Source organism: Erinaceus europaeus, chromosome 12, assembly GCF_950295315.1.
Source record: "Erinaceus europaeus chromosome 12, mEriEur2.1, whole genome shotgun sequence".
In the NCBI taxonomy this organism is placed as follows: Eukaryota; Metazoa; Chordata; class Mammalia; order Eulipotyphla; family Erinaceidae; genus Erinaceus; species Erinaceus europaeus.
This window is the reverse complement of record NC_080173.1, coordinates 88,069,245-88,130,192: the sequence shown is the minus strand read 5'-3', so window position 1 is coordinate 88,130,192 and position 60,948 is coordinate 88,069,245. Positions and strand designations below refer to the sequence as shown.

The 60,948-nt window shown below is 44.6% G+C and overlaps 2 protein-coding genes, 1 long non-coding RNA gene and 1 other non-coding gene across 7 annotated transcripts in view; 1 reads left to right on the top strand and 3 right to left on the bottom strand.

Moving 5' to 3' along the window:
* Positions 1–2,520: 2,520 nt before the first annotated feature.
* Positions 2,521–9,259, bottom strand: LOC132542062 (uncharacterized). Its single transcript, XR_009553208.1, has 3 exons — positions 9,129–9,259; positions 3,062–3,104; positions 2,521–2,832 (listed from the first exon to the last, which is right to left on the bottom strand). It is a non-coding gene; the product is annotated as an uncharacterized LOC132542062 (long non-coding RNA).
* On the bottom strand, positions 4,326–4,387 carry LOC132542279 (U7 small nuclear RNA). Its single transcript, XR_009553376.1, has one exon. It is a non-coding gene; the product is annotated as a U7 small nuclear RNA (small nuclear RNA).
* Positions 9,169–23,702, top strand: DHRS7C (dehydrogenase/reductase 7C). 2 transcript variants are annotated; one of them, XM_060204425.1, is made up of 7 exons: positions 9,169–9,296; positions 9,529–9,682; positions 14,671–14,783; positions 16,049–16,259; positions 18,643–18,735; positions 22,412–22,567; positions 23,409–23,702. In XM_060204425.1, exons 2-7 carry the CDS (start codon positions 9,529–9,531, stop codon positions 23,615–23,617), a joined length of 936 nt encoding a protein of 311 aa, XP_060060408.1. In that variant the 5' UTR covers positions 9,169–9,296; the 3' UTR covers positions 23,618–23,702. The 2 variants fall into 2 exon arrangements, with proteins under 2 accessions (XP_060060408.1, XP_007522704.1); XM_007522642.2 differs by having other exon boundaries at positions 9,198–9,682.
* Positions 23,703–40,608: 16,906 nt separating this feature from the next.
* Positions 40,609–60,948, bottom strand: part of USP43 (ubiquitin specific peptidase 43) — a 94,894-nt gene continuing 74,554 nt past the window's right edge. For all 3 annotated transcript variants that reach the window (XM_060204423.1, XM_060204424.1, XM_060204422.1), the window contains 3 exons: positions 59,671–59,829; positions 56,421–56,582; positions 40,609–42,292 (listed from right to left, as the gene is read on the bottom strand). In XM_060204423.1, the coding sequence (XP_060060406.1) occupies positions 41,211–42,292; positions 56,421–56,582; positions 59,671–59,829 (1,403 nt within the window). In that variant the 3' untranslated portion in view covers positions 40,609–41,210. The remainder of the gene's footprint in view (positions 42,293–56,420; positions 56,583–59,670; positions 59,830–60,948) is intronic.

The following is a 60,948-nucleotide window of genomic DNA, read 5'->3' as shown; positions in this document are numbered from 1 at the left end:
AGCAGGTCTGCAAGTGTCTGTCTTTCTCTCCCCATCTCTGTCTTCCCCTCCTCTCTCCATTCGCTCTGTCTTATCCAACAATGATGACATCAATAACAACAACAATAATAACCACAACAACAATAAAACAATAAGGGCAACAAAAGGGAAAAAAAAAAGGCCTCCAGGAGCAGAGAATTCATGGTGCAGGCACTGAGGTCCAGCAATAACCCTGGAAGCAAAAAAAAAAAAACAAAGAAAAAGAAAAAAGCTGAGAAGCTTTTTCTAATCAACACACAAACTGAGAACATGATTGAAAACAGGCTTTCTTTTTTATCTTAATTAAAGAAATTATTTTTAAATAAATTTTGTAATATTTGGAAAAATATGTATTCTTTGACATTTCCTAGTTTCAACTTGTAGTAAATCAGTTTGGAAGAATAATCAAATTAGGGTTTCTGTTTTTGTTTTGTTTTTTTTTTTAGAACAATATAATGAAAAGACATCTTATCAAGGTGGGGTGTAGATAGCATAATGGTTATGCAAAGAGACTCTCATGCCTGAGGCTCCAAAATTCCAGGTTCAATCCCTCCATACCACCATAAACCTGAGCAGAGCAGTGCTCTAGTAAGAAAAAAGAAAAAAGACTGCCAGCCATGACATCACCTCCCCAGACAATAATTAGGATCCACCTGCATATCAGATTTCAGACTCAGACAAAAAAAAAACAAAACAAAAACAAAACACTAGTATAGCCACAGACCTTTTGGAAGATAACTAAAATATGCCTACTAGCTGTCTACAAAACAGAGACACCCCACCCCCAACTCTTCATCTGCACTATTCCAGCCTTTAGGTCCATGATTGGTCAACAATTTATTTGGCTTGGTATGTTAACTCTCTTTTCAGTCACTGGGTTCCAGATGCTAGCATGATGCCGACCAGACAGACAACCCCACCAATGTGTCCTGGGTTCCGCTTCCCCAGAGCCCTTCCCCACTAGGGAAAGAGAAAGACAAGCTGGGAGTATGGATTGACCTGTCAACACCCATGTTCAGTGGGGAAGAAACTACAGAAGCCAGACCTTCAACCTTCTGCATCCCACAATGACCTTGGGTCCATACTCCCAGAGGGTTAAAGAATAGGAAAGCTATCAGGGGAGGGGATAGGATACAGAATTCTGGTGGTAAGAACTGTGTGGAGTTGTACCCCTCTTATCTTATGGTTTAGTCAATGTTTCCTTTTTATAAGTAAAAAAAATTTTTTTTAAAAAAAGGAAAACATAGGAAAAAATGTCATTCAGATGAATACTATTTAATGTCTAGGTATACCCAACATAAAGATGTTTGGCAACATATGTACAAAAAAAAAAATCTTATCACAGCTAAGTGAAACAAATGTTTGAACAGTTGTATTTAGACTGCCAGGCACTTTTGCTTCTAAAAATAAACATGCAAGTCTTGTTTGAGTCAGCGGTTTCCCCATGTTTTCCACTATGTCTATTCAGCTACAACGTGTAATTTACAAGATGTAATTGATCTCATACTTTTCCCTAACATGTTATTGAGGCCCAGATTATTAGACAATAATATCAAGGAAAATTCTACCAAATTCTGATAACTCTTAGTATGTTGTCAGACTCTAATAACCCTTAGTATGTTCTAGCTCAGATTCACTTCATTTTGTTTACTTTTTTTTTCTTTTTTGGCAGATTGGAACCATATAGGGTTCCACTACACACAGGCTGACTTTTCAGTCCTTCTTATTATATGTAAGAGAGAAGAGAGGCACCAGGAGCTTTCCCCAGTGCTGTGGTATTTCCACATGGTACAAGGATTCAAACCCAGGCCATTTCTATCTGCCTTTGCTATCAGACAGCCCTGGATGAAATTCAGCTCCTCGGTATATTGAAGTCATCTCTTTATAGAGCTGTTCCCTTCTTCCTGATTCTAAATTATTTCTCTACAGCAAAATTGCTCTCTGTTTTCCACATAGTTAGAACAATGGCTGGCAAATAGGCAGCACATATACCTATACAAGCCTGTCACTTAACTATGGGTATTCTTTCTGAGAACTGTGTCATTAGACAAGAGTCATAGTGTGTAATTACAAACCTGTGGCGTGTAGCTGACTACACACCTAGCCTATATATGTGGACTATATTTGTAGAGCCTACAGGGACCACAAAAATATAAGTAGCTGATCAAAATGGTTTCAGGCAATGGGTGGGGTGTGTGTGTGTGTGTGTGTGTGTGTGTGTGTGTGTGTGTGTGTGCATTCTGCCAAATGAACACTTTCTAAAAACATATGCACACATTTTAAATTTTATTTTTATTAATGATTTTAAAAATAACAAGGGTAGAATTGCACACCACTCCCACCACCAGAGTTCTGTGTCCCCATTCCCTCCTTGAGAAACTGCAGTGGTTCTCCCAAGGTCACAGATATGGGATGACTATTATTTTTCTATCTATCTATCTATCATCTATCTATCTATCTATCTATCTATATTTTTCCCTATAATCCTGCCTTCTCTTTCATTTTAAGTCACACCTACACCTACCACTACTTCAGAATGTTTTTTCTTTTTTTTCCTCTTCTCTTTCTGGGTCCTGCTGGAACTGGGTTCAGAGCCCTCCAGTCATCTTCCCTAACATTTCTTTCCCTCTGGGAGTATGGACAAAATTCTTTTTGTGATGCCGAAGGTAGGAGGTCTGGCTTCTGTAATTGCTTCTCAGCTGGACAAGAGTGCTGGCAAGTCAATCCATATTTTAAGGGTTGTGAGGATGAAGTGGTGAAGCTTGTACTGGAAACACTATGAAAGAACTGGTCTCTGCCATGCACAAAGCACTGCTGTGAATATGTAAGAAATCAAGCTAGTGTTTGAACACTTGTCAACAGCAGATTAACACCAAACCCAGTTGTGATTCCAATTGTTCTGAATCACAAAGACAACCTCAGAAGCAACTAATGTGTCCTTCCCCCTCCCCATGTTCCACCACCCCCCACCCATGACTTTCCTCTCCCAGCTCAGGAAACATGGAATGTTGTATGTCAGAAGCCTGTGTTTGCTGATACTTACAAGGAGAGGCTTCCAATGAAGGATGGCATCTGACTCATAGTAGCTAAGGAAGAATAAGGAAGATGTCAATGGAGGAAGAGATACAGAAGCAGTGACCTTACTACAGCAAGCCAACAATTGTTCTAGGTGTGTGAATTCACCTCTAAACCTATTCTGCTGATTGTTTTCACAGAACTGACCTTGCAACTGTGTTCTTACCATTCCTCTTCTTGATGAATCATAACCAGGATGTCTATGCTGGAAGGAATTTCTTTGAAGTCCAGAATGAGCTGAGTTAAGTCTCCCACTGGGACTAGGTATGTGTGTTCATGCAAACACTTTTTGCTCAGAAAGCATTGTGGGTGTCGCGTGTCACAGAGGTACAGTCATAACTGAGAACTCAATAGTTGCACCTTTTCTTGCTTCATCTTGCCTAGAGTAAAAGCCAAAGTTCTAACGATGTGCTACAAGGTATGTAAGTCCTCAGTTACCTTTCTTTCTTTCTTCCTTCCTTCCTTCCTTTCTTTTTTTTTTGTTTGTCTGAGGTTTTGTTTGTTTGTTTGTATTCTTTGTTTATCAAAACACTAATCAGCTCTGGTGGGGGATTGAACCTGGGACTTTGGAGCTTCAGGCATGAGAGTTTCTCTGCATAACATTATGCTATGTAGCCCCATCCCTCAAATACCTTTCAAATACTTTTGTAACCTCTTTGGTTATACACTCCACTCCCATCAGCCCACTCCAGGGCACTGGTCTAGTCTCTTGTACTCCTAGAAAAAACCTCACTGTCTCAAAGATTTTAATCCTTTTGCCTAGTACTTCTGCCCTCCCCCAATATATTCTCATCAGTTCCTTCAGGTATCATTTAAATATCATATTTTCACCATTCACCCTCCATAAAAGTAGAGCCTCAGGGCTGGGTGGTGGCGCTCCTGGCTGACCGCACATGTTATAATGTGCAAGGACTCTGCTTCAAAACCCCAGTCTCTACCTGTAGGGGGAAAGCTTTGCAAGCAGTGAAGTAGTGTTGCTAGTCTCTGTCTGTCTATCTCTCTCTCTGTGTGTCTCTCTCTCTTACTCCCACACCCTTCTCTCTTGATTTCTGGTTATCTCTACCCAATAAATAAATATAATTAAAAATAATAATTCATTAACTAAAATAATTAAAAGTAGAGCCTTCTCCCCACCCCTTCCATGATAGAAATTGACACGTCATTCAACTAGTCTTTTGCGAGGTTTTTCTTCCTTTCTTTCTTTCTTTCTTTCTTTTTTTTTTTTTGGGGGGTAGTGCTTTCTGGTAGAAACCAGAAGACCTGCTAGACATATTCTAAAAGAGCTGTAACACTCCCAGACTCTTCAATGAAGCATCTGACTCCCCAGCTGCTAGGGCTTAGAGAGACAAGACACTGGACCCCCAGCACATTAGTAAGACACAAAGACATCTCAGCAAAATTTCCTTGATATGTCCTGTGCTGGCTGCCTGCCTTTGCCTTCTGTTACAGGGAAGAGATGGAGCTGACTTGCAGAGGCTGTTTGGTGCAGTTGCCTCAACAGAAGTGGACATTCCCATTAGGGTGCTTCTAATAGATATAGCAGGGACAGAAAGGCCTTGTGTGCACACAACTTTGAACACAATCTGTTGTCCACTTTTTTAAAAAGGAAACATGACCTGTGTTGCATGTCTACATGGAGACGTTGGCAGTTAGCTCATGACTTGGCTGACTGGTCCGAGAGTATGGAAAATAATATTTGGTGATAAGAAAATCTTCAGAATGAGTATGTGAACATTCTTGTGGTGAGAATGAAGATATTTTGGACCTGTAAGCAGGCCCACCAGAGATTAATAACTAGGTCAGGAGCTCTTGTTACTCGGGTCCCCAAGGTTACTCAAAGTGACTGTGACATAAGAGACTGGCAAGAGAGCCGTTAGAATAGTTATTCCTGTCGTTGTCCTTTATTGTCAGCAGTGGATGCATTGGATCGACCTTCTCGTGGTGCGTCCTGTGAGTACCCATTCATTGGGGAAACTGACGATCCTTCCTAGCCGACTGAACCCACATGGTTCCCAGTCACTTTCAAAGCCAGCAACAAGCAGCTCCTGACAGCTTTCAACCTGACGCTGTTGACTGGCTACGGAAGAAGGGCAAACGCTAGAAGAAGAAGAATTGTCAGCAGTTAACTGTGAGTCCACAACTACAGAATCTGCTGAGTGGCCCAGTCCTCACCTCAGCTTCCAGTTGTGGATGTCTCACCAGTCTTGTGTGTTTCCTTCAACCTTCTCTGGTCCTATAAGTGGTACTTTTATTTTAAGAATCTTTTTTTTTTTTTTTTTGCCTACAGGGTTATTGCTGGAACTTGGTGCCTGCACCACAAATCTACTACTCCTGGAAGCTATTTTTCCCCCTTCTGTTGCCCTTGTTATTTTATTGTTGCTATGGCTATTATTATTTTTGTCATTGATGTTGTTGTTTTGGATAAGACAGAGAGAAGTGGAGAGAGGAGGGGAAGACAGAGAGGAGGAGAGAAAGACACCTGCAGACCTGCTTCACTGCTTGTGAAGCAACCCTCCTGCTGGTGGGGGGCCGAGGGCTAGAACCGGGATCCCTACTGCCCAGCGCCCCCCTATTTTTTTTTAACCAAAGCACTGCTCAGCTCTGGCTTATAGTGGTATGGAGGATTGAACTTGGGACTTCAGATCCTCTTTGTATGAGTCTCTTTGTATAACCATTATGCTATCTATCCCCACCCTTTTAAAAAAAAATCTTATTTGAATCTCCCAACAGATTTTTTTTTTCCTGCTTGGACATTAACTATCTCCCTAATCTTTGTGTTTCTCTTACAGGCTGTCCTTCCAACATGCTAGACAATTATTTCTTTGGCTATTTCACCTCTGTGTCTCTATAATTAAGAGTTGATAAAACTCTGCCTAGGCAGGAACTGTCTTTTATTTCATTCATTGCTGTGTTCCTCACACTTAGAACACTGTCTAGTTCATCATAGCCAGACAAAAAAACAAATAGCCATTTAAAAATAAAGAACCAATGAAAGGGGCCAAGTGGTGGTCCATCTAGTTAAGCACATAGATTATAGTACTCAAAGACCTGGGTTCAAGCCCCTGGTTCCCACCTGCGGGGGGGGAGGGGGGAAGCTTCACAAGTGGTGAAGCAGGGCTGCAGATGTCTCTCTGTCTCTCTCTCCTCTATCTCCCCCTCCCCTCTCAATTTCTCTCTGTCTCTATCCAATAAAATAAATAAATTTAAGAAGAACCAGTGAGTGACTCTGCGGACAGCTCGAAGTCATTTTCTGGAAACATTAGGATAAAATCTGGAGATACTTACTAGTCTTTAGAATAGTCTCAAATAATGCTCCGTGGTTAAACGGTTTAGGCAACATGAAAACTAATGTCCTGAAGATCTAAGAGCTTGTGTGCAGTGGAGGTGAATGGTTTATCAAAATACTTGACATTTAGGGGAAATTATTAGTATCCTTGGTTACTGAGGGCATCAATAGTCTCTTCTGTGAACTACGTTCTTCTAGCGTTTGCCCTTCTTCCGTAGCCAGTCAACAGCGTCAGGTTGAAAGCTGTCAGGAGCTGCTTGTTGCTGGCTTTGAAAGTGACTGGGATCCATGTGGATTCAGTCGGCTAGGAAGGATTGTCAGTTTCCCCAATGAATGGGTACTCACAGGACGCACCACGAGAAGGTCGATCCAATGCATCCTGTGAACTACGTTAATATGCAATATCTTTTTTTTTTTTGGTACTCCCAACAATTTTGCAAGACAATATGCCCACCCTACAGATGAGAAAATTAAGGATCAAAAAAGAGGAATTACTGAGAAATATTCTCTCACCAAACCCTGCTCTTTGCAGTAGTTCATGTCACACCTCCCAGCAGTTCATTCTGCAGTAGACTTCTTTTCCATGTGGTTCATATCCCCAGTCAGAAAGATAAGACCAAGGGGGCCAGGTGGTAGCCCAGTGGATTAAACACACATGGCACAAACCTCAAGGACCATAGTAAGGATCCCAGTTCCAGCCCCCGGCTCCCTACCTGCAGGGGGGTCACCTCACAGGCGGTGAAGCAGGTCTGCAGGTGTCTTTCTCTCCTGCTCTCTGTCTTCCCTTCCTCGCTTGATTTCTCTCTGACCTATCCAACAGCAGCAACAGCAATGGCAACAATCACAACAGCAAGGACAACAGAAATGGGAAAAGTGGCCTCCAGGAGCAGTTAATTTGTAATATAGTCACTGAGCCCCAACAATAACCCTGGAGGCAAAAAGAAAAAGAAAAGAAAGAGAAGACCAGAGAGCATCTTTCTCTCTTCATGTTGGTCTAAGTTGCCTGGAAGCTAACTGATACAATCATTACAGAAAGTTAGGACAAGGATGTGCATGCTAAGGGCCGGGTGGTGGTGCACCTGGTTAAGCGCACATGTTACAGTGCACAAGGATCCAGGTTCAAGCCCCTGGTCCCCACCTGCCAGGGGAAAGCTTTGCAAGTGGTAAAGCAGTGTTGCAAGTGTCTTTGTTTCTCCCTCTCTATCACCCCCTCTCCTTTCTTAATTTCTGGTTTTCTCTATCCAATAAATAAAGATTAAAAAAAAACAAAACACCTGCATGGCAAGAAAAAAAAATCTTTATTTTTTTTAATTCTTTTAAAAATTCTTTTAAAAAAAGATGGGGGGCCAGGTGGTTGCACACTGGGTTAAATATTCATAGTATGAAGTGCAAGGGACTCGCACAAGGAGCCCCTGGCTCCCCATCTGCAGAGGGGCGAATGCTTCACAAGTGGTTAAGCTGGTCTGCAGGTGTCTATCTTTCTCTCCCTATCTCTATCTTTCCCTCCCCTCTCAATTTCTCTCTGTCCTATCCTTCCAGATACCAAGTTGCAGAAGCTACCATGAGTCCACCCTGACTTCTCTGGGCAGACACCCAGAGCTCTGCCCCACTAGGGAAAAATAGAAACAGGCTGAGGGTCTGAAATACTAGGTTCAATTCCCTGAACCACCATAAATCAGAGCTGATTAGTGTTCTGGTGAAAGGAAGAAAGAAAGAAAGAAAGAAAGGAAGGAAGGAATGGAGGGGGGGAGAGGGAGAGGGGGGTGGGAGGGAGAAAGGAAGGAAGGAAGGAAGGAAGGAAGGAAGAAAGAAAGAAAGAAAGAAAGAAAGAAAGAAAGAAAGAAAGAAAGGGAGGAGAAACAGGCTGGGGGTATGGATCGACCTGTTCTTGCCCAAGTCCAGTGGAGAAGCAATTACAGAAGCCAGAACTCCTAGCTTCTGTACCCCAAAAACAACCTTAATCCATGCTCCCAGTGAAGCAGAAGTGATGGAAGAAGATAAGAGAGCTCTGAACTCCTGCTCTTTCAGCATCCAGGCAGAGAGGAGGAAAAGAAAAGGGACATATGGAGGTAGTAATGGTGTCATGAGTGGCTTAGAGGGGAAGAGAGGAAGGGATCTGGAAGAAAAAGGGGGCAGTTATATATAAATGTAGGCAGATAGTTGTAGAGACGGTGGTTGGCCCATGTCTACACCCTTAGGGGAAATGTGGTGGCTTGTAGTGGGGAGACTGAAGACCTCTGGTGGTGGGAATGATGAGGAACTATAACCCTGTTGACATGTAATTTTGTAAATCAATATGAAATCATGTGGTTGGGGGGGTGTGCAGCAGATAAAGCTTTGGACTCTCAAGCATAAGATATTGAGTTCAGTCCCTAGCAGCACATGTACCAGAGTCTGGTTCTTTCTCTCTTTCCTCCTGTCTTTCTCCTGAGTAAATAAAATCTAAAAATAAATTTTAAAAATATTTAAAAATACATGTTAAATCACTAATGAAATCTTTTTTTAAATGGCCACCGGGAACAGTGGATTCATAGTGTAGGCACCAAGCCCCAGCAATAACCCAGGAGACCAAAAAAAAAAAGTGCATACTTAAATCAGGGAGCCTAATCTATAATGCCCAGCCCCAAACTTCAGAGAAGACCTCTAATATCCAGGCAAACCAAGTAAGCTTCAAATGTCCTGGCAAGAACTCTGAAATCCGACCCACCCAGCATGTGTCCTTGAATATCAGAACAGACACTATATTTACCTTGAAAAGCCCACGAGTGCACTGGCACTATAAATAGCCGTTAGGGTCCAAGCAAGTGGCCTTAACACCGGGATTTCCTTCTCAGAATGCAGATCCGTTTTCATTAACTTTCATTAATCAGCGTTTAGAAGGGCAGGCTCCTTGGATTCTGATGGTCTGAGAAGCATTGTGAGTAACTTTCTATTTGCTGGATATCTGGGGATTAGCACACTCCCAGGGAGTTTGGCTCAGAAGCAGCTCTCTGGGAGCTTGCACCGAATTCAGCCCCTTGAAGAGAACACCCCAGGCTCAGTGCACCAGTGACTGCACCCCACAGCCAAGGGTCTCCCCCAGCCCTACTATCCTGACCAAGGTCTCTTCTCCAAACTGCTTCCTTCTCATCGTTACCTCCCAGAACAAGATGGGAGTCACAGCCATGCTCATGCTGCCCCTGCTGCTTTTGGCAATCAGCGGCCTGCTCTTCATCTACCAGGAGGTGTCCAGACTGTGGTCCAAGTCAGCCGTGCAGAACAAAGTGGTGGTGATCACTGATGCCATCTCAGGCCTGGGCAAAGGTAAGCGCATTCCTGCCCCTAGAAGCCCGTGGTGGCAGGAAAGCATGTGAGCAGGGCCTGGGGTACAGGCTGGGCTCCCTCCCTACAGTCTGTCCTTAGCCAGTGTCGTCTCTTTCTGAGACCGCGGCTCCCTTACCGGAGTATTGAGAGGCATCTAAAATCTCCGGAGTACCGACTCACAAAAATTAGTCTACAGATGGGGTTGCTGGGTGATGGTGTACCCGGTTAAGTGCACGTAGTGTTAGTGCAATTACCCACACAAGGACTCCATCCCCAGCCCTCAGACCCCACCTGCAGTGAGGACGCTTCACAAGCAGTGAAGCAGATCTACAGGTGTCTCTCTTTCTCTCTCCCTTTCTATCTCCTCTCCCCTCTCATTTTCTCTCTGTCCTTTCAAATGAAACAAGAAGGTGTGTGTGGAGGGGGTCAGGTGGTGGCACACGGGTTGAGCGCACATACATAGTACCAAGTGTAAGGACCCGCTCAAGGATCACAGTTAAAGCCCCCGGTTCCCCATCTGCAGGGGGATTTCTCCATGAGCAGTGAAGCTGGTCTGCAGGTGTCTATCATTCTCTCTCCCTCTCCTCTCAATTTCTCTTTGTCCTATACAAAAATTCAAAAAAAAAATGGTCACAGAAGCAGTGGATTCATAGTGTAGGCAAAGAGCCCCAGTGGTAACCCTGGAGGCAAATAAAATAAACTAAAAAAATAAACAATTAAGGAAAAATTGGCCGCCAGGAACACTGGATTTATAGTGCAGGTACTGAGTCCCAACGATAACCCTGGTGGGAATAAAAACAAACAAACATGGCGTCCTAGTAAACAACCTTATAAAGCACACTGAAGCTGCCCTGAGGCAGAGCCTGTGTCTTGGTCACCCCAGTGTCCCAGACATGTAACTCAAGGCTTGGCTGAGTGTAGTAAAACTCAGAGAATGCTTAATCAATAGTCTCTAAAAAGTGGTCATTTGATGAGAGAAGGGACCCACTTGGATACATCTGAATCCTACACTTGTCTTAATGATTTCCTACTAGACTTCACTCTGAGGAGCTATCCTGCATGGTTTCAATTACTTTAAACTTGTTGGGGTGTTTTATGGCCCATTTTGGGTGAATGATGCCTGCTTCTTGAAGAGAATGTGTCTCTGGTGGCTGGTGGGTACTCACAGGTGTCACTTAGCTCTGATGGGTAGAGGGGACAGTCCAGTTCTTCTACAGCTTTGCTGACTTATGGTCTTGTCAGGGAAGCCAGACCTTCCACCTTCTGCATCCCACAATGACCTTGGGTCCATACTCCCAGAGGCTTAGGGAGTGGGAAGGCCATCAAGGGAGGGGACAGGATACGGAGTTCTGGTGGTGGGAATTATGTAGAGTTGTACCTCTCTTATCCTATGGTTTTGTCAATGTTTCCTTTTTATAAATAAAATTTTTAAAAGGGGGGCAAAAAGAACTATTGTCCTGTCTATTACTGAGAGAAGCATAGCTGTCTTAGTGGTCTTAGGTATGACTTTTATAAAGTCTCCTTCATTAGTCCTGTGTTGCACAGATCAGGTGGCCCAGAAACACAAATGGCCTGTTCAGAGGAATGTAGCCTAATCTCTGTCAGGACTGCTGTAAGATTTCTTTCTTTTTTTTTTTTTAACTTTTTAAAATATTTATTTATGTATTCCCTTTTGTTGCCCTTGTTTTATTGTTGTGGTTATTATTATCCTTGTTATTGATGTCGTCATTGTTGGATAGGACAGAGAGAAATAGAGAGAGGAGGAGAAGACAGAGAGGAGGAGAGAAAGACAGACACCTGCAGACCTGCTTCACCGCCTGTGAAGCGACTCCCCTGCAGGTGGGGAGCCGGGGCTCGAACCGGGATCCTTCACCTGCTGCACTACCACCCAACTCCCAAGATTTCTTTCTTACTGTATTTTATGGACCCACCCTGGAAAGAAATGCAAGGCAGGCAAAAAAAAAAAAAAAGTCCAAGTATTTAAAAGTAACCTGAGAAGCTGAGCGTGACTGTAAATAAATGTCTAGCTGGGATAAGCGGCTGACCACAGCAATTCCAGGTTCACACTACTCAAAAGGACAAGAGTGAGGGGTCCTGAGCAGAAGACACAAGCTGTACACAGCCCACAGCTCACACTCTGGTCCCCTTGAATATGCCAAACCCAGCAGTGGCATCAAGGAGCCCAGCAAAGTGCTGTTTCCTAGAGACGTCATACAGCCCAAGGTCAGGACTGGTAACCCTTGCAAACCAGCATGATTCAGCAGGAGTGACTGTCACAATCCTTCATCAACCACCAGCCTGTATCACCTCACCTCTGAGATGTAGTCATTCACTTTTTTTTCCCCTTCTATTGTTACCAGGGTTATCACTGGGGCTCGGTTTCTACAGGATCAATCAACCACTCCTGCAGCCATTTTTCCCCCTCCCTTTTTTTTCTTTTCTTGTCTTTCTTTTATTTTATAGGACAGAGAGAAATTGATGGAAGGAGATAGAAAGGTAGAGAAAAAGAGAGACACCTGTAGCCCTGCTTCACCACTCATGAAGCTTCTTCCCCCCTTACAGGTGGGGACCAGAGTTTAGAACTTAAGTCACTATGCTTGGTAATATGTGTGCTCAGTTGGGTGTACCACCCAGCTGCTAGTTATTCACCTTTCCACCTTTCTGAAATTGAACTCATACCTTTCACTCAGCCCCACTTGACAGTATTCCCAGCCCAGCCATTTGCACCTGAAACATCTCACAAGAGATGGCCTGTTCAATCTGAGAAAGCACGGGAAGAAGGACTCGATTTGCATGCTACTTAAAAAGGGTAAAAAGCAAGTGTCCCCATGTCTGGCATGAGATGAGAGCTGTGCTATGTGAAGCTGTTAAGGAAAATAAATAAACCCCTAGTACTTGGCACTAATAATGACTTACTGAGGTGTGCATCCCTTGGTTGACTGTACAGACATCATGATGGCACCTCTGAAGCCCAAGCCTCCTGCCTTCTCCCCCAGGGAAAGGCAAGAGAAGAGAGAACAAGTGTGACAGGGAAGAATATACCTGGCTGCCTTTCCTAAGGTAATCAAGGTCAAGAGTTTGGTCTGGGAGCCAGGTGGTGGTGCACTTGGTTAAGAACAATGACGACCAGTAGCGCAACAGGTTAAGCGCATACGGCGCCAAGCGCAAGGACTGGAGTAAGGATCCCTGTTCGAGCCCCCAGCTTCCCACGTGCAGAGGAGTCACTTCACAGGTGGTGAAGCAGGTCTGCAGGTGTCTGTCTTTCTCTCCCCCTCTCTGTCTTCCCCTCCTCTCTCCATATCTCTGTCCTATCTAACGACAGCAACAACAACAATAATAATGGTAACCACAACAATAACAAAACAACAAGGGTGACAAAAGGGGAAAAAATGGTCTCCAGGAGCAGTGGATTTGTGGTGCAGGAACCAAACCCCGGCAATAACGCAAAAAAAAAAAAAAAAAAAAAAAGAACAACGATGACATCAATAACAATAATAATAACTACAACAACAGTTAAAAAAAACAATGGTAACAAAAGGGAAAATAAATAAATATTTAATTTTTTTTTAATTTAAAAAGAAGAGCAAATAGCACTAAGTGCAAGGACCCACTCAAGGATCCTTGTTTGAGCCCTCGGCTCCCCACCTGCAAGGAAGTCGCTTCACAGGCGGTGAAGCAGGTCTGCAGGTGTCTACCTTTCTCTGTCCCTTTCTATCTCCTTCTACTCTCTCAATTATTCTCTGTCCTATCCAATAAAATGGGGAAAAAAATGGCCACCAGGAGCAGTGGATTTGTAGCACCAGCACCGAGCCCCAGTGATAACCCTGGAGGCAAAAAAAAAAAAAAAAAAGTCTGATCTGCTGCCCAGAAGGTAGTACAATGGTTAGAACAACAAATGTGCAACCATGGGGTCCTAAGTTTGAGCCCCCAGTATTGCATGTGCCAAAAGTAGTGCTCTGGTTCTCTCTCTCTCCCTCTCTTTCTCTCTCTCATAAAGAAATCAAAAAATTTTTCTTTTTTTTTCTTTTTATTTGATAGGGCAGAGAGAAACAAAGAGAGGAGGAAGAGGTAGAGATGGAGAGAAAAAAGAGAGACACCTGCTTCCCCCTGCAGGTGGAAACCTGGGACTTGAACCTGGGTCCTTGAGCGCTATAATGTATATGCTTAACCAGGTGCGCCGCTGCCTGGCCCCACTCCCTGACAAATATTCTTTGCAGACCACAAATCCTGTACCCCTGAATTAATATCTTGGGTTCTGTTCCTAGGTTACCCTGCCCAAGAGGCCACCTCATGGGATAACTGAGAGAATTAAGTCTGTTATATAAATCTCTTCAATCCTCCCTAGAACGTAAATGCCCAGAATATGTGAGCTCTTATTGTTATTATATTTTACTGCTTTTACTACTGTGTCTATCAACCACTAGTTGAGAAAATTCCACAGCTGAGAAAATCTTTTATTGGATGACTTCATCCAAAAAAAAATAATAAATAACAAGCATAAATCAGATTTCTTTAAAATAGAAAGACTGACTGGTGAATCCATCCCCAGAGAAAATAATGGGGAAGGGGGAATTGTTGACATTTGAACAAAAATTATACAATCTGGTGATTATTTCCAAAACCTTTAGACTGAGATATACTTGGGTCTTTGGTCCTAAAATACCTAGTGAATTGAACCATTTGTGTTCAATTCAAGGAAGAATTGCCCAAGAATCTGGCCTACCCAAGAGCAGAGGTACTATGTCTCTCCACTGTCAGCTCTCTTTGAGAGGTGGCAACCTTAGTGAAACTGGAAATAAGGTGGGGTGAGGGCGGAGGGAGGGTGGGATTGCCAGCCAGAAAGAAGGTTGGGCCAGACAAACTCCTCAGAACGAGTAGTCCTAAGACATTTTTTTAAATCCTTGGAGTCTGGAATTCCTAAGGGATGGACACACCATCACTGGCCCCATCACCCAGTGTACCTTGATCCCTTTCTTTCTTCTCCACAGAGTGTGCACGGGTGTTCCACAAAGGTGGAGCAAGGTTAGTGCTCTGTGGAAGAAACTGGGAGAGACTAGAGAGCCTGCGTGATGCTTTAACCAGTGCGGCTGATCCTAGCAAGGTAAGTCCTTCCGCAGTAGATGTGGATAATTCCTGGACACCCTCAGCATTCACCGGTAATGCTGAAAGAGCTGCTCTTCAGTCACCAAAGACAGCAGCATTCAGTGATCACTTTGAAGGAATGTGAGCCCACTGACCTCAACACTGCCGTGACTACCGCTCATAAAGGTTTGCCATATTGTGACCACTCGTTGTGCCAAAAATCCATTCTCCACCTTCTTCCCCCATTATATTTAAATTGGGCTCAGAGAGGATCTAGAAGATAGAGTACTTATTTTCTATGGGCTATGACTATGACTGACATGTCGGAAAATATCTTGAATGGTATTGCCTTTAAAGAAATCAGGGTAATCCAGTCTCCTTCCAAGCAGTCATAAAGGAGAAGATGATGTATTTCAATACACTTTCAGTATTCGAAGCATTTCTAGAGAATTGCTTTGGGGATTACCTCCTGAGCCCTCTTCAGGAATTTTATTTTTAATCTTTGTTGGATAGGACAGAGAGAAATGGAGAGAGGAGGGGAAGACAGAGAGGGGGAGAGAAAGACAGACACCTGCAGACCCGCTTCACCGCCTGTGAAATGACTCCCCTGCAGGTGGGGAGCCGGGGGTTTGAACCGGGATCCTTCCACTGGTCCTTGCACTTTGCGCCATGTGTGCTTTAACACTCTGTGCTACCACCGGACTCCCAAAAGTGTGATTTTTAAGGAGACTAGTAAGTAGAGATTTTCAGACAGCAGAAGGTCAATTTTGTGGAAAATATCAACTTGAACATTTTTTGGGGGGGGGCTCCAGGATTATTGCTGTGGATCAGTGCCAGCTTGGCACTGAGTTGGCAAAAGTGCTAACTATTCCTGGTGGCCATTTTTTCCTTTTTATTGGATAGTATAGAGAAGTTGAGAGAGGAGGGGGTGATAGAGAGGGAGAGAGACAAACCTGCTTCACCACTTGTGAAATGACCCTCCTGCAGGTGGGGAGCCAGGGACTTGAACCAGGATCCTTGCGTTGGTCCTTGTGCTTCATACTACGTGTGCTTAACCTGGTGTGCTACCGCCCGGCCCCTCCAAGCCGAACTTTTCTAGTTAGTGTATCAGAGTATGATTTAGAGACTCTGAATCAATAATATGCATTCTTTTTTCTTTTAAGATTTGTTTTTATTTATTTTACAAGTGAGAAAAAACAGAGAGAGGAGGAGAGAAAACTAGAGTTGAAGGTCCGGGAAGGGAGTGTTCCCACACATGCCCTAACTATCTCATTGGCTCAGCAGACATTCACCCCAAAGTTGGTGCTCTTGGATCTCTCAGACATCAGCTGTGTTCAAGACGTGGCAAAAGAAGTCCTGGATTGTTACGGCTGCGTGGACATCCTCATCAACAACGCGAGCATGAAGATGAAAGGGCCTGCTCACAAGATTACTCTGGAGTTTGACAAAAAGATCATGGATGCCAATTACTTTGGGCCTATCACATTAACCAAAGGTCTCGTGAGTTTGACTTCCCCATGAATTTCTTGCTCACTGGAGGCTAGAAGGGGTGTTATGTAATCTGTAGTCATTCAACTCTGAGGGGAGGCTAGAAACAACTCTCCCTCCCAGAAGAAAAACAAAAACAAAAACCTGTCACAGTCTGACCTAAATGTGGATGAAAGAAAAAGAGTCTGTGTGATCATATCTGAGAAGTTAGCTCAGTGAGTAGAAATATCTGACTGGGTATGTATGGGGTCCTGGGCTGGATTGCAGACATTGTGTACCATAGAAAGGGCAGTGCTTTGTTCTTTTTCTCTATCTCTTTGTTTGTTTGTTTGTTTTTACTTGTTTTAGACAAATAGAAATTGAGGGGGGAGATAGGAAGGTAAAGATACAGAGAGACACCTGCAGCCCTGCTTCACCAGTCATGAAGCTCTCCCTGCAGGTGGGGAACAGGGGCTTGAACCTGGATCCTTGTGCACTGTAATGTGTGTACTAACCAGATGTACTACCGCCTGGCCCCTCCCTTCTCCCTCTCGGTTTCTGTCTTTGTCTCTGTATCTCTCATAAGTAGGTAAGCCTTTTTTTAAGGGGCCATGGAGGCAGAAAATCTCTCTCCCAACCCGAGCCCTGCCCTTTATTTTTCTCTTCTTACTAGTCTCCACGACTTCCCCTCCAATCCCATTCTACATCTCAAGTCTTCACCCTTTGCACATATTTTGATACATTAGCCTTATGGTTGATCTCTTTCTAACCATGATGCTTAGACAAAGTTAAAGGTTCTATCCTCGGAAAAGGAGAGAGAAGGTTCATTCCCAAACTGTGAGAGACCCAGTATGATGCCAATCTCATTGCAGAAATGAGGAAATCGGCAGGAGGGCTCCTTTTAAGGGGGAGGGTGATGGCTCTTGAGTGACAACTTCTCGTAGCCAAGTTCAAATGGCGGGCTAGAGAGGATATGGAACAGAACCAAGAGTTGTAATTAAAAACACCTCAAAACAGAACTCCAAGAGATGAAATATAATCCTTTGAGAATGCCCATATTCAGGGAGTAGGATGCTCTAGTGAAGTATAAGAAATCACGACCTTGGAGCCATCTTCTCCACACCTAGACTTTCTATTTGTGGTGAGATTCTGCGTGCTATGACAGATGAAGGAAGAGAAGCATTTGTGGCAGAAAAGTATCTACCCAGAGTTTCTTGAATGGGGCTCTGCAAACAGCTGTGACTTCCAACTTGGCCCCTGTGGCAGTCAGCCAAGGTATGCCATCAGTTACCTTCTACAGTGATCTGTTCACTGACACTAATATGAAGAATGCAAAAGGTGGAACAGAAAAAGCCAGGAGAGAGAGAAAGGGAGAGAGTTTTTTTTAATATTTATTTATTCCCTTTTTGTTGCCCTTGTTTTTTATTATTGTAGTTATTATTGTTGTTATTATTGATGTCATCACTGTTGGATAGGACAGAGAGAAATGGAGAAAGGAGAGGAAGACAGAGAGGGGGAGAAAAAGATACCCGCAGACCTGCTTCACTGCCTGTGAAGCAACTCCCCTGCTGGTGGGGAGCCGGGGCCTCGAACCAGGATCCTTACTGTGGTCCTTGCGCCATGTGCGCTTAACCCACTGTGCTACCGCCCGCCTCCTGAGAGAGAGTTTTCTTCCTGGGCATACTTTGGTTTTGAAGTCTCAGTTTGTTTGCATTTACCATATAAAGGATAAATTAATTTGACCATTATGAAAAATCTTTTAATCTTCTTTTTTTGCCTGTCCCCATTCCACCTGTACAACTGTTATTTCCTTTTTTTTTTTTTTTTTCCAGCGCACTGCTCAGTTCTGCCTTATGGTGGTGTGGAAATTGACCTGGGATTTTAGAGCCTCAGGGATGAGAGTCTCTTTGCATAACCATTATGCTATCTACCCCCACCCAAATTTCCTCATTCTTAATATAATTATAATCCTTCTCAATAAGTTAAAAAAAAAAAAAGGAATCAGTTCTATCAAGATGGATTCAGAATTCTCATGGTTGAGGTCTTTTCTCTCTTTGCTACATTAAGAGTTACACAAGCAAGAGAGGCGTTTAAGACACATTGGAACCAAATGATGTTTCCCTCTGGAGGCAAGAGAATTGAAAAAGGTATTATTACCTTGTTCATCATTAAAATTAGTGTCACTTTTTATATATTAGTCAGTCATTTCAAATCACACAGCGATTCACCAGTCAAGCTGAATCCAGTGGCAGAAAACACCAAATGATGACTAGGTCCAACTGCGTTTCTCTACTGGTGAGCAGAGGGGCCATGTGTGAGGAAGGGGTCTGGGGGAGGAATCTGTCTGGTTTTTTTTGCCTGATTTTTGTTCTCAGATGTGTAACCATGATCCATTGTCCTGGGCTTTCCAGTTCTGCTTCCCAACATGATCTCCAGGAGGACAGGCCAGATTGTACTAGTGAATAACATCCAAGGGAAGATTGGAATTCCATTTCGGACAGCTTGTAAGTTGCTAAGACAAAAAGAAAAGTGTGTGTGTGTGTGTGTGTGTGTGTGTGTGTGTGTGTGTGTGTGTGTGTGTGTGTGTGTGTGTGTGGTGTGTATTATATGTCTCATAAAGACAAGAGATACTGTGTCTGGGGCTACATGTATGGGAAGACATTCATAGATGAGATGATGTGTTGGTTATTGTGTTAAAACTTCAGTTACAAGTTCTCAGCACAGATGGCATGAAGTTCACTATGGGAAAGGCTGAAATGTTAAAAAAAAAAAAAAAGTTTTGGGGGCTGGGGAGTAGCACACCAGGTCAGGTGTACATAGCCCAAAGTGCAAGGACCAGCCAGCCCTAAGGATCCCAGGTCAAACCCCCAGCTCCCCACCTGCAGGAGAGTCGCTTCACAAGTGGTGAAGCAGGTCTGCAAGTGTCCATCTTTCTCTCCCCACTCTGTCTTCCCCTCCTCTCTCAATTTCTCTCTGTTCTATCCTACAACACCAGCAGCAGCAATAACAGCAACAACAGCAATGGAAAAAAAGATGCTCGCCAGGAGCCCTGGATTTATATTGCAGGCATCGAACCCCAACCCCAGCAATAACCCTGGAGACAAAATGAAAAAATAAAAATAAATAGGGAGTCGGGTGGTAGTGCAGCGGGTTAAGTGCACGCGGCACAAAGCACAAGGACCTGCATAAGGATCCAGGTTCGAGCCCCCGGCTCCCCACCTGCAGGGGAATCTCTTCACAGGCAGTGAAGCAGGTCTGCAGGTGTCTCTCTTTCTCTCTTTCTCTCCCCCTCTCTGTCTTCCCCTCCTCTCTCCATTTCTCTCTGTCCTATCCAACAACGACAACACCAATAATAACTACAATAATAACTACACTAAAACAAGAGCAACAAAAGGGAATAAATAAATATTCTTTAAAATAATAATAAATAAATAAATAAAAATAAAATTTTAAAACAGGTTCCTGTACCCTGAAGTCAGCATCTAACTTGTGGTCAGGATAGGCCCTAGCTAAAGGAGATCAATGTCAGATAAAGGCCATACTCCTGATGTAGGTACACAACCCCCACTCAAATGCCTTTTCCTCTAGATAGGCAAGAAAGACCACAATTGGAAGAAAAGGTGAGTGCAGTAAAAATAAAATCAAGAATTCCAAGTTCCTTAATAATAGATGTCCCAGTGCCACAAGACCCACCTTCCCAATAGCGATAGCAAGTTGGCAACAAGCAGTGCAGTAGCCTGTGGACAGTGCAGGTGCATTCCTGTTTACCTAGGTTCCCCCAACCTGCTTCTCACCTTAAGTGTCCTTGTCAATCACTTGCAGTCATTTTCACTCCAGGTCTCTGCAGAAGACTAGCAAGATCACGAGCATGCTGATCACCAACGGAAGGGTTTCCCCAGGTCTGGTACCTGTTCATACTCACAGCAACCCCAAGAAATTGCCCAACCCACTATCTTCATTTGCAGATGAGAAAGATGATGATTTGTGTTCACTTGGCATAGGGCAAATGGATATGACTTGACATGTGTTGTTATGGTGGTTGTTGCTGTAACTGAGGCCTTACCCATCCAAGCTAACCTTTTCCTAGACAGAGAGATTAAGGGAAAGAAACAGACTACAGCATCAAAGCTTCTTCCAGTGCAATGGCAGCCACGCTTGAAGCTAGATCTTGTGTATGGCAAAGTGCGTTATCCAGGTTAGCTAAGTTGAGGGCCCAGGTGCTGGGCCTTAAAGCCAGCCCCCCCCCCATTCTGCTCCATTGCTGACACTATGGTCTATTTATATAATCATTGTTTTGCACCTGAAAGATCCCCACCACGTTATCCCTCCAGGGTATTGCTAATTTATATTGCTAAACCATAGCAACAGTTGCTAAGGATGCTTCCACCTTCCCAGCATGCCTTTTGCCTCTCTCCACCCCCTTTCCTAGCCATTTCCGTTTCCAACTTGCCACTTCCGGTTTTTACCCTATAAATCCCCGCTGCTGTTCTGGTTTCGCTCTTTTTCTCTTCTGCATCCTGACCCAGAGAAGACCTGGAGAAGGGCTGGTGGGCATAGTGGGAGGCGGCCATTTTGCTAGCTCCACGTGGCCTAAAGCACTGTGCTCATATCCAACTCTGGGGCACCCACGAGAATAAGGATTTGCGTTCCCGCTCTGCCACGAGTTCCTGGTATCTTCTCTCTCCCCCATGATACAACCCAACACCCAGGTGGATGGTCTTCATGGTATCTGGAGAGCCTGTATGCCCATTTTCACCAGGATATCGAGCTGGTGGTAGTGACCACAAAGCCGCACCCTAAAAAGGGAAGTTGGGAATCACCATACCCCAAGATGTGACCTAATTTCCCAAAACTTTAAGGACTATCTACTTCATTCTTTCTGAGGTTCCTAAAACAGCGTTTTATTCAACTGTTTGAATTGGACTTGGTGAGTAAGATCATACATTTGGACAGGATCTCCAGAAAAGACGGGACCAGGCAGGAAGTGAGAGGTCACAGACATTAGCTGTCCCCAGGACCTTGGAGAAATCACTCTGATATCATCCTTCCTGGAAGGAATAAGAATTCATGCTTGAGTCAGCTGTTTGGTAACGTTTTCTCATATGGTTGTCACAACAATTTTGCAAAAGTTCTATTATCTTCATTTTATTTTTTTAATTTTTATTAGCGCTTTAATAATTGATTTACTGAATTATAAAGTAATAGGAGTATAATTCCACCACCAGAGTTCTGTGTCCCTCATTCTCTCCATTGGAAACTGCAATCTGTAATCTCCCAAGATCATAGATATGGGTTGACTATTATTTCTTTAACCATATTCATATGTATTTGCCCATTCCCCGCCCACGGCCCCACCTTCTCTTTCTAAGTCACACTTACTACTTCAGAGTGTCCTTCCCCCACCCCCACCCCTCTTGTCTTCTTTCTTCTCTTTCCAGGTCCTGATGGAATTGGACTACAGAGCCCTCTGGTCATCTTCCCCTAGCATTTACCCCTCTGGGAGTATGAACCATAATTCTTTTTTTTTTCAAATTATATTTTTGTTTCTTTGTCTTTTGTGTTTTACTTTATTTGTTATTCATAGTTTGTTACAAAATTGAGAGATTATAATATATAGTTCCACACCACACCACACCCACCACCAAAATTCTGTATCCCTACCCTCCCAAAGATAGCCACCATAGTTCCCATAAGTCTTACAGTTTGCTTGCTTCTGTTTTGTTTGAATTTTTTTTTTGGCAAGTTTATGTAAATCAGATCCTCATTTTAAAAATATTTTTATTTATATATGAGAAAAAAAGAAGAGAGAGAGAGAATAAGAACCAGATATCACTCAGGTACACGTGCTGCCAGGGATTGAACTCAGGACCTCCTGCTTGAGAGTCCAGTGCCTCATCCACTACACCAACTCCAGGACAAGATTATCTCCATTTTAAAGATAAGAAAGCTGAGTCTCAGAGAGGCCATTGGCTCAAAGTCACACAGAGAAGTGGCTAAATTGGTTTTCTTTCCAGCTCAGCCTCTTGCTACTATTTACCCAGCAAAGGGCAGAGTGCAGACACTGGAGGCCCCTTCCAGCCACGCTTGTATGAATGTGCCTGCAGGCCTCTCTCTCCATCACTCCCCCAGGAAAAAGGGCCAGTCCTTCTGTGTTCACAACTCTGCTTGTTTCTCCTCCAGACGCTGCATCCAAGCACGCTGTGCTCGGCTTCTTTGACTGCCTCCGAGCTGAAGTGGAGGAATATGACGTTGTGGTCAGCACAGTGAGCCCCACCTTCATCCAGTCACACCACGGTCAGCCAAGCCAACGAAAGTGGGAAAACTCCATTTGGAAATGTGAGTTTCAAAGGGAAGCCAGGGCAGAAGGGCAAGAACTAGGGCAAATTCCTGAGAAAGCTCTGGAACAATCTGGTTTCACTGGACACAAGAGGATGAGCAGGGAGAGGGCCACAGAACTGTAGTCCTGAGGCACCAGGTAGAGAGACCCTCACTCATGACAGCAGACCAACGCCAGCGGGGCTCGGTCACTCACAGGCTCTGTGACCTTAGTCAAGTGACAGCCTGGATTCAGTTTCCACCTTGAGGAACCAGGGTTAGGTTTCAGGATCTTCTTGGGGCTGGGGAGATATGTCCATGACAGAGCACAGAACTGGCGTGCATGAGACCCTAGATTTAGTCCTCAGCAACACACATGCCAGAGGTGAGTTCAGTCTCAAAATAAAGAAGGCACTCTCTGAAAAGGTAAAGAAATCAAGTTGTAACTTAATATACATATATCTTGGAGCCAGGTGGTATGGCACCGAGTTAAGCACACATAATGCTTAGCTCAAAGATCAGCGCAAGGATCCCAGTTCGAACCCCCGGCTCCCCACCTGCAGGGGAGTCACTTCACAGGCAGTGAAGCAGATCTGCATGTGTCTATCTTTCTCTCCCCATCTCTGTCTTCCTCTCTTTTCTCCATTTCTCTCTGTCCTATCCAACAGCGACAACATCAATAATAACAGCAACAATAAAAAAAAGGGCAACAAAAGGGAAAATAAATAAATATAATTAAAAAATTTTAAATAAAAAAAATTTAAAAGAACGCTACTCTTCCCAGTCTTTGGGCATGGAGGGAGGGTTCTCAGTGTTCGCCTCTGTTGAGACCTTACCTGGTGCTCCCCACCCCCACTGTCAGTCTTTTTCAGGAAGCTGACCTACGGGCTGCACCCCGCGCAGGTGGCTGAGGAGGTGATGAGCACCGTGAGACGCAAGAAGCAGGAAGTCTTCATAGCTAACCCCATCCCCAAGATGGCCATTTATATCCGCACCTTCTTCCCAGAATTCTTTTTTGCTGTGGTGGCATGTGGGGTGAAGGAGAAACTCAGTGTTCCAGAGGAGGGTTAAAGGTGAGAGGTCAAGTGGGTCCCGCACCACCCCCCACCGCACCACCCCCCACCGCCCCACTGCAAATAAAGCTCTTCCTGTCTTTATCTGCTGGCTCTTCTATCCATGAAGCACTGGAGGCCCTCACACACCTAGAGGTCAGCCCAGATGCTCTGGGGCCATTCCCATTCCACATGCCCAGGACATTGTGGGAAATAGTGCAAAATGCACTCTGTCTATGACTTAAAGCAAGGACTGAGACACCAGAGAGTCAGGAGCAAAGCAGAAGTTTTACTTATGTATATATATAAAAGGGTGCAAGGGTATAAACCAGCAAACACACCAAAGGCAATCTTCAGAGCCTTTTTATACATTACTGGACATGGGAACAACCTCTTCCCCTTTGGCGAGAGGGAATTGACTCACCATCTAACCACGTTCAGGAAAAGGGGATGGGGGCAGATATTCGGAAGGAGCCAGGAGTCTACTATAGTGGGACAGGAAGTGCAAGGAAGGGGCTTTTGGCCAGGAAGTCTGAGTTTACAATGTGGCTATAATGGGAATGGGAGATTTAGGAAGGGACTGGGAAGTCTAAACTCATTTTGAAGGAAAACAAGGCATGGTTATAGTCACGTAGACACATAAAAGTCAGGGGTCTGTAGTCAGACTGGATTGATAGACATCAGTGAAAAGGCTACAACCAACTAGGCTATTTCTCACAACATCCTTCCAGAAAGTTCTGGGATAAGTAAAGTGACAACTGAACCAGAAAACAAGGAGGTGCGGGCTGGGGTGGGACAGGGCAGGGTGAGGGTGAGGTGGGGTTGTAACAGAGTGTGGTGCACTCGGGTCCTCAGTAGGCTAGGAACTCATTAAAAAAAAAAAAATCGGGGCCAGGCGGTAGTGCAGCGGGTTAAGTGCGCATGGCACGAAGCACAAGGACCGGCATAAGGATCCCAGTTTGAGCCCCCAGCTTCCCACCTGCAGGGGAGTCACTTCACAAGTGGTGAAGCAGGTCTGCAGGTGTCTGTCTTTCTCTCTGTCTTTCTGTCTTCCCCTCCTCTCTCCATTTCTCTCTGTCCTATCCAACAACGATGACATCAATAACAACAATAATAATAACCAAAAACAACAAGGGCAACAAAAGGGGAAAAAATAGCCTCCAGGCGCAGTGTATTCATGGTGCAGGCACCGAGTCCTAGCAATAACCCTGGAGGCAAAAGTAAAAATCACCTTGGGGCCAGCAGTGGCACAGCGGGTTAAGCAGACATAGTACCAAGCGCAAGGACCAGCTCAAGGATCCCAGTTCGGGAGTTGGGCGCTAGCACAGCAGGATAAGCCGTAGCCCACACATGACGCAAAAGCACAAGGACTGGTATAAGGATTCCGGACGAGCCCCCCGCTCCCCACCTGAGGGGACTCCCTTCACAGGCAGTGAAGTAGGTCTGCAGGTGTCTATCTTTGTCTACCCCTCCTCTCTCCATTTCTCTCTGTCCTATCCAACAATGACGACATCAACAACAATAATAACTACAACAATAAAACAACAAGGGCAACAAAAGGGAATAAATAATTTTTTTAAAAGAATCCCAGTTCGAATCCCCAACTCCCCACCTGCAGGGGGAGTCGCTTCACAGGTGATGAAACTGGTCTGCAGGTGTCTATCTTTCTCTCCACCTCTCTGTCTTCCCCTCTCCTCTCAATTTCTCTTTGTCCTATAGGCAAAAAAAAAAAAAAAAAAACCACCTCCCTTTCTTGCAAGGGTGACCTGCCCTTCCTTGTCTGTTAGAAATGTGCAACACAGGGATTGGGTGGTGGGACACCTGGTTGCACGCACATGTTACAATGTGCAAGGACCCAGGTTCAAGCCCCTTTCAGGTGACTAACTCCATAACCCCTCCCAGGTTTCGGCACCAAATGCTAGAAATATAAGACACTCTATGAGGCAAGTAAAGTCGGGTGTGTAGACCAAGGAAAATTTAAATGTAGCAGCCAGGGAGGAAAAGATTGTGAAGCACATCTTAAGTGTGTGTGTGGGGGGAGATAAAGAGCCCTGAGAGAAGTCAGCCAGAAGCTGAGAAGCTGTCTTAAGCAAGGAATTAGGGCAAGGACTTACTCTGAGAGTGTGTCGGGGTTACGCAATAATTTTTTTACTTATTTTTAGATGCCAGAGAAAGATCACACAATTCACACAACACACAGTCAACCAGATACCCTCTCCTTAATAGTTGTTCTCAGGTAAGGCTCAGGACCCGCTGTGTTGCTGGGGAGGAGGTCCTTTGTCTGCTCTGCTGGTGAGTGAGGGCCCCTGGAGGATGGGGAAGTGGTTACTTTGCCACTTGTGCTTTAAGTTTTTAGAAGCACCAACTGGTTTCTGAGCCTTTACTTATACTTTGCTTGCCTCTGTTTTTTTATTATTATTATTATTGGATAGACACTGTCAGAAATTGAGAGGGAAGGGATGGATAGAGAGGGTGAGAGACAGAGAGACACATGCAGCACTGCTTCACCACTTGTAAAGTTTTCCCCCTGCCAGTGGAGACTGGGGGCTTGAACCTGGATCCTTGTGCACTGTAACATGTGCACTCAACCAGGTGTGCCACCACCCAGCCCCAGCCTGCCTCTGGTTCAAGACCCTGGTCCCTACTTTCAAGGCTCAGACTTAGGTATTGAGGGACAAGATACTGCCCAGAAAATGGGAGTGGTTACAGGTGTGGCTTGGAAAGGTAGAGGGGGGTTTGGGTTTTAAAAGCAAAAACCCTGGTCTTGTACTTTCTGTCCAGACCATCACGTAAATGATAACTTGGTTTCTCTCTCTCTCTCTCTCTCTCTCTCTCTCTCTCTCTCTCTCTCTCGCATGTTATAACATGTGAAAGCTCTTTTTTATCTTTATTTTATTTATTGGCTAGAGACAGCCAGAAATCTAGAGGGAAGGGGTGATAGAGAGGGAGAGACAGAGAGACACCTGCAACATTGCTTCACTACTCACAAAGTTTTCCCCTACAGATGGGGACTGGGGACTTTCAGGGTATCTCTCTGGTTCGGGGTGGTCTCCAGGGGAAAGGTAACGGGCTGGTTCTACTCGCTCACGACAGGGGTGACACGAAGTAAAAAACACCAGGGGACTCTTAGCGTGCCTAGAATCTTAGAATCCGTTTATTAGCAAAGTGGACATGAGTTAAATAGAAAAACGATGAAGGGAATTATTGTTGAAATATGTCAGAAATTACAGGTTTCTTAACGGTTGGCATGCCCCTAAGGTAGGGGGCTGGTATGGCAGTAATTGATGAGATACAAGACAGTTATTCTCCATAACGCAACAACTTAATTATCCAAAGGTATTTGAGAGAAGCATAGGGGTTAAACCCGTAGGGTGAGACAGAGAGAAGATGGATATCAAAAGGCTATATAGTTTGGAATTTCTCTTGTCTGGGGTCTGAGGTGTGTGATAAGGTGTGTTCTTCTGTGATCAGAAGGTGACTTTGAATAAGTCAATCTGCAGCCATGTGGCCTGCAATTAATGGAGGGAAGTACTGGGGTTTCTGTGGGCCTGAGAGTCAAGAAGGAAAGAACCAAGTCTGAGTTTCCCCCCTTATGCTCACCTCGGTTGAGAGAGGTTATCTTCTCAGACCTCCATCCAAGGACGGGGGTGGTTCTCCCTAAGCTCTATCAGGCTTACACATGGTCCCAACAGGGGACTCTAACCTGGGACTCTAATCCTTGGGCATTATCACATGTGTGCTCAACCAGGTGCGCCACCGTCCGGTCCCCATGTGAATGTTCTTAATTTTCCTGAATAAAGTTTAAAATTCCTGAAAATTGTGTTCTCCAATTCTTTGTTGAGATCATGCGTGATGAACTTTTTTTAATTATGTTTATTTATTTTTAATTTCTTTATTGGAGAATTAATGTTTTACATTTGACAGTAAATACAATAGTTTGTACATGCATAACATTTCTCAGTTTTCCAGATAGCAATACAACCCCCACTAGGTCCTCTGTCATCCTTCTTGGATCTGTATTCTCCCTCACCCACCCACCTACTCCAGAGTCTTTTACTTTGGTGCAATACGCCAATTCCAGTGATGAACTTTTTTTAATGTCAGGGGAATGAACACGGCCCCTTTTCCCCCATAACATAGGAACGGTGACCCAAGAAGCAGTTGTTGCTGCTGCCCTGAGAGCTGACCAGATCAGCCACCAAGATGCAAGGCTGCTGAGCAGCCCCTGACGCTGAAACTCGATGGACAACTAGGAAGGGGAGCTGTCCTGGGAGCTGGCCCGAGAGAGAGGACCAAGTAGAGCCCAGCAGAGGACAAGATGAGCCGCTGGTGAGCCAGGACTGAGCTGAGGGGAGCTAAGTTAAGTTGGCTCCCCGCCAGAATAGAGATCTACCTCTACCTTGCCATGGGTATCTCCCCATGTCTCCTCGCTCCCCTGTGTTCCTGCTTGGACCCCTTGGGTGAAAAACTATGTCTGGGAAGCATTCATACTGGCACCCAGAACACTTTCTGGGAAAGTTGGAATGGGGGGGGGGCACGGCATAGGGGGATGAACTCAGACCTCCTGGGATTGCCCAACAGAAGCAGGAAGAAGAACCTGTCCTGTTAGTGGGTCTGTCCTGCTGCTGTCAGCTGACTAAAGGTGCCCTATGGGCAGAGGGAGGTCAGAGACCCCTGGGGGACTGATTCTCAACATAACTGTATAGGACTGAGCGGCTGGCACCACAAGCACCTTAAGCACCACACAGTTGAATTTTCTTTTCTTGAGTTTTGGCATCTGTCTGATTAGATGTCGTTACTACCTTTCATATGTCCCTGTGTCCACTCAAGCCCGGCTCCTCTCTAGTATGGAGTATCTCACCAGCCTAGTAAACCCAAATTTACATCTAAATTGAAAACAAATTTGGGGAATTGCTGAATAGCACGGGAAGAGAATTTATGCACTATAATATGTAACCACAAGGTGGCACTGTAGTTCCAAATCGCAATAGCTGCCTTTGTATCGAACCACTGAGCATAACAAAAAAAAACAAAAAAAAAAGCCCACAGAGTTGCATACAATTCGTAATCTCCAAGGACCATGCATTTCCAAGATTCTATTTGGTCTTGATTCAACTCTGATTCACCAAAATGGTTACGGAACATATTTTAGAGATGAGGTTAAACTGAAGGCAGGCAGCACATGCAACACTGGACTGGCTTTAGAAGCCAGTCGCAAACCATGAGTGACTATGATCTGAGACACAAGAAATGAAGTTAGTTTTCTTTTTAAAAATGTATTTGTTGGGAGTCGGGCGGTAGCGCAGCGGCTTAAGCGCACATGGTGCAAAAAGCGCAAGGACCATCGTAAAGATCCGTGTTTGAGCCCCCGGCTCCCCACTTGCAGGGGAGTCGCTTCACAGGCGGTGAAGCTGGTCTGCAGGTGACTATCTTCCTGTCCCCTACTCTTTCTTCCCCTTCTCTCTCCATTCCTCTCTGTCCTATCCAACAACGACGACATCCATAACAACAACAATAATAACTACAACAGTAATAAAAAAAAAAAAGGGCAACAAAAAGGAAAATAAAATATAAAATTGTTTTAAAGAAAATTTAAAGAAAAAACATGTGAACAAGAGGAGGGAATCAAGCAAAAGTAAAATTCTTCATTAATTTCTCAACTCACAGTCTCTAGAATTAGATATATTTATAGAGAGAGATGAATAGATAGGTATAAATATAGATAGATATTATAAAGTTCTTGACTAAAGTAGAAAATACATATAGAAAAATGTACCTGGGAGTCGGGCTGTAGCACAGCGGGTTAAGCACAGGTGGCGCAAAGCACAAAGACCGGCATAAGGATCCCGGTTCGAACCCCGGCTCCCCACCTGCAGGGGAGTCGCTTCACAGGCAGGTCTGCAGGTGTCTATCTTTCTCTCCTCCTCTCTGTCTTCCCCTCCCTCTCTCCATTTTCTCTCTGTCCTATCCAACAACAACAATAACAATAATAACTACAACAATAAAATAACAAGGGCAACAAAAGGGAAAAAATAAATAAAATATAAAAAATTTTTTTAAATTTTTTTAAAATGTACCTAAATGCCAATAAAGCCAAGCCTCAGAAATCTTGATAAACACTCTTCTTAATTACTTTTTTAAACCAAGTTAGAAATAATGTTTTTATTACCCAAATACCCCATTTTAAAGAGAGCAACTTTAAAAAAAAGCTTATTCTTGCTTTTTTTTTTTTTAATTTGGTAAGACAGAGAAACTGAGAGGAGAGGGAGAGACAGAGGAAGAGACAGCATTGATGACCAAGAAGAGCTGATAGCCACAGATGTAAGTCAGCCTCCCTCTCCCTCTCCCTCTCCCTCTCCCTCTCCCTCTCCTTCTCCCTCCCTTTCTCTTCCTCCCTCTTCTGTCTTTCCAAAGTAAATCATGACCCACAGCACCAAGTGCTATCGAGAGGTGTACCAAGCTTGGGATGGGAAGCACGCTCACGTTCGTCAGTTACCGGAAGTCCTCCATGATTTGGCTAGAGCAGTTTGGGTGTGGCCAGCTGACTGCCATCATCTGAAGACTCCGAGGAAGATTAGGGAAGAGGAGCAGAGAAGTAGCAGGCAGGAATAGGAGGACCTCTCCTTGCTGTGTTGTGATCCATCCACTTGCCCTCCTGGGCCCGAGTAGGGTCCTGGGTCTAAACCTCACCATGCTGTGTGTGGCAGCATGTCTTCCCTCCAACATTTGGCCATCTGTGAAGCAACGGAGTCTGTGCTGTGAGGCGCAGGGACTGCCCTACCCCCTGGCCCTCTCCCAAGCTAAGGCTAAAAAGAGCTCCATACAATGTCACTGATTTATGTGTCATCTCAGGAGACTTCAAGAGCTACAAAGTAAACTATCTCCTTCTCCTGCTGCAGAGTTCCAGGGGCCTCTCTTTATTCTGATAACTTCTTTCCTTCCTTCCCGTGTGTTTCACCGCGCAGATTTTGCACATGAACATGATACGTTGTGTGGTACGGCTCAAGCATGAGGTCCTGAGTTTGATCCCCGGCTGCACATGTACCAGAGTGATGACTGGTTCTTTCTCTCCCCATACCACTATAGGCCAGAGCTGAGTAGTGTCTGGAAAGAAAGAAAGAAAGAAAGAAAGAAAGAAAGAAAGAAAGAAAGAAAGAAAGAAAGAAAGAGAAAGAGAGAGAGAGAGAGAGAGAGAGAGAAAGAAAGAGAAAGAAAGAAAGAAAGAAAGAAAGAAAGAAAGAAAGAAAGAAGTTTGATTTGGGGGGCCAGGTGGTGGCACACCTGGTTAAGCACATATAAACAGTGCACAAGGACCCATGTTCAAGCCCTTGGACCCCACCTGCAGGGGGCAAGCTTTGTGAGTGGTTCTTCTTCTAGCGTTTGCCTTTCTTCCGTAGCCAGTCAACAGCGTCAGGTTGAGCCTGATGTAAAGTTTCGAGACCTCCTTTGAATCTGGAGAGGTGGCAGTCGTTGACTCTGTGGGTCATAGTCTGTCTGGAGCCGCAGGGGCAGTTCGGGTCGTCTCTGGCTCCCCAGCGATGGAACATAGCGGCGCACCGGCCATGGCCTGTTCAATAGCGATTGAGGAGGGCCCAATCATAACGTGCTAGGTCAAAGCCGGGTTGACACTTGCAGGGGTCTGTGATGAGGTGTTTGTTCTTTACCTCAGCTGACTGCCAACTCTGTTTCCAAGAGACTGGAACAGAGAAGTTCAGTGTAGGCGTAGGGGACCAGATTGGGTGACGAGACGTCAAGCGTTGGACAGGGTGGGCGAAGATATCCGCGTATATTGGCAGGTCCGGTCGAGCGTAGACGTGGGAAATGAACTTAGATGATGCCGCATCCCGACGAATATCTGGCGGGGCGATGTTGCTAAGAACTGGCAGCCATGGAGCCGGGGTGGAACGGATGGTTCCAGAAATTATCCTCATGGAGGAATATAATTTGGAATCGACCAAGTGGACATGGGGGCTACGGAACCATACTGGGGCACAGTATTCTGCAGTGGAATGGCATAATTTGTGAGTGGTGAAGCAAGGCTGCAAATGTCTCTTTCTATCTCCCCCTTCCTCTCAATTTCCAGCTGTCTCTTATCTGATAAAGATAATTTTTTTTAAAGTTTGATTTGGCTGAGAATTTGAACTAGTCTCTAGTAATTAAATGGGTAATAGGTAATGGCTCTCTAAAAGCCCTACAGTTTCCCTTCAACTAAACCACAAAATTTTGCCCTTCCTCCTTCCCTCCCTCCCACCCTCCCTCCTTCCATTCCTCCCTTCCTCTATTCCTTCCTTCCTTCCTTCCTTCACAGCTCTTCACCCAGCAGTTCTACCACAACCTTCCCGCATATCTACAGTCCCACTCAAAGGCCTGACATTTTCTCCAAACCTCAAATGGAAAGATAATCAGGCAAAGTCTAGCCACACAGGCGTTTCCTCGAACCATAAAGCTGTTGCTGTGGTGATGGAACCCATCCATCCTTGGAGAGAAATGGTAAAGAGGCAAGTAAATACATGGAGGAATCGCCAATAGAACTTGGGGAAATCTTGTGAGCAGAGATGGTCTGTGCCTGTGATCGCTTCTCTGTCAGTCCTGCAGCTGCTTTTCAGTTAAGGGTCAAGCTCTTTCTGAAGCCTTTCATGAGTGTTCACTGGAATTCTGTTTTAGTTAGAGGATGATCATGATGAAGATTTTGCCTCCAGGGTTATTGCTGGGGTTTGGTGCCTGCGCTATGAATTCATTGCTCCTGGAGGCCATTTTTCCCATTTTGTTGCCCTTGTTGTTACACTTGTTGTTGCCATTGCTATTGTTGTTGTTGTTGTTGTTGTTGGATAGGACAGAGAGAAATGGAGAGATGAAGGGAAGACAGAGAGGGGGAGAGAAAGACAGACAGCTACAGACCTGCTTCAACGCTTGTGAAATGACCCACCCCCCCACCCCCGTTGCAGATGGGAAACTAGGGGCTTGAACCCGGATCCTTGTGCCGGTCCTTGCGCTTAACCAGCTGCGCTACTGCCCAGCCCTGACATTTACTCATGTTCTGTCAGGACCATTCTGCTGTTGAATCCATCTGCTGAGTCCCTAAAATTTTAAACCTACATTTCTATAATTCATATTTTGACTATTTTTCTTTTCTTTTATGGATTTTGTTTTTAGATAGAGACAGAGGGGGCATATATACAGAGACAAAGAAGAGAGACAGTGAAAAAGACCACTGCAGTAAAACTTACTTCAGTGTGGTGGAGGCAAGGCTTGAACCTGCGTAGCACACATGGGCAAAGTAGTGCACTACCCAAGTGAGCTATTTTGCCAGCCCAACTGCTTTTAAAAAGAAAAGTCCAGCTCACTGCTGAAATTCTCCACCCTTTCTATGTTCTTGAAGTAATCAAAGTTATTTAAAGTCCTTATTTACTCATCTTAATATATTCATAGAAACCACTTTTCTTTTTTTTTTTTTCTTCTTCCTCCAGGGTTATTGCTGGGCTCAGTGCCTGCACCACAAATCCACCGCTCCTGGAGGCCATCTTTTCCCCCCTTTTGTTGCCCTTGCTGTTGTAGCCTTGTTGTGGTTATTATTATTGCCATTGTCGATGTTGTTCATTGTTGGATAGGACAGGGAGAAATGGAGAGAGGAGGGGAAGACAGAGAGAGAGGGGAGAGAAAGACAGACACCTGCAGACCTGCTTCACCGCCTGTGAAGCGACTCCCCTGCAGGTGGGAAGCCGGGGCTCGAATCGGGGTCCTTATGCCGGTCCTTGTGCTTTGCGCCACCTGCACTTAACCCACTGCGCCACCGCCTGACCCCCAGAAACCACTTTTCTTATGTACTCTATTATTCATGCTTCACTGCAGCTTCCAGCTCAAGGCAAGAACATTCTTCTTTTTTGTAAAAAAAATTTATTTATATTAGCTCGAGACAGAGAGAAATTGAGGAGGGAGGGGCAATAGTGAGGGAGAGAGAGACAGACACAGCTCTACTTCAGCACTTGTGAAGCTTTCCCCCTGCAGGTGGGGACCAGGGCCTTGAACACAGGTCCTTGCGCACTGTAATGTGCGCCACCGCCTGGCCCCATAAGCAGTAACATTCTAGAACCTGAAATTTCTCAGCATCTCTGCCAAGAGATGCTCCAACAGGTCATTTCTGGTTCCTTCACAAAGTAACCTACTGCTTCTTCCAGAGGTTATGTGAGCCACAACACTCCGTAAGTCTGTCATATTTTTTATTTTTTTCTCAAGGTTGTGTGATGACTATATTCTGTGTGAGAACAGCATGGCTTAGGCCAGATTGAGGTTATTATAAGACTGTTTTAAAAATGAAATAGGTGATAGTTTTATCCAAAAGCATAAAACAAAAACGATCTCACTGTGGGACTTTCGGAGACATGGCTATCAAATAGGAGTCATTTCAGACTATTCTCCTGTGAAATTAGAAAAAAAAAATGAAAAATCACCTGAGAACTCAACAAAATACAACCAGGATTTCTTCAGAAACTCACCAAGCCACACACACCGAGTAACAGATGCAACTATGATTCTATGCTGAACTCCACAGGTAGACGACCTCACCAGTGTGTCCCGGAACCCCACCTCCAGAGCCCTACGCTAAAAACAGGCTGGGGGTACGGATAGACCTGCTAACACCCATGTCCAGCACAGAGGCAATTACAGAAACCAGGACTCACACCTTCTACAACCCCCCCCCAAGACTTTTGTTCCATACTCCCATAGTTGGAGAAATATTAGGGGGACGATGACCAGAGGGTTCTGAAACCCAGTTCCATTAGGACCAGGAGAAAGAAAGGCATTCACAAGTGATAATGGATGTAGGTGTGACATAAAAAGGAAGAGAACACAGACCATAGAAAAAATTGGCAAAAAGATAGTTAGACAGACAGACAGATAGATACATAGGTAGATATATGGGCAGATAGTTATAGAAATAATAGCCCATATCTGTGACCTTTGGAGAACTAGTGCAGTTGCCAGTGGAGTAAGAGAATGGGGACACGGAACTCTGGTGGTGGGAACAGTGTGGAATTGTACTCATTATTCTGTAATTTTGTAAAACACCAATAATTTTTTTAAATTTTTCATTGTGGCTCCTCTTTCTAGTCCAACTGTTTCACAAGAGAATTATATTAATTATTTCAGCTTCTTTATCTTTTCAGTAAATTCATTCAGTAAGAATACTCTTAACCTGGTTCAAAACTTTCATTTAGGGCTGGGGAGACAGCATAAAGGTTATTATGCAAAAAGCACCATGCCTGAGGCTCCGTGGTCCCAGCCAGTTTCAATCCCACCCCTTTTTTAATAAGTAAATAATTCTTTAAGTATTTATTTATTTTCCCTTTTGTTGCCCTTGTTGTTTTATTGTTGTAGTTATTATTGTTGTTGTTATTGATGTCGTCATTGTTGGATAGGACAGAGAGAAATGGAGAGAGGAGGGGAAGACAGAGAGAGAGGGGGAGAGAAAGACAGACACCTGCAGACCTGCTTCACCGCCTGTGAAACGACTCCCCTGCAGGTGGGGAGCCGGGGGCTCGAACCATCCTTACACTGGTCCTTGTGCTCTGCGCCACGTGCACTTAACCCGCTGCGTGCTACCTACCACCCGACTCCCAATAAGTAAATAATTTATTTCTCATGATTCTAGAGACTGAGAAGCTCATGATCACAGCAATGCCGTATTTGGTATCTGCTTTGTGCCCTAGGTGACTGTCTTCTTGCTGTCTGCTTACATGGTGAGAAGGGGAGGGAACACTCCAGGGTTTCTAAGGGCACTAATCTCTCCCTCAGGCATTTTATTGAATCCAAGTAGTCAGTCAGCCTGAATCTCAGCACTGTTCTTTAGAATGCTGAGTCAAACAGAATATTTTCTTATTTAACAAGAATAAGGAAAGGTGGCATTATTGCTTCTGGCTGATTTCCATGACCATGGGGTCACAGGGAGTGGGAATGGGGCAGAATCAAACATAGGCTCAAGCTAACTCCCTGAAGGCAGAGGAAGGTAAGAAAGTATGTACTTGGTAACAGTCCTGAACTGCTGGCTCCTCAACGCTGAAACTCCTCAACGCTGAAACATTTCCTATTATGGAAGCAGGTAAATCCCCTTTGCTATACTTGAACAAGCAATCTATAGATTCAATGCAATCCCTCTTAAAAGTACAACGACATGTTTCGAGGAAATTGAACAGCTTATTCAAAAATTTGTGGTGGTGGTGTGTGTGTGTGTGTGTGTGTGTGTGTGTGTGACCTGTACTATGCACTATCTGATGAGATACAGTTTTACAGAGGCAGTCGAGGTGAAATGAGAAATCTACAGGCTCCTGGTGGACGCCCACTTCTACATTCCAGTATCTGAGTGGCTGGCCCTGATGGTAGCCAACCTAGTCTCACCTTTATTGTCAGCACCTTGAAGGACTTTGTTTCTAATCAGCTTGTGCCGCGCCCAGTTTGAAACTAATAAAAGCCGTGTGCTGCGGGACAAGTGGGTGCAGATGTGGTAGAAATTGGCCTGTAACCTGCTAACTTAATAAAGTATCTCCTTGCCCTCCACGCCGGCCTCCGCCTCAATGTCGTCCTGAATCTCGTCTTTGGATCTGCTGCACCCTGGAGCCATAACACTCTGAGCTGTTCCTGGAATATTTCCATAACAGAGGCATTAACATGATTGAAGCCATGCTTAAACTACTGAGAGAGGGTGGGGTAGATAGCATAATGGTTAAGTAAACAGACTTTCATGGTGAGGCTCCAGTGACCCAGGTTCAATCTCCAGCTCCGCCATAAGCCAGAGCTGAGGAGTGCTCTGGTGTTTCTCTCTCTGCATCTCTCTCAAAATCAAAATAAAATATTAAAAAATAAAATAAACTACTGAGAGGCAACTTGGAAAGCGCAAACTAGCTAGCTGACTCAGGGGGGACTCATTTCTTAGATTATTTTTTTCTTTTTTAAATTTTATTAGTGACTTAATATTGATTTACAAAATCATACAATAACAGGTATAATTCCTTGCCATTTCCCACCACCAGAGTTCTGTATCCCCATTCCCTCCACTGGAAGCTACAGCCGTTCTCCCAAGGCTGCATATATGGGGTGACTATTATTTCTATAACTACCTGTCTATATGTGTATACATTTGCCTTTCTTCTGTGGTCCTTCCTTTTCTTCCTAAATCACACCTACAACTATTATTAATTCCGAATGTCCCTTCCTCTTTTCTCTTCTCTCTCTGGGTCCTGAGGCATTGCATTTTTCTTTTCCCACAGGAGATCTTTTGCTATTCATGATTTTTTCCACACAAAGTTTCGAATAAGCTGTTCAATTTCCTTGAAACATGTCGTTGGACTTTTAAGAGGGATTGCATTGAATCTATAGATTGCTTTTGGCAGAACTGTCATTTTAATGATATTTATTCTTCTGATCCATGAACAGGGGGTGTTCTTGCATGTCTTTGTGTCATCCTCTATTTCTTTTAACCGTGTCTTATAGTTTTCCTTGAAAAGGTCCTTCATCTCCTCTGTTAGATTTATTTCTAGGAATTTTATCTTTTGGGGGTTCGATTGTAAATGGGTGCGCCTGCTGTTGTATGCGGGCCACGGAGAAGAGAGAGAGGAGGGGTCCGGAGCGAAGAGGGAACACAAATCTTTATTTGCGCTGGCACCTCAGAGTTGGGTGCTAGAGAGGCAGGTTGGGCCACGTGGAGGTAGCGAAAATGGCCGCCTCACGCCTTTCCTGCTTCTGAACACTGGAGTGAAGCGCTAGCAAAAAAACGAGGTGAGGTGCGGAAGAAGAAGGGCTTTTATAGGAGCAGCTTTCGCGAGAATGGGAAGGGGGAGGAGTAACCATAGCACTCCAGGATAGGATAATAACTCTCGTGAGAATGGGAGGGGGGAGGAGTAACCAGAGCACTCCAAATATCGCGGGGATATAGACAATGCCCTGAGGGCACAACATGGCTGAACAGGCACTCCGAGAATGTCCCAACTCTCGCGGGAACTAGCAGTAGCCTGAGGGGTCAACATGGCAGATGTGACTGCATCAGCACAATTTCCCAGCATGCACCACCACTCGGCCCCAAATTAGACAAATTTTGAAGCATTTGCTTATTTGTTGATGGGCTTCTACAAGCTTCACCAGTTCTTCAGATATTTCTTGCTGAAATTTCTACCTGAATATATAAGAAGAGAATCTTTAACAAAAACCCTTCCTTGAATCAGAAGCTATATATACTTGCCACATTCATGATGGAAGCAGGTCATTCAAACTCACAACCATATCCTGGTCTCTGTGTGATGCAGAAGAGGCTCTTCATTTTTTTTTTTTTAATTAGGAATTTCATAGTGGTTTGTAACTACCAGATAATAATGATATAGTTCCATACATCTCCCACCCCTAGCAGCTTTCCAGGACCTATGTAGAGATGAATTGACTATCAAAACCAGAATCAACTCAATGACCCTGTCGCTTGAAGTGATTATCTTCACTAGAAACACTACCCCTTCCATCATATTGGACTTGATTCTTGGAGTCAGGTATCCAGAACAAACAGTTCCCACCAGAAAAGAAGTATTTCTAGAAAAATGGACTAAAGTTTAAGTGCCCAGCTATCTGTATCCTCCCACCCCATTGTCAAGTCCCAGGTCTGGGATCAGGTCCACCAGTTTGAGAATGACTTAAGTGAGTGTTTTCATGGTGTGTTTGTGTGTGTGTGTGTGTGTGTGTGTGTGTATGTGTGTGTCTGGTTTTGTTTCCTTTTCAGTACAGGGGCCTGGTAGGTGAACGATTCCACTACTCCCAGGCTGCCTTTGTCATTTTTTTAATTTTATTTTCCCTTTTGTTGCCCTTGTCTTTTTTTTAATTGTTGTTGTTACTGATGTCATTGTTAGATAGGACAGAGAGAAATGGAGAGAGGAGGGGAAGACAGAGAGGGGGAGAGAAAAATAGACACCTACAGACCTGCTTCACCACCTGTAAAGGGACCCCCCTTCAGGTGGGGAGCTGGGGGCTGGAACCGGGATCCTAACGCCGGTCCTTGTGCTTTGCGTCATGTGCGCTTAACCTGCTGTGCTACCGCCCAACTCCCGACTTTTGTCATTTTTATTTCAAATACAGACAGAAACCAAAGGAGAGGCGCCATATCTCCACCCTATCAACCATGGAGCGTCTCCTGGTGTCACTGTGCTTCTTCCTAAGTGGTATCCAGGACTTGAACCTGAGGCCATACAGGCTCAGTATCACTTTTGGTCCGCCAAGTGAACTATCTCCTATTGTCTGACAGTATATTTTATTAGAAATGCTACTGAAGATTTGGGAGCTGCTCTCTGCCCTGATCCAGCTTTCTAGTCTTCTTTCAAACTCTGACACCATCTCCACAGACAGTACTTTTAGCCCACCTGCAACTCAGGCAAAAATTAGAAAAGTCAGGGGCCCCTTGGAATATGCCTAAAATAGACCCACTAACTTTTTCCAAAACAGAGACCCCCCCATCTTATCTGCTATAACTTTGTCTTTAGGTTCCTGATTATTAAACAATTTGTTCTGCTTTATATCTTAATGCTTTTTTAGCCACCAAGTTGCAGATGCTACCATGATGCCAACCTGACTTCCCTGGGCAGACGACATCACCAATGTGTCCTGGAACCCTACCTCTTCAGATCCCTGCCACACTAGGGAAAGACAGAAATAGGCTGGGGGTATGGATCAACCTGCCAAGGCCCATATTCAGAGGAGAAGCAATTACCGAAGCCAGACCTTCCACCTTCTGCACCCCATGATGATCCTGGGTCCATGCTCCCAGAGGGACACAGAATAGGAAAGCTTCCAGTGGAGGGGATGGGCTATGGAACTCTGGTGGTGAGAACTGTACCCCTCTTACCCTATGGCCTTGTCAATCTTTTTTTTTTTTCTCCTCCAGGGTTATTGCTGGGCTCGGTGCCTGCACCATGAATCCACCGCTCCTGGAGGCCATTTTTCCTCCTTTTTGTTGCCCTAGTTGTTGCAGCCTCGTTGCGGTTATTATTGCCATTGTTGACGTTGCTTGGTTGTTGGATAGGACAGAGAAATGGAGAGAGGAAGGGAAGACAGAGAGAGAGGGGGAGAGAAAGATAGACACCTGCAGACCTGCTTCACCGCCTGTGAAGCGACTCCCCTGCAGGTGGGGAGCCGGGGGCTCGAACCGGGATCCTTACGCCGGTCCCTGCGCTTTGCGCCATGTGCGCTTAACCCACTGCGCCACCGCCTGACTCCCGTCAATCATTATTTTAAAAAATGTGACTGAAGGAGATTGGGCAGTAGTGTACCTGGTTGAGTACACTTGCTACAGAGCACAAGGACCTGGGTTCAAGGCCCTAGTCCCCACCTGCAAGGAGGAAGCTCCACAAGTGGTGAAGCAATGCTGCAGGTATCTCTCTCTCTCTCTCTCCCTCCGTCACCCCCTTCTCTCTCAGTTGCTCTCTGTCTCTATCCAATACATACATAAATAATAATTTTTAAATGTTATGAAATAATGTGAATAGTTTTAGAAAATGGTCAACAAATGATCCCTAGAGGCAAGTTCTGACTTCCACAGTCCTCACAAAAACAAGCCCTCTGGAGAGAGGAGACATCTGCCTTCCTAGAAATCAGTTAATACCCCCACCTGCAGGAGGAATCGCTTCACAAGTAGTGTAACAGGTCTGCAGGTGTCTGTCTTTCTCTCCCCCTGTCTTCCCCTCCCCTCTTCATTTCTCTCTGTCCTATCTAACAACGACGACATCAATAACAACAATAACTACAACAGCAATAAAAAAACAAGGGCAACAAAAGGGAAAGTAAGTATTTAAAAAAACTGGAAAAAAAAAAGAAATCAGTTAATACATCCTTTACATTTTTAGACACTTTCTAGTGTCATAGCAATAAGCCAACTGACACAACAGGAATAAAATAAGATAACTTCTCACACTTGAGGAATTCAGACAACCATCTGCTATTTTCATTACTGAACTTTTATTGGTTATACACAGATTGCTTATTTAAAAAAAAAACATAGCTTCCTTTCTTCCTAGTATCAAAATAGTCATCTTTTTTTAAATACTTTGAAAAAAACTTTAATACAATTATTTTGGCATATATTAAATTTTCTCCTAAAATGTTGACTTCTCTCCTCGTCTACATTCTTTCTGTCACCAGTTTTTTTATTAGTGTTTGTCTGTTTTGGCACCTTTAAGTGCTGTATCCCAGAGAAACATTAAAGGGAAAATACTTTTCAGTAACATTCAGTATTTCTTTAAAAAAAAAAAGTAATGGAGAAGCAATGACAATGTTCGATTTGATGTTGAAGATTCCTATTAACCAGGCTTGAAACAACTCACTCCTTGCCCTGAATATATATATATATAATCCTGACCCAACAGCACCCTCTTGTGGCCTAGAAGGATAAAGTACCCAACAATACAGGAAGGTAAGTTGGACATGAAGTGAATTAAAAGTCTAGATGTCAAAATACAAACACAAAATCACTTTCCGGGCTCACAAGTCAACTGGCTTCCCCAACGCCCATTCTCAGTACAGGCTGCCTTCATTGAATTAGTGTAGAGTCATGAGAATTTCAACTCCCCCGCTAGACTGGAATATACCATTCAAAAGCTAGATTCTGGTAATGTTTTCTTTCTACCTAAGGAGAGTGTGTGGTATTTCATTTTTTGCAAAGTGCCGAATGGAGTCTGCTCCCCCAGAACATTTCTCTGTGATGGGCCAGGGGCACCTCCCCTGGAGGGCCTGCTGGCTTTGCGCGCAAGGCGGAGAGAGCTGGGCGCCGACCGGACATCTCTCTCCAGGTGGCCGGTAGGTCCCCGGGCCGGGCTCTCTGGAAGCCTGAGTGAAGGAGAAGAGCCTCGAGCCTGGTCATCCACGGCAAGGCTGAGCCTGGCCTTCATCATGGAAGCTGGGGGCGCCTGAGGGACCACTTCTGCCCAGTCATTCTTCCTGTTCTCCTTCCTCCCAAACACGGACCTCAGAAGGGTGAGGGTCCCCTGTGGGAATCTGTCTCTCTCTGAGTCTCTTCCTTCTTCATTAGCTCTTTTCTTCATTAAGGGGTTTCGGTGATTGCCCGCACTGTTTCTAGATAGTTCCTCGGCTCTCAGAGCCTCCTGGGAAGAGGGTGCTCTGTTGACGCTTCCCTTAGAGTTCACAGTCTTCTGGCCCTCTGGCCGGGCCCGTCTTTCGTCCTCCACTGAAGGCATCACTGTGAGAGGCAGATCAAACTGCTTGGGAAGTCTGATATCCTGACTTGAATTTTCCTTGAGTTTCCTTGCTGTTAAGTTTAGACTATCTGAGTTTCCAGAGACCACACAGTGGCTGGAGTGACCCTGGGGCTGGGACAGAGCGGCCAGCCTGCTCTCACTGGCTCGCCCAGTGCCCTCATCCTTAGCAGCCAGGGTGGCATTTAACCTTGGCACGGCCGGCTTCTCATCCCCGCCGGTGACGCGGGTCAGCCATGGTACGATGGACTGGCTCGTGGGTCGAGGTCTCCGCCTGGATTCCAAGTATTCCACCAATTCGACGGATGCAGGTGCGCTGGGTGGTTTCTCCCGAGATCCAAAAGACCACCGGAGGGGCATGGTTTTGAATGGTCCCTGCTTAGCCCGGGAAGGGGTGGGCACCTTCATGCTGATGCTTCGGCCTCTTACTCCCTGTACCAGAGACCTGGCCTCCAATCCACCTGAAAGAGACACCAAGAGCATTAGTGCCCAAGTAGTCTACCGGCTACAATAAGAGAAACAACTTGATTAACTAAAACAGACCGACTGAGCCCCTCAGTCCATCAGACTAAGCCGGACATGGGGGGAACACAGCTGTGAAGAAGACGCAGATGGTTCCTCCCCTCTGGAGAAGCCACAAGACAAGCCTGTCCCAAAGGTTCCCACATGCCCAGACAGTGTAGACTCCTGGTAAAGCCCCATCTCCGAGCCATCCTGTCCTAAAGTTTAGAATCATCTCCATTCATCTTTAAATACTTCTGTGACACAGAATGCTCACAAAAAGTACCCCCCCCTTTTTTTTTCAGGTCAGAGGAGGTGCTCATATTTTCTGGTAGAAGAATCTCTGACATCTTACCTTAGACCAAACTAGAATGGACTGTGTGTCCAGTTTTATCTAAACTGGCGTGTATGACCTCATTGCATATTTTGCGACATCTCTATATAGTTGGACTTTTTTTTGCTATTCACAATAGCAAAAACCTGGAAGCAACCCAAATGTCCTTTGACAAATGACTGGATAAAAAAGTTATGGGATAGATACTCAACAGAATATTAGTCAGCAATTAAAAAAGAGAGAGAGAGAGAGAGATGATACTGTGTCTTTGGGGATAAAGTGGATGGAACTGGAGAAGATTATGCTCAGTGAAGCAAGAATGGAGGTGAAGGACAACCACTGGATGGTTTCACTCACATGCAGAATATAGAGAATTGAGTACATGAGTGTGAGAAAAACAAAATGCCAACCTGTGTCTAAGACTGTGGGAGCACTATGGTTACGGGGGCCTTTTGTGATAGGAGCTGTGAAAAATCAATAAATATATATATTTTAAACTGAACTTTTAATTTAAATTTTATTTTATTTGACAGGATGGAGAGAAATTGAGAGGAAGGAGAGATGGAGAGGGAGAGAGACAGAGACAGAGAGATACCAGCAGCCCTACTTTACCGCTCATGAAGCTTTCCCCTTGCAGGTAGGGATCGGAGGCTTGGTAATACATGCACTTAACCAGGTGTACCACTACCTAGTCCCTTGAATTTTTTTTTTAAAGACTTTTTTGCATGAACTGTTTAGAAAATCTAGAAAAAATACATCGTTCTACTTGCAAAACTATTGGTATATGCATATACTCATGTGTGGAAATGTGGGAATAAATGCTAAGACTGCTGGAGGTCCACATAGTCAACGTCTACCAGTTTCAGACTAACAAGAGGAAAGCGTCATGAAAATGACAATGGTGGTGGCTGGACAACAGCCCCAAGGCCACTAAACTGGCCATTTAAAAATATTCCAGATGATTAACTTTAAGATATGTCAGCGTGGAATAAGGGCAAGAGACTGGCATACTTTAATGATGACTCTTTAGTCACTATCAGGCCACCCCATTAGCTGGAACCCTATTCGGAGAGTCCTGAGATTCCTGAACAGACATGATGGGCCTAGACCCCAAATAAATCTCTCTCCCCTTGTTCTCATCTCTATCAGGAGCAACACAATAGACCCCTTTGTGGGCCCCCCATAGGACCTTGCCCTCAACTTGGGTCAACAACGGTAGAGAATGTTCCATCCTCTGAACGGAGGCTGGACAACATACTCTATGCTACACCTGAGGAAGATGGGTCAATATTGGGGCAGCTTGGAACATTCCTAATGATGACCACAGAATGTGAGCTCAGATCTACAAGGATGCGGAGGTCATATGGGCTCCTGAGTTGAATATGGGCTCCAGATTACATCAGATTGATGGGGTTTACAGTCAACAATATTTATACACCTTTCCCATTTTAGGGAGCTACTCTCTTCCCTGATCCAGCTTTCTGTTCCTTTTCCAGCCATGACATCATCTCCCTAGACAATAACTTAGATCCACCTGTATATTAGATTTCAGACTCAGGGAAGAAAAAAAAACTAGTATAGCTACAGGCCCTTTGGAATATAAAACTAAAATACGTCTACTAGTTATCTACAAAATGGAGGACCCCACCCCTCCAACTCTTCATTTGCACTATTCCAGCCTTTAAGTTCATGATTGATCAACAATTTGTTTGGTTTTGTATGTTAACTCTCTTTTCAGCCACCAGGTTCCAGATGCTAGCAGGATACCAACCAGACTTCTCTGGACAGACAACCCCACCAATGTGTCCTGGAGCTCCGCTTCCCCAGATCCCCACCATACTAGGGAAACAGAGAAGCAGGCTGGGAGTATGGATCAACCTGTCAACACCCATATTCAGCAGGGAAGCAACTGAAGTCAGACCTTCCACCTTCAGCAGCCCACAATGACCTTGGGTTCATACTCCCAGAGGGATAAAGAATAGGAAAGCTATCAGGGGAGGGGATGGGATATGGAGTTCTGGTGGTGGGAATTGTGTGGAGTTATACCCCTCTTATCCTATGGCTTTGTCAATGTTTCCTTTTTATAAATAAACAAATAAATGTTGGCATGCGGGAAAAAGGTGGTCATGTGCCTTTTGAGAAAGAGAAAGCCCCTCGGACATCTACACAACCTTTTACCCACAGCTAGTCACTCTCATCATGGAATAAGAGGACAACTCAAAAAAATAAATCGAAGAAGGACATTCATCATAAACCCCCACTCAGTTGTACAGGCAATTTGCAGCATGGAGAGCCACCAGTGTAGAGGTGCCCAGTGACAGCAGGAGAGAGCTTTCACAGGCCTCATCAGCACCAGGCTTCTTGGTTAGAAAATGCTAAAAGGTAAGGCAAAAGAATACACTTAAACTGCAGGGGGACTCTGACAACAACTCAGGGGTTCCTGGAGAATTTCACATTTTTCACAGATAAATTTTAGGCATTTTTTTTTCTTCCCCTCTAAAGCATTTCTTTAGATTAGCCATCAATGGACAAACACAATTTCACCCCAAATACTTTGCAACTTCAGTTTCTATTGACCTCAGTGTTCCGCCATCCAATTCTCATTCTTTGGGGAGTGGCGGTGGGCAGGGGGAGGGACACACACACACACACACACACAAACACACAAACACACACACACACTCTTCTGGGTTTTGAGATGTCTGTGAAGATAACTTTCCCTCTACCACAAGCCTTGAGAAGGACAGAGAGAGCAGCTTTGTACTAGGAGGACAAAGCAGCAACCTCCCCCCTCTTCAGAATGAAAGAATATGGCCTGCAGCCCTGGCGGGTGGTGAGACAGCTTGGCAACGGCTCTAAAAGGAACCGAGGGGCCTTTCTTCCCTGATAAAAGGCCCTGAGGCCTGGGCGATACCATGGTCACTGCTCCATCTCACAGGAACCACATCCATCCACGTAAACCTTTTCTCCTCTTTCTCAGGACAGCAGAGAGAAAGAAGCATCTCTGCTATCTTTTATCTTAAGTCATACTATCTATGGGATGACAAGAGAATGTAAGAAAGGGCGGTATAAGGACAGAAGGCAGTGGGACAGTACCCATGCTGTTCTGCTCTCTTCTGAGGGAAGCAGAGGCCAAGTCCCATTGCCCCTTTCCCAGAGATCATCCTGGGATGCTGGGAGCTGAGGCACGGGTGTGCAGAATCCTGAGCAGTCAAGATGGCTGCACACTGCGTGAAGTCTGTGGCCCTGCTCAGGCCCAGTCTGACTTGTATGGTTGAGAGTATTAAACCACTTCAGGACTAGGCAGGGAGACATCATTATGGTTAAGCAAAAGATTTTTTTTTTTTAAAGATTTTCCTTTTTATATATATTTATTTATTTTCCCTTTTGTTGCCCTTGTTGTTTAACAGTGTTGTGGTCTTGATGTTGTTGTTGTTGGATAGGACAGAGAGAAATGCAGAGAGGAGGGGAAGACAGAGAAGGGAAGAGAAAGACAGACACCTGCAGACCTGCTTCACCGCCTGCCAGGGGCTCGAACTGGGATCCTTATGCCAGTCCTTGTGCTTTGCACCACGTGCGTTTAACCCGCTGCGCCACCGCCTGACTCCCGGTAAGCAAAAGATTTTTATGACTGAGGTGCCAAGGTTCCAGGTTCAGTCCCCAGCACCATCATAAACCACCATAAACATAAAGGCATGTATGATTAATTCTCCAGAGCATACATCATGAGCCTGCCAGGTCCTCACACAAGATGGCGTCTTTGTGGTCGGGGGACATAGCTCCCAGGTACCCCTCTGGGAGGGAGCTCTAGAATCAGCAGATGCTGCCCCAAGGAATGCTCCATCTGCTCCTCTGTGGTTTTATGCTCGGCCAGTGAAAGCAGGCATCCATCTGACCTCACCTTGCATACTGTGAGCAGGGGCCTGGTCCCTTCCTGTCATCCTTAGTCTAAAATGAACTGATAGGACAGGGGAGAATTAAATATACAAGTGAAAAGAATGTCTCTGGGCTGAGTGGTGGCGCACCTGGTGGACTGCACATGTTACAATGAGCAATGGCCTGAGTTCGAGCCCGCGGTCCCCACCTGCAGGGGGAAAGCTTTGCAAGTGGTGAAGCAGTGTTACAGGAGCCTCTCTGTCTCTCTCTCTCCCTCTCTGCCTCCCCTTTCCCTCTTGATTTCTTGTCTCTAGCCAATAAATAAAGATAATTTTTTAAAAAATTTTCTTTTTTAACCAGAGCAGTGTTCAGCTCTGGCTTATGGTGGTGCGGGGAATTGAATCTGGGACTTTGGAGCCTCAGGCCTAAGAGTCTGTTTGCATAACCATTATGCTATCTACCCTCCCGCTAAAGAAAAAAAATTTTTTTAAAGGATATTTTCCTCAAGATAAGTCTGTGACTGTAGAAGAAAAGGCCTCCCAAAATCCTAGGTAAAGGTAGTGAACAAAAAAACAGATGAAGAAATGTTCTGGTACAATTTCTTAGCTCCAAGATCACAGACAGAATCTTAAAAGCAGTTAAGAGAAAGGGCAAGTGGGACAATGTGTGGGAAGGAACAGACTTCTCACCGGCAACCCTGGCTGGCTTGTTAGTCTGTGGGAAAACGTCCTCAGACACCTGAGAGAAAAAGGGTGGCGAGCCAAGAGTCCGTCCAGCGGTCAAGCTAGCATCCACTCCCAGCTAAGTGAAAACAGCTGTGACTACACAGAGCGTGAGTGAGCACAGCATGCAGAGCTCCACAGGAGTGTGGCCAGAGCACCTCAGAAGCATAACTGGGGCCTCAAGAGGAAGGGCGAGGAAAAGAAGAAAGCCAGTGAGTGAGTGGCATACCGCAGACCCTACTGTCCATGGGCCATCCGTCTGCATATGGGGGGGAAGGGGTTAGAAGAACTTAGCAGGTGTGACCTGAAGCTAAGGACACGTGCTGAGGACAGGAGAAGATGTGAAAGTAAAAAACCCAGCGCAGAACAGATTATGAATCCCAGTTAATTCTCAGAGCTGAGAATGAAGGTAAGGAAGTTCCTCAAACTGGCCGGAGAAAAGTCTTCAAGGCATTTCAAAGATTTCATTTGGGGGGAAATAACATGGAAACGTTGCAGGGTTCTTATCTTATTGGCGAGGAGAGAAGTCAGTGATGAAATAGAATGACCAGCAGGACATAGTTGACTTCTGGTATTCACGTAATAAAAAGAAAATCAGGGAGTTCGGCAGTAGGTTCAGCGGGTTAAGCGCACGTGGTGCAAAGTGCAAGGACCAGCATAAGGATCCCGGTTTGAGCCCCCGGCTCCCCACCTGCAGGGGAGTCGCTTCACAGGCGGTGAAGCAGGTCTGCAGGTGTCTGTCTTTCTCTCCCCCTCTAGGTCTTCCCCTCCTCTCTTCATTTCTCTCTGTCCTAACAACAATGACATCAATAACAACAATAATAATAACTACAACAACAATTAAAAAGGGCATCAAAAGGGAAAATAAATATAAAAAAATAAATTTTAAAAAACTTAAAAAAAAGAAAGAGAATCAGTCTGTCACAAATACTGTGAAGCAAAGAAGCATTTAGAAAGATGAAAATAGTGGAGCTCCCAAATTTTCAAGGAAAAAAAATCAATATGATAAAGAAAAAATTATAGAAAAAAAAGGTTTTTGAAGTTGCTACAGTTAAGTATGAATGGACTGAATCCTCTATATGGTAGGCTCTGAATTTTTTACAATAAAAATGTATAAGTAGGGGGCTGGGCACTGGTGCACCCAGTTAAATGCACATAGTACTAAATGCAAGGACCTGTGCAAAGATCCAGGTTCCAGGCCCTGGCTCCCCACCTGCGGGGGGAGGGGGTCGCTTCACAAGCCATGAAGCAGGTATTTTTCTCTCTCCCTATTTCCCCTTCCCTCTCAATTTCTCTCCGTCCTATCCAATAAAATGGGAAAAAAAATGGCCACCCAGAGCAGTGAATTTGTAGTGCCAGCACTGAGCCCCAGAGATAACCCTGGAGGCAAAAAAAAAAAGTTTATGTAGAGGCCAGGCAGCGATGCTTCCAGTTGAGCATAAATGTTACCACGAGGAGGGGGAGGAAAGGAGAGGAGCCCAAGGTCCAGTGAAATGTGGGAAATTGGTTTGGATTCTGATTATGACAAGCTGCCTTAAAAAGTGTCAGAGAGGAGAGATGTGGGTATACGCTTGGCATTCGATAAAGTGGGGGTGGCGGGGGTCAGCTGACGGTGGTGCACCAGGTTGAGTGCACATGTTATCATGCAGGAGGACTCAAGTTCAAGCCCCCACTCCCCACCTGCAGAGGGAACATTTCATAAATAGTGAACAAGGTCTGTGGGAGTCTATCTTTCTTTCTCCTTCTCTATCTCCTCTTTCCTTCTCAATTTCTCTATTTCCCTATCAAATAAAATAGAAAGAGGAAGAAAAAGGAAAGAAAAGAAAAAAGGCCACCAGGAGCGGTGGCTTCATAGTGACAGCACAGAACCCAGCAATAAACCTGGTGGGCAATTAAAAAAAAACGTAAATTACAATTACAAAGAAAGGACACAATACACCTCCTTCCTAACCAGTTAGTCCTAAAAAAGGTAAATTTAAAGACAAAGGGGGATTGAGTAGAATCATCAACCCACCTTGTATAATAGTTGTAATAAGAAGCTCACGCTCCTCAAACAAATAATACACACGATTGTATGTATCCATAGAGCATAAACAAAATGATAACTGTGGGCTTATCTGGTCATAAAAAGGGAGGAATTTTTGAAAACTACGTTTTTTCTAACAATTCACAAAATCAGATATAAAGAATAAAAGGGTAAACACCCCTCCTCCTCCACAAAAACAAACAAAAAAAGATGTCAAGTACTTGAAACTCCCAGATAGACTTTAGATCAGTGAGAAAATCAAAACTGAAATCATACATTATCTAGAAGGCACTTCAAAAAAAGTTAAAACCAGAATCTCTGAGGTCCAATAAAAACCATAAAAGATATTTATCGGGAGTCCGGCAGTAGCTCAGCGGGTTAAGCACACATGGCGCCAAGCGCAAGGCCCGGCATAAGGATCCTGGTTTGAGCCCCCAGGTCCCCACCTGCAGGGGAGTCGCTTCACAGGCGGTGAAGCAGGTCTGCAGGTGTCTGTCTTTCTCTCCCCCTTTCTGTCTTTCCCTCCTCTCTCCATTTCTCTCTGTCCTATCCAACAACGATGACAACAGCAGCAATAATAACTACAACAATAAAAAACAAGGGCAACAAAAGGGAAAATAAATAAATAAATATAAAAAAAGATATTGATCATCATCAGGTACACCGATCCTAAAAAAAAAAAAAAAAAAAAAAAAAAAATTAAATCCTAGGGCCCCTTACTGCAAGGGGATAACTGAGAAAGAGCCTACTAATCTTTTTTTTTTTTTTTTTTTTGACACCAGGGTTATCGTTGGGGTTTGGTGCTCGCACAACAAATCCATGGCTCCCTCCTGGCAGCTATTTCTACCCTTTTATTTTTTTTTAAATTGGACAGGACAAACAGAAATTGACAAGGGAGGGGAGATAGGGAGAAAGAAAGAAGACACCTGCAGACCTGCTTCACCGCTTATGAGGTGGACTCCCTGCAGGTGAGGAGCTGGGGCTCGAACCCAGGTCCTGTGCACGGTGATATGTGTGCTTACTAGGGTGTGCCAGCACTGGGCCCTGGGTCTACTAATCTTTTCCTACGGCTGTGTTTCCCTAAAATTGCCAGAGATGTCTATATCCTATTTCTTGTGGAGTTTCTCCCAATACCTGTCACAATGCCCACAAACCTGGATCCATTTATTTTGGTTTAAAATGCCTTTGTTGGGAGCCGGGCAGTAGAGCAGTGAGTTCAGTGCACGTGGTGCAAAACGCAAGGACCAGCATTAAGGATCCTGGTTCAAGCCCCAGGCTCCCCACCTACAGGGGAGTCACTTCACAGGCGGTGAAGCAGGTCTGCAGGTGTCTATCTTTCTCTCCCCCCTCTGTCTTCCCCTCCTCTCTCCATTTCTCTCTGTCCTATCCAACAACAACAACATCAACAGTAATAACTACAACAACAATAAAAAACAACAAGAGCAACAAAAAGGAAATTAAATAAATAAATATTTTTAAAATGCCTTTGTTATTAATGTTATTATTGCTGGCTTGGGGGAGGGGGAATTCTGTAGTGAACAGGACCACTTTTGATTCAGCATCAGCAGGGACTAAATGCCAGTAGTCTTGTTCTTATTGTAAAAGTCTTCCACATACTCCAGGGGAGAGAGAGTGGAGTCAACCACTACTGAAAACCATTTATGCGGGGGCTGGGTGGTGATGCACGTGGTTGAGTGCACGTTACAATGCACAGGAACCCAGGTTCGAGCCCCCGGTCCCTACCTACAGAGGAAAGCTTTGCAAATAGTAAAGCAGTGTTGCATGGGTCTGTCTCTCTCCCTCTCTATCATGCCCTCCCCTCTCAATTTCTAGCGGTCTCTAGCCAATAAATTTTATAAAGATAAAAACATTAAAAAAAAAAAAACACCAACCTATACACTGGAATTTTATCCTGCCCAATTTTTTTTTTTTTTGATAGAACAGAGAGAAACTGACAGGGTGGGGGGAAGACAGAAAGAGAGACTGAGAGACACCTGCAGATCTGCTTCACCGATTGTAATGGGACCCTCCTGCAGGTGGGGAGACGGGGTCTTTTTATTTTCTTAGTGACAACTGAGAAATACAAACTACTGTATTTACTGTTGAATGTAAAACAGACAGAAGCATCTTTCTATTTCATACTTAAACTTCCGAGCACAGAATTGCATAACTCTGAGTTGCCTTTGTTTTTTTTAACAAAGACACAATATGAAAGTATTGCTATACCCAATGTATATAAACCTTACAGCTAGGATGTGGAGAAGGAAAGGAAGGAAGAAGAGCAAACAGGAAGCAGAATGCATAAGTTCCATAGCAGTCAGAGTGAAGTCTATGTGTTCAAAGTCAGAATAATACTTCCTTTCAGAGAGAAAGGAACTGGCAATGGCTGAGAAGGATGTACAGTAGACAGGGAGCGTCTGCACCATTCTATTTCTTCATCTGGGTGATTACAGGTGTATATTCATTTTATGATAATTCATCAGATTTGTACCTTTGGCTAGTGTGTGTGTGTGTGTGTGTGTGTGTGTGTGTGTGTGTACGTGTACATATAGATGTACACATATAGATTTAGGTACATATATAAATAAATAGAAATTTCATTTATTTATTCCCTTTTGTTGCCCTTGTTGTTTGACTGTTGTAATTATTATTGTTGTCATCGTTGTTGGATAGGACAGAGAGAAATGGAGAGGGGAGGGGAAGACAGAGAGGGGGAGAGAAAGACAGACACCTGCAGACCTGCTTCACCGCCTGTGAAGCGACTCCCCTGCAGGTGGGGAGCCGGGGGCTCGAACTGGGATCCTTACTCTGGTCCTTGCGCTTTGCGCCACCTGAGCTTAACCCGCTGTGCTACAGCCCGACTCCCATAAATAGAATTTTTAAGCCTCTCATGCCTAAAGCTCCAAGTTCCAGGTTCAATCCCTCACACCAAAAGCTAGAGCTGAGCAGTGCTCTGGTAAAAAATTAATTAATTAATTAATTAATTAATTAATTAAATAATTCACCCATGGGAAACACTGAAACTAAAAGTAACTAGAGGCTGAGAAGATATTCCAGATAATAAAAGCATAGGACTCGCACAGCTAAGGCTCCTAGTTGGATCCCTGGTCTAGCATGTGCCAGAGTGATCATCTGGGTTCTCTCTCAATTATATGAAACTCTCTCCTCATATGCAATAAAAACAGTCATAAAAGTTTCTCTCACGGGGGCATGACGGTGGCACAACAGGTTAAGTGCACATGGTGCAAAGCGCAAGGATAGGTGCAAGGATCTTGGTTTGAGCCCCTGGCTCCCCACCTGCAGGGGGGTCGCTTCACAAGCAGTGAAGGAGGTCTGTCTCTCCCCTCCTCTGTCTTCCCCTCCTCTCTCCATTTCTCTCTGTCTTATCCAACAACAGCAACAGCAACAGTAACAACAACAACAACAACAAAGGCAACAAGGGTAACAAAAATGGGGGAAAAAATGGCCTCCAGGAGCAGTGGATTCATGGTGCAGGCACTGAACCCCAGCAATAACCCTGATGGCAATTTAAAAAATTAAACTACTCAGCCGATCTTGGATGGACCTTGAAAAAATCATGTTGAGTGAAATAAGTCAGAAACAGAAGGATGAATACGGGATGATCTCACTCTCAGGCCGAAGTTGAAAAACAAGATTAGAAAAGAAAACACAAGTCGAACCTGAAATGGAATTGGAGTATTACACCAAAGTAAAAGACTCTGGGGTAGGTGGGTGGGTGGGGAGAATACAGGTCCATGAAAAATGATGAATTAAATAGTGGGGGTTGTACTGTTAAATGGGAATCTGGGGAATGTTATGCATGTAAAAAAAAAAAAAAAAGAAGTAGAAACGCAAAGCAGAAATTGACTGAGTTTGGAGTATGGCACCAAAGTAAGAAAGCAGAAGTACACTAGAGTTTGCAGTGAGTACCTCCCTAATACTTCCTCTCCACTTTTCCAAGTTTTGGGTCCAGGATTGCTCAACAATTTGTTTGGCTTTGTATGTTAACTCTCTTTTCAGTCACCAGGTTCCAGATGCCATCAGGATGCCGGCCAGACTTCCCTGGATTGAAGACCCCACCAATGTGTCCTGGAGCTCAGCTTCCCCAGAGCCCCACCCTACTAGGGAAAGAGAGAGGCAGACTGGGAGTATGGACCGACCAGTCAATGCCCATGTTCAGCGGGGAAGCAATTACAGAAGCCAGACCTTCCACCTTCTGCAACCCTCAATGACCCTGAGTCCATGCTCTCAGAGGGATAGAGAATAGGAAAGCTATCAGGGGAGGGGGTGGGATATGGAGATTGGGCGGTAGGAATTGTGTGGAGTTGTACCCCTCCTACCCTATGGTTTTGTTAATTAATCCTTTCTTAAATAAAAAAAAAAAAAAAAGAGCTCAACAAACTTAGCAACAAAAAAGCAAATGACCCCATCCAAAAATGGGCAGAGGAAAAAAAAAAAAAATTAAACTACTCAATGGTGTACTACTCAAGAATGTTTTATTAGTGATTTAATAATATTTTCTATAATTTCTCTACCCAGTCATCTGTCAATGGTGTTGAGACTGCCTCTATATTTTCACTCTTTTGAATAAAACATCTTTAAACATAAAAAAAAAAAACTAGGGTGGAGGGGAGAGTTCAGGTCCTGGAAAAGGATAACAGAGGACCTAGTGGGGGTTGTATTGTTATGTGGAAACTGAGAAATGTTGTGCATGTACAAACTACTGTATTTACTGTTGAATGTAAAACAGTAGTCCCCCAATAAAGAAATTAAAGACATTAAAATACATATATACACATACATATGAAAACATTTTAAACAGCAATTAGAATATGCTGTTACTATCAGGTTGAAAGAGCAGAGACTAAAGCTCTCTCTTTTCTCTTTGACACTTAAGAGTTCTGACTGAGGAGCTTTCTTTCTTTAAATATTTTTTTAAAGATTTTATTTATTTATTAGTGAGAAAGACAGAAAGAGAGAGAGAGAAAGAGAAAGAACCAGACATCACTCTGGTTTCTTGCATATGCTGCTGGGGATTGAACTCAGAATCTCATGCTTGAGAGAGTCCAACAACTCTTTATCCACTGCACCACCTCCCAGACTACCTGAGAAGTTTTCTTTCTGTGGTTACTACCTTATTCTCCATTACAATCATCACTTTCTCTCTATGTGGATCATCTGAAATGCTAATATGCTCTATTACTTCCTATTTAACAAAGAACAACAACAAAAAAAAAGCCCAACCAAACTAACAACAACAAAAAGAAAACCCAAGCTCTGCTGTCAGCCCACCGTCCTGTGAGCTCTGCTCACAATTCTTTTTTTTTTTTTTAACATTTTTTAAATCTTTATTTACTGTATAGAGACAGCCAGAAATTGAGAAGAAGCGTAGACAGAGATTGAAGGAGACAGAGAGACACCTGCAGCCCTGCTTCACCACTTGGGAAGCTTTCTCCCTGCAGGTGGGGGACCAGGGGCTCTAACCAGGGTCCTTGTGCACTGTAACACGTGCGCTCAAACAGGCGCGCCACCACACGGCCCCCCTGCTCACAATTCTTGACAGAGTCCATCCTACTGTCACACCTTCAGCCCAGGTCCTCTTCACCTACTTCAGCTTCTTCAAAAGTCCCAACCCTTGACAGATGTTCTTGGCAAGTCACTGTGACCTTCCACCCTGACATTCACACCCCACCCTCCTCTTACTCAGCCTCTCAGTGTACTTGGCACAGCTATACTTTCCTCCTCGGCCATTCTGCTTACTATTCCGGTCTCTCTTCCTTGGGCCCACCATACCTCATGCTTTCCCACTCGAAGCCTTTACCCTGACAGTCCCATCTACACTACTCTTGCCTCCAACCACCTCCTCAGAAAATATCTCACCTGTATGGATCGACCTTCAAACAGTGGAGAAGCAACCACAGAAGGCAGACTTTCCACCTTCTGCACCCCGTAGAGGATTTTGGTTCATACTCTCAGAGGGATAAAGAGCAGGGAAGCTTCCAATGGAGGGGATAGGACATGGCACTCTGGTGGTGGGAACTGTATCGAATTCTAACCCTTTATCTTATAATCTTGTTAATCATTATTTTTATGTTATTAATTAATTTATTTTGCCTCCAGGGTTATCGCTGGGGCTCAGTGCCTGCACTAGGAACCCACTGCTCCTGGCGGCCATTTTTTCCATTTTGTTGGATAGGACAGACAGAAATTGAGAGAGGAGGGGGAGATAGAGAGGGATGGAGAAAGAGATACACACCTGCAGACCTGCTTCACCGCTCAATCAAGTGGACCCAAGCTGGGATTCGAACCTGGATTCTTGCTTGGCTCCTTACATTTAGAACTATGTGTGCTTAACCAGATGTGCCATTGCCCGGCCCCTGCTAATCATATGAAATCACTAATGAAAAAATATAGAAAGGAAAGGAAAAGAGGGGAGAGGAGGGGAGGGGAGGGGAGGAGATATCCCACCCATCCTATCTAACAGGGGCTTCCACACTGTTTCTCTCTAGCCCCAGTCCAGACATCTTTGTGTTTCCTTTGCCCTCACACCTGCTTTACATGGCGTCCTTATTTTCATTCACTTATGGACACTGTGTCTCTGGCCCCGGAATGGTGAGTGAACCAGGGGGCAGGGGCAGAATGTTCCTGGGTGGAAGTGCACGGGACGAGAGGAGCTGAGTGCTGGGTCACATTTAAGAGATGAATAAACTTCTCCTAATTTTATTTATATTTATTTTTCCTTTTTATTGCCCATGTTGTTGTTGATGTCGTTGTTGTTAGATAGGAGAGAGGAGGGGAAGACAGAGAGGGGGAGAGAAAGACAGACACGTGCAGACCTGCTTCACCGCTTGTGAAGTGACTCCCCTGCCGGTGGGGAGCTGGGGGCTCGAACCGGGATCCTTCCTCTGGTCTTTGCGCTTTGTACCATGTGCACTTAACCTGCTGCACTACCGCCCGACTCCCAAAAAATGCTTTATATTTATTTTTTCCTTTTTTAAACTTCTCCTAATGAGAGACTCCTTACACTCAGGGCCATGAGGTGCCAAGACTTTCAAGAAGATCAGGAAGGATGGCGGTCCCAGAAAACAAAAGCCAAAGCAGCAAATGTAACCGGAAGTGAGAGAACATACCCTTCTCCTGCCTGCAGAGGCTGGTGAGGACTGGTGAGGTAGGCGCTGGGGGCTGGGCAGGGCTGGGGGCCGAGCTCCAGGACAGCAGGCTTCCCCGGGTGCTACAGTTGTTACTCCCCAGCCTCAGCAGCCAGTGATCTGACAAGGAGGAGCTCGTGGAACCTGCAGAGAAAGCAGAAGAAAGACTAGAACCCACTGTACCCCTTCAGGGCCCCAGAGGAGCTTCTCATGATACATTTCCATTGCCAGGCTCGGACCTACAGCACCAGAGCAGAATGACAGATGCAGAAGTTAATGACCAGACGAAACGCCAGCAATGAATGAGCCCAGTGCCCAAGCTGAACCTTGTAGAGAAAAAACATTTGAGCCTAGAAAGGAAAGTCTGGTCATCAGAGCTGAAAGGTTTTCCAAGAAAGTACTTGTCTCCAACTCCATTTTCCTAAAGAGGTTATTGTTCATACTTTTTTTTTTGCCTCCGGGAATACTGCTGGGGCTCGGAGCCTGCACTAAGAATCCACTGCTCCTGGAGGCCATTTTTTCCATTGTCGTTGTTGGATAGGACAGAGAGAAATGGAGAGAGATGAGGAAGACAGAGAGGGGGAGAGAAGGGTAGACACCTGCAGACCTGCTTCACCACACTGTCAGCTGTTGCTAGGGCTCCCAATCCACGTGGACTCAGTCTCTCTCTCTCTCTCTCTCTCTCTCTCTCTCTGTCTCTCTCTGTAAAAGCTTTTGCTTGGGGATTTTTTTTTCCACTGTCAAAGTAGGACAGAGGTATTCACAGATGAAAATCCTTAGTTTATAGGTGAAAGCAAACGAATGCTGAGATCATCAGATTCAAGAAGTACCAGTGAGGAAAGCCTATCCTTTCCTTTTCCTGTTGCCTGCTAGGAATAATAAAAAGAAGAAATCTGCATTTTCATCTCTTTATCAACACCACCCTGTGAAGCGACCCCCAGGCAGGTGGGGAGCTGGCAGCTTGAACCTGAATCCCTGCACGTCATGCTCTGTGTGCTTAACCCGGTACACTACCGCCCGGCCACCCCAATCCCCCTGCCCGTTTTTCATACATTTTTCTACTGTCTCTCTTCTGTTAAAAAAAAAAAAAAGTAATTAAATAAATAAAATAAAGGCAGACTTTCCACTAGGGTTGATTGAGACCTGCTGGGGCACCTAGGTTTTATTTGATCTTTTCCAAGACTTGTGGGTGAGAAAATCGGCATAATTTTTTTAAAAAAAAAAGTTCTCTCCACAGGGCAGTAGTGCAGGGGTTAAGCACACATGCCACGGAAGTGCAAGAACCAGCATAAGGGTCCCCACCTGCGGGGGGGGGGGGGGGGGTCCGCTTCACGGGTGGTGAAGCAGGTCTGCAGGCTTCTGTCTTTCTCTCCCCTTCACTGTCTTCACCTTCTCTCTCGATTTTTCTGTCTTATCCAACAACAGCAGCAAAACAACAAGGGCCACAACAAGGCCAACAAAATGGGAAAAATGGAGCAGTGGATTCGTAGTGCAGACACCAAGCCCCAGTGGTAACCCTGGAGGCATAAAAAAATGTTCTCTCATCCCAGATGAGAATGACTAGTTTGCAATGTGCAATAGATCACATAAAAAAAAAATAATAATTTCGGGAGCCAGGAGACACAGCTCACCCACTAGGATGCACACTTTCCCCTCTGCAAGGACTCAAGTTCAGGTCTCCAACACCACACAGGAGCACTATAGACCAGGACTATAGTGTCTCTTCTTTTTCTCTCCCTCTCTGTCTCTAGCTGAAATTGAAAAGAAAAAGAAGAAAAGGAGGAGGAGGAGGAGGAGGAGGAGGAGAGGAAGAGTCTGCCAGAAGTGGTGGCATCCTATGCAAAAACCTAGTGCTAAAAATAATAAGATCAATTTTGATATTTTTCTCCTGCCTGCATGCAAGTTTATAAGCCTATTGGGATACAATTATTGCCTCCTTTTCTTTCTTCTTTTTAAAACAATGTTGATAGGATGGAGAGAAATTAAGAGGAGGTGGGAAAATAAAGAGGGAACGGGGAAAGGAGACACCTACAGCACTGCTTCACTCATGAAGCCCCCCTCCCCGCCGCCACCCATCGGGATTAGAGGCTTGAACACCCAGCCCCTGCCTCTCCCTTTCTAAAAGAACTAATGCAGGTTTAAGCTGTACACGTCTAATCAAAACCCTGGCTTAATGGAGGCCAGGCAGTGGCACACCTGATTGAACATACACATTGCTATGCACAAGGACCAGAGTTCAAGCCCCCAGTCTCTACCTGCAGGGGGAAAGCTTCATAAGTAGTGGACTAGCAGAGCAGTGTTGCAGGTGTCTCTTTTTCTCTCCCTCCATCCCCTCTTCCCCTTTTAATTTCTGTCCCAATAAATAAATTAAAACAAACAAAAAGGCTGGCTTAATGTGGGTGACATATCCATCCTACAAGCTTACAGATGGGATAAGAGCCTATAATGCTCAAACCTCTGAACAGCACACAGAGCCTCCTCCTCCTTCAGATTCTTGCCTAAGGCTCTGGACTCTTGACACTCAACTGAGCTTCTCTCCCCAGTGCTTGAAAGTGACATCCCAGCAGAACTCTCAGATGGCTACCCTATGACCCTGCGATTCCTCTCCTGGGGATCTATCCTAAGGAACCAAATACACCCAACCAAAAAATATTTGTGTATACCTGTGTTCATAGCAGCACAATTTGTAATAGCCAAAACCTGGAAGCAACCCAGGTGTCCAACAACAGATGAGTGGCTGAGGAAGTTGTGGTCTATATACACAATGGAATACTACTCAGCTATTAAAAATGGTGGATTCACCTTCTTTACCCTATCTTGGTTGGAGCTTAGAGATATCATGTTAAGTAAGATAAGTAAGAAATAGAAGGATGAATATGGAATGATCTCACTCACAGACAGAAGTTGTACAGCAGGATTAGAAGGGAAAACTCTAAACAGAAGTTGGACTGGAGTTGGTGTCTTGCACCAAAGTAAAAGACTCTGGGGTGGGTAGGTGGATGGGTGAGGGGGAGAGTTCAGGTCCTGGAACAGGATGGCAGAGGACCTAGTGGGAGTTGTATTGTTAGGTGGAAAACCGGGAAATGTTATGCATGTACAAACTATTGTATTTACTGTTGACTGTGAAACATTAATCCTCCAATAAAGAAAAAAATTCATTCATTCATTCAAAAAAAAAAAAAAAAAAGTGAAGTCCCAACCTCCCCGTCGTCTAATGAGCTGCAGCACATACCTCTCATGGAGCTGCTGGCTGACCAGGGAGGGATGCTATTCCGTTTCTGGTAAAACAGGATGTAAGCTCCTCGGGAATTGACCTCATCTTCTAAAAGTGGCTCCACAGTGCTGTCATCGTAACTGTACCACTGGCCATCCAGAGAGTTCCGGCAGTAGGCTGCAAGGATTCAAATCCCAAATCCTCATTACTGGAACATGCCCACCCCACCTCCAACCCCCTGTCAAAGCATCAAGATGTTTCCCAGTGTTGTAGCTGAAAAATGGACCTGCTTGTAACAGAATGAGAAAGACGGTTCCATTTTTTTTAACAAGTAGATTTTGTGAAACAATAAAGATGAATCAGTTACACTGTAAGATTTTCACTATGACACTGTGACGTTGCCTAACCTTCCACCCTCACGCTGTAGTCATTTTTTTAGGAAAAAAAATGTCCAATAAAAGAGAGTCCCGTTAGTAAGACACTTATGGCAACATTCACCCCATTTCTACTGAAAGTATTCAAAACACACATCTCTGATTCAGTATGGAATGAAAATAGGGAGATAGCATAAATGGCTATACAAAACAAACAAACAAACAAAAAAACCACAAAAACAAAACTCCCATGCCTGAGGCTTTGAAGTCCCAGTTTCAATCTACAACATCATGGTCAGTCAGAGCTGAGCAGGGCTCTGGTCTCCTCTGTATCTTTCTCTTTGTATCTCTCTCATTAAAATAAATACACTGAGGGAGTCCAGCAGTAGTACAGCGTGTTAAGCGCATGTGACGCAAAGCACAAGGACTGGAGGAAGGATCCCGGTTTGAACCCCCGGCTCCCCACCTGCAGGGGGGTCGCTTCACAAGTGGTGAAGCAGGTCTGCAGGCGTCTATCTTTCTCTCCCCCTGTCTTCCCCTTTTCTCTCCATCTTTCTCTGTTCTATCCAACAATGACATCAATAACAACAATAATATCTACAACAAAAATAAATAAATATTTAAAAATAAAATAAAATAAATACACAGGGGGCCAGGCGGTGGCGCACCTGGTTAAGTGCACACATTCTAGTGAGCAAGGACCCAGTTTCAAGGCCCTGGTCTCCACTTGCAGGGGGAAAGCTTCACGAGTAGTGAAGCAGGGCTGTGGGTGTCTCTCTATATCTTTCCCTCTCTATATCTCCTCCTTCCCCTCTCAATTTCTCTGTCTCTATTCAATAACAAATAAATAATATTTTAAAATAAATAAATAAATACACAGATTAAAGCCAAAAGGACTAGATAGGTAACTGTTTAAAAAAAA

Bases quoted from the DNA above. Each gene is read 5' to 3' on its own strand.
- DHRS7C (XM_060204425.1), top strand. From the start codon at position 9,529: ATGGGAGTCACAGCCATGCTCATGCTGCCCCTGCTGCTTTTGGCAATC. The intron at 9,683-14,670 runs GTAAGCGCATTC...TCTTCTCCACAG, and splicing joins CATCTCAGGCCTGGGCAAAG to AGTGTGCACGGGTGTTCCAC. The intron at 22,568-23,408 runs GTGAGTTTCAAA...CCCCACTGTCAG, and splicing joins GGAAAACTCCATTTGGAAAT to TCTTTTTCAGGAAGCTGACC.